The sequence below is a fragment of the Equus przewalskii genome, chromosome 21 (assembly GCF_037783145.1).
Source record: "Equus przewalskii isolate Varuska chromosome 21, EquPr2, whole genome shotgun sequence".
NCBI lineage: Eukaryota > Metazoa > Chordata > Mammalia > Perissodactyla > Equidae > Equus > Equus przewalskii.
Window position 1 is genome coordinate 22110117 of NC_091851.1, and position 71762 is coordinate 22181878.

General features: G+C 38.8%; 3 protein-coding genes, 2 long non-coding RNA genes and 2 pseudogenes across 6 annotated transcripts; 3 read left to right on the forward strand and 4 right to left on the reverse strand.

Annotated features, from left to right (window-relative positions):
- The first annotated feature begins 1079 nt into the window (after positions 1-1079).
- Positions 1080-43696, forward strand: LOC139078203 (uncharacterized). Of its 2 annotated transcripts, none has more exons than XR_011531050.1 (4): positions 1080-1211; positions 36660-36774; positions 36909-36989; positions 38238-43696. It is a non-coding gene; the product is annotated as an uncharacterized lncRNA (long non-coding RNA). The 2 variants fall into 2 exon arrangements; XR_011531049.1 differs by lacking the exon at positions 1080-1211 and adding an exon at positions 10825-11582.
- LOC103556982 (CDGSH iron-sulfur domain-containing protein 1 pseudogene) lies at positions 2744-5813 on the reverse strand (annotated as a pseudogene).
- Positions 9715-12265, reverse strand: DEFB129 (defensin beta 129). The gene is made up of 2 exons (XM_008529299.2): positions 11987-12265; positions 9715-10325 (listed from the first exon to the last, which is right to left on the reverse strand). The coding sequence occupies exons 1-2, from the start codon at positions 12042-12044 to the stop codon at positions 9880-9882; spliced, it is 504 nt and encodes a 167-aa protein (XP_008527521.2). The 5' UTR covers positions 12045-12265; the 3' UTR covers positions 9715-9879.
- Positions 22144-26441, reverse strand: LOC139078103 (uncharacterized). Its single transcript, XR_011530862.1, has 3 exons — positions 26327-26441; positions 25170-25255; positions 22144-24575 (listed from the first exon to the last, which is right to left on the reverse strand). It is a non-coding gene; the product is annotated as an uncharacterized lncRNA (long non-coding RNA).
- Positions 43697-45188: 1492 nt separating the features above from the next.
- On the forward strand, positions 45189-47195 carry DEFB128 (defensin beta 128). The gene is made up of 2 exons (XM_070589050.1): positions 45189-45350; positions 46826-47195. Exons 1-2 carry the CDS (start codon positions 45302-45304, stop codon positions 47059-47061), a joined length of 285 nt encoding a protein of 94 aa, XP_070445151.1. The 5' UTR covers positions 45189-45301; the 3' UTR covers positions 47062-47195.
- Positions 47196-50959: 3764 nt separating this feature from the next.
- LOC103556984 (lupus La protein pseudogene) lies at positions 50960-52164 on the forward strand (annotated as a pseudogene).
- A 13776-nt stretch (positions 52165-65940) lies between these two features.
- DEFB127 (defensin beta 127) lies at positions 65941-68079 on the reverse strand. Its single transcript, XM_008529305.2, has 2 exons — positions 67869-68079; positions 65941-66335 (listed from the first exon to the last, which is right to left on the reverse strand). Exons 1-2 carry the CDS (start codon positions 67915-67917, stop codon positions 66082-66084), a joined length of 303 nt encoding a protein of 100 aa, XP_008527527.1. The 5' UTR covers positions 67918-68079; the 3' UTR covers positions 65941-66081.
- Positions 68080-71762: the final 3683 nt, after the last annotated feature.

Sequence of the window (71762 nt, forward strand, 5' to 3'; positions counted from 1 at the left end):
TAATTTCCGTTGTTCTGACCCAACAAATTTCTAATTATGTTCCGGTTTTCTGGATAGGCCTGGCTATGCAGACAGAATTTGCTAATTATTTGGAATTTGAATATTTTTGTTTCCGTGATTTAGAAAAGAGTAAACTGGTCTGGTGTATATTTATTTCTCCTGGACTTAGTCTGAGAAACGGAATCACTCTAAGTGTGATGACAGAATTAGGTTTCTGAGCTGACAAGACTGGGATGAAATTTTGGACTTTTAGAAATTTATCAAGGGAAAGGTTTCTCCTCCTGGTCCCTGCCAGGCTGGGAGTCCTGGGAGAACAGGAGGTTTTCTTCTATGTCCCTCTGTCTCCCTGCTGCTGAGAGAATAAGGCTTGTGCAAGGGGTCAATAGGTTGACTCAGGGGACAGACATCCTATGAAAGACCCTGGCTGTACGGCTCACTGGCTTTGTGACCTTAGACAGGCAACTCAACCCTTCCTGCCTCAGTTTCATCATCTGTCAAATTGGGATAATTATCCCTTCACGATAGGGCTGCTTAAGGATTAAATAAGGTGATTCATGTAAATGATTTGGCACAGCGCTGGCTCATAGTAGGTCCCCAATAACAACTTGTTCTGAGGATAGATTTCTTCTAGATTGCTAACATTAAAACTAAGCAGCTCAGCCTGATTTACTAAGAAGCATAGTGTGTAAAACATTGTATTTTGAAAAAGTTTGAATGTGTGGAAAAGTAGATTGAATAGCATAAGGACCATTCATTTCTCCAGCACAGATTCAGTAATTGTTAACATTTTGCCATTGTAGGGGAGGAAGACATTTTTCTCTACCCACTCTGGGTTCTTCTGGCTGGAGAACAAATTAAATTCACATGAGACAGAATAACAGGAGAAAATTGAACAAAGCTTTATAACATGTATACATGGGAGAGGTCAGGCAAGCTGAGCAACTCGCCAAAATGACTGAAGCCCCCACCTTAAATATCATCTTCAGCTAACGACAAAGGAGGATGTTGGGGGTGGGAGGAGTCAGTCATGGGAGATTATCACACAAGTATTGTAAGCAAGAATAAGATTATTATGCAGACTTGAATCCTTGCCTTCCACATTGATAAGAGTTTCTGGAGGATAAGGTCATCCCCCCTTCTTCCTGTACAGAGAGGGAGACACCTTTACAGATGGAGATTTCCTTTGTAATGTAAATGCTTCTTAACCAAAGGTAAGTAAATTCCACTTTTCAGAGTCTCTTTCCTGTCTGCAGTTTTCAAAAGTAGCCAGCCCAAAATAATTCTCATGCCAAAGAGATATATCTTGGGGTGGCCAATTCCAGTCCCTTACACCATCTTTGCTTATCTCTCTCATATATAGTTTTTATGAATCATTTAAAAATACCTTACAGGGGGCCTGCCTGGTGGTGTGGTGGTTAAGTTCACATGGTCCACTTTGGTGGTCAGGGGTTCATGGGTTCAGATCCCAGGCATGGACCTACACATGGCTCATCAAGCCATGCTGTGGCAATGTCCCACATACAAAATGGAGGAAGATTGGCACAGATGTTAGCTCAGGGATAATCTTCCTCAAGCAAAAAGTGGAAGATTGGCAACAGATGTTAGCTCAGAGCCAATCTCCCTCACCAAAACAGGCAAAAAACCAAAAAAACTTACAGATATCATAACACCTCACTCTTAAATACAGCAGAATGCACCCTCAAAAATATAAGAAATTCTCTGACATAACCACAATACTATTATCACACCAGACAAATTAACTATAGCAAAATTAGAACAAAGTTAACTATAGTACTATATTACTGTATACTATGTAAAATTACTACAGTAAGTATAGTAACTATAGTGTCATTTAATTATATATTCAATTGTCCCCAACTGTCCCAAATTGTCTTCTACATTTTTCTCTTCTTTTCAAACCAGGATCCCATTAAGGACAGTATGTTGTATTTGGTTGTTACATCTCTTCTTTCCTTTTTAATCTAGAGTAGTCGCTCACCTTTTCCCCCTCACATTGTCTTTTCAAGGGCCGGAGTAGTTTTCTTGTAGAAAACTTGGTTCCTGATTTGTCTGACTATTTCCTTAACTTGTTCTTCTACTCTCTGAATCTCCTGTAAACTTGCAGTTAATTGTAAAGACTTCATTTAATTTAGGTTACACATTTTGGCAATCATATTTCCCGGGCAATGCTGTGTGTTTCGTGTGGCGCTGCCTCAGGAGACAGGCAGCTTCGGGATGTGCCAGTATTGGGAGTGGTAAATTTAAACATGGCATTAAGATGGTGCAGCTGGATCTCTGCCTTCTAAAGTTACCTTTCCTCCTTTGTCATTGGCTAATAATTCATGGGGTAAAACTTTGACACCATGCAAATACCTAGTTCTCCATCAACATTTCACCTAATTTTTTTAGTATCCATTTATGATCCTTATCTGACATTTTTCATTTGGGATTGCAAATTGGTAATTTTTCTCATTCTATCATGTGAGGAATACATTTTTTTTGAGGATGATTACTATGTGTGTGATGAAATGATGCTGGCATGCTTATGTCCAGGGAGATGATCTCTCAGATAGGTCCTGGCTGAATCTAAGTAGCCGTCCTTGTCTTTAGGTCACTTTTCTCTACCACCCCACCAGCCTTCTGATCACTCAGTTCTTTGCATTGAACCTACCAAACCTGGAATTACTGACCAGCTGTCTTAGTCTGTTCGGACCGCTACAACAGAATAACGGAGAACAGGTGGTTTTTAAACAGCAGGCATTTATTTCTCAGTTCTGGAGGCTGGGAAGTCCAAGATCAAGGCACCAGCAAATTCAGTGTCTGGTGAGGGCCTGCTTCCTGGTTCATAGGAGGCCATCTTCTCACTGTGTCCTCACATGGTGGAAGGGGCGAGGGAGCTCTCTGGGACCTCTTTTATGGAGTCACTAATCCCATTCATGAGGGCTGTGCCCTCATAACCTAATCACCTCCCAAAGGCCCCGCCTCCTAACACCATCACACTGGAGGCTAGCATTTCAACATGTGGATTTTGAGGGGACACAAACGTTCAGACCACAGCATCAGGCTTCTAGTTCCGGCCTTAGCTTACTGGTTAGAGCAACCTGAGCTCTGCAGGCCATCACCAATGCATTTCATCCAATCGGTGGTGGGAATGTCTTATGGAGTTTCTCCTTGATTGAACTGAATGTTCAAACTTTATATCCAAAATCCTTGGGGTAAGCCTATGAAGCAGACACAGCCTTGGGGCACATGCTTGTTTGTGTGTTAGGCAGTGAACACTACAGACAAGTCTCTCTGACTGAAAACGGAGACAGGGATCATTTGCAATAGAGAGAAAACCAACTCAAGCCAGTTTAGGTACAGAATGACATTTCTCAGCCCAAGTATCTGAGGTGTCTAGAAATGTGGCTGCTTCAAGAGGCTTGGACCAGTGATTCCGACATCATCAAGACTCTCTTTCCATATGCTTCCCTCTGGGTGTTCATTTTGTTCTCCACTCTGCAGACAGGCTTTCTCTGTGTGATGGAGAATGTGGCCCAAAGCAGCACCAGCTTCGTTTCTTTCCAAGATGAGGCCCCTGAGGCAAGATCCTAGTTCTAAATGGAAATATCCTGGGAAAGAATTGTGATTGGTCCAACAGGAGCTGCATGCTCCCACCTCCACTAATCACTTTGGCCAGGCCAGTTTCAATCAAAATAGACAAGGCCTGGGCTGAGCACCCAACCTGTGGTAAGGGGGAGGTGGCAGTGTGATTGGCAGACTCAGAAGATGATTTTGATGGGAGATGGGGAGAGAGGTAGACTAAGAAAGTAGCAGCTGTTCATTCCATAATGGAACCAGCAGCCGGATTTGCTGTACATATTTCATTGCTGATCAGTCAGCATGTAACAAGGGTTGGTTAATAGTTAACTGGCTGTAGGCGTGCAGACACTCAGAGAGTCTGGGTGAGAAAGCAGGGCCAGGGAGCAGGAGGAAATGATCTCCCTTGGACTGGAGGTGGGAAGGAGTGCTCTAGAAGCGGAGGTTTCCTCTGACACTCAGTGTCCAAGAGGGTAAACTCTGGGATATGTATACGTAAATATACATATATTTACATATATATATATAATGGATATATAATATATATTTCTTTCCAGAGGTGGTGTGGAGTAGGGCCAGAGCAAAGGTTGAAATCACCCAGTGGAAATTAGACTCCTATCACTCACTCCTTCAGGACCAGAAACACCGTTAGCATCTTCTCTGAGTTCTACAGACACTAACACATCCTATTTGTAAAGGATGATTTGAGTACTGCCTGATAAACTTGAGGAGGTCAAGGATGAGGGTCTCTTAAGTCTTCTTGTCACTGACTTTGGGGCTTGGATTGCTAGATGGGCCCTTTCACACTCTCCCACTCAAATCCCAGAGATTAGATAAAGCTGCCCAGACTCTCTGGCAGCTGAGAATATGTATATTCTGTTGTTCCCCACTCTCACCTCACCCCCTTACTTTGCATTTTATGAGGCCTTGAACCTCCCTGCCACCTCCCAAAGCTCCACCCCACACATGGTTACCTAACTCAACTCATTACTTAAGAACAGATCAGGTCTCAGCTCTTCCTGGAACCCACTGCTGTTTCTTCTCTTCCACGTCCTCAGCACCCACTCCCCTTTGCCTACGTAGGGCTGGAGGCTCTTTCTACCTACAGTAGCGTGAGCATCACTTTTGCTGTACGCATTTCACTGTTCTGTGTCCTTTATCGATTTCTTTATCTCAGTTGACTGTGTGTGTTTTGAAGTACAGAAGCAATTAGAGATCATTAGTTTCCTAATCCTTAGTGTCTTGCCCAGAGACCAGCAAAGAGTAAATGCTAATAAATACTTGCTGGATGATGGAAGAAATGCACAGAATGTACTTTAAAAGAAAAGTGAATACAAAGAAGTTACTCCTTAATTATTGACCTGGCCCACTTACAGTTAAGCAGAATAACATTCATGGTTCATTTCGAGTGAAAACACAGAAGCCATATTTTCTTAGTGTCATTACCACTGTCAAGAAGAAAACCAAGGTCATAACAGATTCTTCCTAGATTGTATTAAGAAATTAATGTAGCTTAATCACACACAATTTGCTTTCTAGGTTAACTAAGTAATATGAAAGGGCAATAATTTTCTTTGGAACTAGTAAGTATAATCTGCATATACGTGCTTTTGAGAATAATTTAATATGTTACCTTCAACATGTGTCTATAGTCTATGTCATTATTTTAAATATAAAAGAAAGATCCTTAGAAGTTCTCATAACCAAGAGGTTATGAGATTGACTTCTCCTTTTTTCTTTTTTTGCAAATGTGCACCACGATGTTTTAAGTAAGGCAAACCATGAGTGTGCAAGTTGTGGTTATACCAGATTTCGAACCCTGGGGAGGTGCATTAGAAGTGGTGGTCATTCTAATGAAACAACCAGGTAACATCAGGACAAGTTGGTTTGCAGCATCAAAACTATCCGTTTAAGTTTCTTTGTTCTTGGTAATCAGAGGTCCTGCGTTGTCTCCAATCTCTTCTGGGTGTTTTGTGTAAGACTCATCATAGAATGGGAACTTTTCAGACCTCCAGTAATGGCAGGACACAGCTTTATCTCCCAAATCCTCCATGCAAAAGCAGGTACTATCCTGGGGATGTTTTGCTGGCTATGAAGACTTACCGTAGATTTGTTGCAAGGATCTTTAACGTGAAACCTGTTGTAAGCTAGATGACCAGTCACAGCTGTCCCAGCGGCCATGGAAATGCTGTGATCCATTCGACACATACTCTGGAACTGGAAGCCTGACTCATGGTCCTGCCACTTACAAAGCATGTGTACAGGACACTGAGCAGAAATGTATTCCTCCCCACCCACCCCCGCAAACCCCCAGAACAGTGACTTTTGGTATTTATTAGTAAATTCAAAGCCAGCTTGTGTGCAAAAATTCAAATTATTTGACAACAGTTAAATAATTCTTCCATGCTTGCTGCCTTCCACTAGGCATTCTGTGAATTTTATTCTCATGGTTAACGATAAACAGTCATGTCTGATCATGACCTTATATAAACAGATATCTAGGATTTGAATAGAAGAATCTTAATAAGGTTGTTCAGCTTTGCCCACAGCCGGTGATTGACAAACCCAGAATGGAGGCAGAGGCTCAGGGTGCTTTAAGAGGAATCTGTTGTTCCTACCTCTTTTTACCCAGAGCTCAGAAAGGAGGAGGAAAAGGATAGCATCTTTTTCGTGGCGTCTGGTAGTCTGCTGGGGCTGCTATGTCAAAGCATCACCGACTGCGTGGCTTAAACAATAGGAGTGTGTTTTCTCACAGTGCTGGAGTCTGGAAGTTTAAGATCAAGGTGTGGGCAGGTTCGCTTTCTCCCCAGGCCTCCTGCTCGGCTTGTAGGTGACCATCTTCCTGCTGTGTCCTCACGTGGTCTTTCCTCTGAGCGTGCGCACCCCCCGGCGTCTCTTCTTTTTCTTATAAGGACATCAGTAATGTTGGATTAGGGCCCGGCTGTATTATCTCATTTAACTTCAATTACCTCTTTAAAGCCCTTATCTCCAAATATAGCCACATTTAGGGGTTAGGGCTTCAGCGTATGAATTTTTTTGAGGGACACAATCATTCTATAACACGGCCCTGGCTCTTTTATTTTGTTGCCAATGGCAGTAGAAGAGCCTTTGTCTGCCATGGGAGCAGGCCAGGCCAGAATAGTCTCTGCTAGGGCTGTCTGAGTAGATGAGTAGGGAGAGGGAGGCCAGCAATGATGCTGTTTCTTGCTCAAATTTTTGTCCACTCAGTTGGGTATAGGCCGGAGACCAGCAGTGCTAGCTGCCGTGCGCCTCGCTCGGCCTCCAGGACCTCCACACTCCTTCCTGCTTTCTGAGCCTCAGCTGCTGACAGTTGGCTTTTACTTCATTAAAGTCCACATCTTTTCTGGAATTATCTCCGGCTCACAACTTTTATCTATAGTTTTATTTAGTGCCCTTCTCTCCCTACTCTCAGGTCAGTTACAGGCCAACCTCATTTATAGATGTTCATAATAGTCTCTAACTTCACAGTTTTTACAAGTGACAATTCGTGTTCATAAATAATATTCTCAGAGTAGTTCTGGACTGGAAATTGGACCATTGTGGGTAATGTGGATGGTCAAGGGAAAGTCTTCTAATAAGTTAGGATTTGCCCTTGAACCCTCTTTCCTCACCAGCCACACAAGCAGCAGTATCAACATCATGTGTGGGATTAACCCGCGACCTGGCAAAAGCAAGAAGGATTCAGTTTCATACATAGTTCAAGGTAGGGAGCTGTTTGTTTATTTGTGTATTTACTTATTTACGGGTGACTCACTGTGCAGTGCTCTATAGAAGCAGTGGTAGTTAGTAGAATGTTCATGGGCTTCTAATTTGGTCAGTCTGAGTTTGAATATTGGCCCTGAGAAGTTAAAAAATTCGGAGTCACACCAGCCCCTGAGTGGCAGGGTTTGGGGGTGGCACTGGTCGTGCCAGGGTGAATCCTAACCTCGTAGACCCTGGGTGGCAGATGTGCCGGGTGAATCCCAATGGAGACCTTACAGTCACTGCGGGGCTCCCAAGGCTTAGAAAAAGGCCCCTTTTGCCTTTAAAATGGAAAATCTGATGTTTTCACCGTGAATATTAATGAATAATTGCCAGGGTGGCCAGTCCTGGCTTCGCTGCCTTGAAGAACGGCCAGCTCTGTCTGGGAAGTGTAGCTTTTACTCTGCTGGCCTTGGGCCTGGCTGACATTAGGAAGGTTCTATCACCGTAGTGAAAGGAGAAAACAGATGTTGGAGATGCCCCATATTTGTTACAGTGAATGTGAGGTTCCCCTGAAGGAAAACGGTGTTTCCCAGCATCATTTCCTCTGAGAAGAGATGGGTGAGCTCTACGATAGGAAATGAGAACTCAAAAGAAGGCCTTAATCTTAGGCGAGAAAGGAAATTTCTCTTCTTTCTGTGAGTAGACAGAGAAGAGAGCACCCCAACTGTGGGCAGGTAAGCTGCACTTTCAAGAGTTTGACAAACAGCTGTAGCAGGGAGGGGATCTAATCCCCATAAGATGTACTTGAGGTTCTTCAGGGAACGTGTGTCTACCAGGAGTTGAAGTTATTCTTTGTATGGCAACTCTTTTCTGTTGTACAAAAACTTCGAGGACTATATTTTAAAAAGTTGCACTTCAGTATCACTGTGGGGCATTGTGGGAAAAGTCCTTGCCTTCCTTAGGCTGACGCTGTAGTAAAGGACCAGTAGGTTGAGGAAAAGTGGGCTTTAAATTGAAGGGGGAGATATGTAGCAGAGAGGAATATGTTAAAAAACTAGAATAGGGGTTCATGCCCTTGTAACTTGGGCAATAAAAGGAAGTGCGACCTGGGATATAAGGAAGTGTATTCTGGGATATAATACGACATTTACATCTTTATTTTATGAATGAATAAATGGATGCTCACATATAGATAAATGATTTGTTCAAGGCCACACAGCTAAAAAGTGCCAGAACCAGAATGCCAGCCTAGGAGCATCAGGCCTGAATTTCTATACTCTTAAACTGTATATCACAGTTCTCAGAAATATGGCTGCGTCTCTAGATTAGCATCATCTCCTTTGCCTAACAGTCTCATAGCTATCTGTGCCCTCAAAACTCTCTAACCTAGTGCCGTCCAATGTGGTAACCACTAGCCGCATGGGACTATTGAGCACTTGAAATGTGGCTCGTATGAATTGAAATGTATTGTAAGAGTATTACACATAGCAATTTTAAAGACTTAGTACAAGGGGCTGGCCTTGTGGCAGAGTGGTTAAGTTAGCGTGCTCTGCTTCAGCAGCCAGGGGTTCACCGGTTCGGATCCTGGACACGGACATGGCACCGCTCATCAAGCCATGCTGTGGCAGAATCCCACATGGGGCAACTAGAGTCACTTGCAACTAGGATATACAACTATGTACTGGAGCTTTGGGGAGGAAAAAAAAGAAGAATATTGGCAACAGATGTTAGCTTAGGGCCAATCTTCCTAAAAAGAAAATGAAAGTACAAAAAAAGAATGCAGAATGTCTCAATTTTTATACTGATAATGTTGAAATGATAATGTTTTGGATTTACTGCATTAAATAAAATGTATTAATATTTATCCCACCTATTTCTTTTTACTTTTTTGAATGTGGCTACTATAAAATGCAGAATTACCTACACGGTTTGCGTTTGTGGTCTGCATTCCGTATCTATTGGAAGCACCACTCCACCTGCTGCCTCCTGTCCCAACGGGAATCTTGTTGGAAACACTTTGGCCCAGAATAGAAATCCTACACCTTCCCCCATGCACCCTCCTCCGTCTCCCCATTCCCTCATGTTCTTATCTTAAATGGATCCATGAATTAGGTTATGTTCTTCTGTGGAGAAGGTAGACTTGGTTCCCCCACATTCTATTTCGCATATGGTCCTTTCCTCCAAAATATATGAAAAAAAGAAAATATGTCTCCTGATATTTTCTTCCTATTGTCCCAAGGAAAGCACACCATATGAAAACCATAAATCCCGTTACAGAGGCCTAATCTGGGCCCTCCGTGGGCCAAATTCAATGCTGTAGTCACCGTTCCTGGTGCTCGCTTTCTTCTGGGTATGTAACCTAAAATTCCATCCCTTTCCAGCTCTATCTCCTCTGTGAGGCCCCCATGAAAATGATAACAGTATATAAACTGTAGGTGCTTAAACAGTATTTATTCCACTACTGATGCTGGAGGAAACAGTTCTATGTCTCATTTTATAGATAGCAAAGAGAGAGAGGAACTTGGTGTTTTAAGGGAAAGACCCACATCCCTGCTCATCTGCTTCTTCCAACTCTAGTCATGGTGCTGGCAGTCTCTATGGTGGTGGTGCTGTTGGTGGGGAGTCAGTGGCTGAATCTTTGCTTTCTTTGGTGTCACTCTTGGTAGAAGTAGCAGTGTATGTAATCTTTCCTGTGATCTTGGGGTTGATGGTGGTGGAGTTCACAGGGATGGCACTTGGGATGGTGATGGTGTTGATTTTGGCAAAAGAACCGGTGCTTTTGATTTTGGACAGAGAAGATAAAATATGATGCTTTGTTTGCATCACAACACTAGAACTCTTGGTAGTTTTTAGCAGTTGTTGGGAGTTCTCTTCAAATATGTGGGACAGTTCATTTTTCATGTAACTTTTTATCACTTGAACCAGTTTTGGTCCAATACAACATCTTTTATTCTTGCATTGCTGTATCTCTCTTTCATTAGTGGCACAATGGTCTTTGCATCTCCCCAAACCCATTAAACATCTTCTCAAGCCAAAGTATTCTGCACAAAGAAAAGAGAAAGCTACTGGGCTAAGACTCATACTAGATATGATGTTAAAACTGCTGGAGGGAAAGGACTAGAGTAAAAGGAATTTTGTTAAAGCTAAATTTTAAGTACAGTGTTTAAGGAAGTTAATGAATGCACCTAGCAAACCAAGAGAGTCTCTGTGCACCTCTGAAATCCAAAATAAATCTCCTCTCTAACCTCCCCCCACTGAGTAACTTTAAAAATCTAGGGCACATAAAGGAAAAAAGAAATGGGAACCCAATTATTTGCTTCAGGATAAGATTTTGGACCTCCAACTTAGCATCTTAGATACTTGTAGGGTACCGCTTTCTCTCCCCATGATCCTAGGAAATATCAAGAAGAGTAAAATCTGTCATAAAACTAATCCAAGACAGGAGTGCTGGCTTCTTGCCAAACCCAGCGGTCCGTGACCTTGCCCTCCTTGACAACTGCTTGACTTGTCATTCCTGGGGCATGGTGTTCTATCATTTTCAGCCTCTCTGGACACTCTGTCCCTCAGAGGTCTTATTCGTTATCATCGCTGTAACCTCACCTCTGTCGAGATAACTCCCACATTGTTATCTACAGCTCTGAATTCCCTGCTCAGTTTACTACCTCATCTTCGTCTGCTGGATGACTTTTCCATCCCTATGTCTCACCTTTTTTTCCAGATCAAGAAAGTTCTCCCTTATTCATCTTAACAATTCAACGAATTTTCCATAAAAAGGTATTTATGCAGCACCTGATGCTCACATACATTTCAACACTGTTTCTCACCAAAGACCAAACAGTAAAATTCTTGTATTTCAAGCAGCTATGTTGATTAAACCCACTATGCTCAGGTGAAATTTGAGGCTCATGGTGGCTAAGTGACTTTACCCAAGATGACACAGCCATACTTGCTTATGTTACCTCCCTTCTCCTAGGGTCCCAAGATAAAAACATTAGAAATATCATTGACTCTTTGACTTTCTCTTCCCTGACCTATTGCCAGTTATTTCAAATAGCCAGGTGATTCTTGTGTTCTGAAATAAGTCTCAATATTTCTCTCTTCTTTTCAAAAGTAATGGCCAATCCTCTGGTTCAATCTTTTGCCTCAATGTGTTCCAAATGCTCTTAGGGGTAATTTGGAGGTTTCCAAGGAGACAGGCTGAGAGAAGGGATGAAGCTCTGTGAAGATCTGAAAAAGCTGAAGTGGAGAACATAGACCTGTTTACTGGATCCTAAGAGGATATTTTTTTGAGGCTGCAGGTAAGGACCTCCTCCTTATTACACCAAGGTAGAGAACTATAGGAACTTTTGCTTCAAGAGATGGTTTAAATCGGAAATAGAGCAAAAATGGAGCAGACTTGGGCTGAGTCCCAGACGATAGCTATGTAGAGGGCAGAAAGGCAGTTTTATGTGTTGGATAGTTTCTGAGTACGCAAAAAACACCCTGCTTTCTCTGTAGCTCCCTGTGTATCCCCGTCAGACAGTCTGGGGTTGGGGCCAATGGGGATGTGTGGGGGATGGTGCATGACTCATGCAATGAGTAAGCTCTTCAGCCACCTCTTTGGGCATCTCATCTTTCAGCATTTCTTTGGGTTCCCGTCATCATGGCAGCCAAATCCCTGCTTCCTCACACTGACCCCTCTTAAGCCCAGATGCCACCTTACCTGTGTTCACCTGGTACTGAAGCACGAGGCTGGCAAAGATAGGAAAAAGGAGCTTCATAGCTGGGGGTCAGAGAGGAAGACTTGGATCTGGGTTGGGGTTCTTGAGCTCCAGCCTTTATTGGCCTCTTCATGGCCTTAGGCCATGAGCAGTGAAGTGCAGCCAAACTCACAGCAGTTGTGTTTTCTCCGATCCTGTCTGAGAACAGCCTTTCCTGAGAACCTCTATGCAGCAAATTCCCTACTCTTGATCCTGGGGCGAAATATAAGACACAGTTTACGAGAGAAAGTGCAGGCCCTTTATATCTCTCCTTCTTAATGTTGGAGCAGGGCAAGAGTAACATATTTGCTTGACTATTGGTCAGTCTAATTATGCCTAAGGCACTTGGTGTGTGAGAATCAGAAGAGCAGAAATTGCTATAACCAGGTATTCCTGGAGGATAGAGATTGTCTTTTTTGTACTGTCTCCAATGGCCAGCATGGGTACTGTATCAACATAAGAGCTCGGTATATGTTTGTCAAATGAGTTTGTGAGAGACACTTCTTGGCGTATCTTTAACTTTTTTTTGATTGGGATATAATTGACATATAACACTATATTAGTTTCAGGTGTACAACATAATGATTCAATATTTGTATATACTTGGAAGTAGAATTGTTGGATCATATGGAAGTTCCATTTTTAAGTTTTTGAGGAATCTCCATACTGTTTCCATAGTGACTGAACCAATTTACATTTCCACCAACAGTGCACAAGGGTTCCCTTTTCTCCACATCCTCGCCAACACTTACTGTCTCTTGTTTTCTTGATAATAGCCATTCTAACAGGTGTGAGGTGATATCTCATCGTGGTTTTGATCTGCATTTCCCTGATGATTAGTGATGTTGAGCATCTTTTCTTGTACGTGTTGGCCATCTATACAGATGACTTGAAGATGATTTTTCTTCTTGGAAAAATGTCTATTCAGATCCTCTGCCCATTTTTTAATTGCATTGTGTTTTTTTGCTATTGAGTTGTATGAATTCTTTATATATTTTGGATATTAACCCCTCATCATATATGTGATTTGCAAATATTTTCTCGCATTCAGGAGGTTGTTTTTTCATTGTGTTGATGGTTTCCTTTGCTGTGCAGAAGCTTTTTAGTTCGATGTAGTCCCATTTGCTTGTCTTCGCTTTTAGTGGATTTGACAATCCAAAAAATCATTGCCAAGACCTATGTCAAGGAGCTTATCATCTATGTTTTCTTCTAGAAATTTTATGATTTCAGGTTTTACATTCAAGTCTTTAGTCCATTTTGTGTTAATTTTTGTGTATGTTGTAAGACAGTGGTCCAGTTTCATTTTTTTTTAATGTGGCTGTCCAGTTTTCCTAGCACTATTAATTGAAGAGACTGTCCTTTCTCCATTGTATATTCTTGGCTCCTTTGTTGTAAGTTAATTGACCATATATGCATGGTTTTATTTCTGAAGTCTCTATTCTTTCTCTCCCACTGATCTATGTGTCTGTTTTTCTGCCAATACCATACTCTTTTGATTATTATAGCTTTGTAATACAGTTTGAAATCAGGGAGTATGATACCTCCAGCTTTGTTCTTCTTTCTCAAGGTTGCTTTCCTATTTGGGGTCTTTCGTGGTTCCAAACAAATTTTAGGATTATTTGTTCTATTTTTGTGAAAAATGCCATTGGAATTTTGGTAGACATTGTATTGAATCTGTAGATTGCTTTGGGTAGTATGGACGTTTTTAACAATACCAACTTTTCCAATTCATGAGCATGAGATATCTTTCCATTTATTCGCATCTTCAATTTCTTTCATCAATGTCTTATAGTTTTCAGTGTACACGTCTTTCACCTCCTCGGTTAAATTTACTCCTAGGTATTTTACTTTTCCTGATGAAATTGTAAATGGGGTTCTTTTCTTAATTTCTCTTTCTGAAAATTCATTATTAGTGTTTAGAAACACAACAGATCTTTTGTGTATTAATTTTGTATCCCACAATTATACTGAACCCATTTATTAGTTCTATCAGTTTTTTTGAAGAATTTTTAGAGTTTTCTATGTGTAATATCATATCACCTGCAAATAGTGACAATTTTACTTCTTTTCTGATATGGATGCCTTTACTACGTTTTCTTGCCCAGTTGCTCTTGCTAGGACTTCCAATACTATGTGGAATAAAAGTGGCAAGAGTGGGCATCCTTGTCTTATTCTTGATCTTAGAGGAAAAGTTTTCACCTTTTCACCATTGAGTATGATGCTAGCTGCGGGCTTGTTACATATGGCCTTTTGAGGTAATTACCTCTATATCTACTTTGTTGAGAACTTGTATCATAAATGGATGTTGCATTTTGGCAAATGCTTTTTCTGCATCTATTGATATGATCATATGATTTTTATCCCTCATTTTGTTAATGTGGTATATCACATTCATTGATTTGTGGACGCTGAACCATCCTTGCCTCTCTGGAATAAATTCCACTTGATCGTGGTGTATGATCCTTTTAATGTATTATTGAATTTGGTTTGCTAAAATTTTATTGGAGATTTTTGCATCTGTGTTCATCAGGGGTATTGGCCTGTAATTTTCTTTTTTTGTGGTGTACTTGCCTGGTTTTGGTATCAGGGTAATGCTGGCCTTGTGAAATGAGTTTAGAAGTGTTCCCTCCTCTTCTCTTTTTTGGAGGAATTTGAGAAGGATTGGTATTAATTCTTTGAATGTTTGTTAGAATTTACCAGAGAAACATTCTGGTCTTGGAGTTTTGTTTGTTGGGAGGTTTTTGATTACTGATTCAATCTCCTTACTAATAATCAATCTGTTCAGATTTTTAATTTCTTCATGATTCCTACTTGGTAAGTTGTGTGTTTCTAGGACTTAATCCATTTTATCTAGGTTTTTCAATTTGTTGGCATGGAACTGTTCATAGCAGTCTCTTATGATCCTTTGTGTTTCTGTAGCATCAGTTGTAACATCTCCCCTTTCATTTATGATTTTATTTAAATCCTCTTTGTTTCTTGGTGAGTCTAGCTAAAGGTTTGTCTATTTTGTTTGTCTTTTCAAAAAACCAGCTCTTAATGTCATTAATCTTTTGTATTGTCTTTTAAGTCTCTATTTCATTTATTTCTGCTCTGATCTTGGTTATTTCCTTCCTTCTACTAACTTTGGGCTTAATTTGTTCTTCTTTTTCTAGTTCCTTGAGGTGTCAACTTAGGTTGTTTATTTGAGATCCTTCTTGGTTCTTGATGTAGGTATTTATCACTAGGAACTTTCCTCTTAGAACTGTTTCTGCTGCATCCCATAAGTTTTGGTTTGTTGTATTTCCATTTTGATTTGTCTCAAGGTATTTTTTTGATTTCTCTTTCGATTTCTTCTTTGACTCATTGTTGTTCAGTAGCATGTTGTTTAGTCTCCACATATTTGTGAATTTTCCAGTTTCAGCTTGTAACTGATTCCTAGTTTCATACCATTGTGGTTGGAAAAGATGCTTGATACGATTTCAATCTTCTGAAATTTATTAAGACTTGTTTTGTGACCTAACATATGACCTATCCTAGAGAATGTTCCACATGAAATTGAGAAGAATGTGTATTCTGTGTTTTTGGATGGAATGTTCTGTATATGTCTGTTAAGTCCATCTGGTCTAATGTGTAGTTTAAGTTCAATGTTTCCCTATTGATTTTATGTCTGGGTAATCTATTCATTGATGAAAATGTGGTATTAAAGTCTCCTATTATTATTGTATTGCAGTCTATTTCTCCCTCTAGTCTGCTAATATTTGCTTTATTTATTTAGGTGCTCCTACGTTGAGTGCATAAAAATTTACAAATGTTATATCCTCTTGTTGGATTGCCCCTTTATCATTATATAATGATCTTCTTTGTTTCTTCTTAGAGTCTTGTCGTAAAGTCTATTTTGTCTGATATAAGTATAGCTACTCCAGCTTTCTCTTAGTTTCCATTTCTTTGAGATGACTGCTTCTTTCTTCCCCTTCATTTAGTCTGATGTTAAACTTCTCTATTGTATTTTTCAGTTCAGTTATTGTATTCTTCAGCTCTTGACTTCTATTTGGTACTTCCCTATATTTTCTATGTCTTTGTTGAAATTCTCACTTTGTCCATCCATTCTTCTCTTGAGCTTGGTGAGCATCTTTATGACTTTTATTTATCTAGTAAATCATTTATCTCCATTTCATTAAGGTCTTTTCCTGAGGTTTTATCTTGTTCATTTGTTGGAACATATTACTCTATTTCTTCGTTTTTCTCAATTTTGTGTTGGTTTCTATACATTAGATAAAACAGCCAACTTTCCCAGTCTTGAAGGAGTGACCTTGTATGAACATTGCAGGGGACACCTCTGAACCTTATCATTCAACCCTACCCTAGCTCTGGTTGTCTCTCAAACCTTTGTGATTGTCCAAGTAACCTAATTCATTTTAGTAGCTCCCATTAGTTGAGGGTGTGCCAAGACCTCTCAATGGCCCAAAGGGAAGGATCTCAGTCGGCACCTAGATTCAGGCTGATTGGAAGCTAGACCCTCAGGCAGCAGATTTTAAAGTATGTAAAGAAATATATCTCTTTCAGGGGACGACTGAGATATAGGCATTTCTCTGTGCCCTCTCTGCACAGAGCCCTGGGGTTAGAACGGTTTCTGTTTTTGCTACTGTCCCGTTGAACCCATGAACATAAACTCTACTGGCTACCAGAGGCAGGCTATCAAGGAATGTGTCCTTTGGGACACAAGCTGGGGCACCAGGTGTATACACAAACTCCTTGTGGGAGACGTGGATGACCTGGGGTGGGGTAGAGGGAGAGTGTGAAGGTGGCACCAGCCAGCCTCCCTGGTCTCTGGACAGGATTGCAGTCATCCCCTAGATGTCTGTTTAATTAGGCCACAGCTATGCAGATAAGTTAATAGGCCTCATTCATGGAAAGATTAGGGGTGCATTTCAGTCTGCTGTCATTGTGCTGTGCCCCAGGGGGCATAACTGGTTAAGAACTGTTTCTCCATTTACAACAGTCCTACAGGCTCTGTAAGTGCAAACTCCACTAGACATCAGAGGTAGGTGATTAGGAGGTGTCCCCTGCATGGCAGCTACAAAAATTGGGAGGGGCCAGATGAGTGTACAAGCTCCTCCCCTGGGAGCTACCAGCAACTTGGAGTGAGGCAGACGGAGACTGCAAATATTGCACCCACCAATCTCCATCTTCAGAGAGCACCTCAGTAGGCCCCCAGATGTGTGCCAAATCAGAAGACTGCCCCTCAAACCAAAGCTCCAAGATGGGAAATAAACCTCTTTCACAGAAAGAATGGGGAGTGTTTCAGTCTACTGTCTCTGTGCTGTGCTCTGGGGGTGATAGCCAGCCAAGAACTGGTTCTCCATTTTTTACAGTCCCATGGGGCCCAGCAACACAAGTCCCACTGACTACCAGAGCCAGGTGATCCAGAGATGTCCCCTGGGTGCAGCCATACACACCAGGGCACGAGACATAAAAACTGGGGCACGAGAAGGTGTACAAACCCCCCTCTGGGTGATATAAGCACTCTGTACTGTGGCAGAGGGAGAGTGCAAAGGGAGCTTGCCCTCCAATGTCTCTGGCGAGAATTGCAGTTGTCCCTTAGTTGTGTGTTTAATTGGAAGCCTGCCCGTCAGTCTGCAGCTGTGAAGAGAAGGTAATAGGCCCCTTTCAAAGAAAGACCGGGTGCCTCAGTCTGTTGCCTCTCTGCTGTCCCCTGGCGATGGTAGCCAGTTAGGAAGTCTTTCTCTGTTTCTTACAGTCCCATGGGACTTGTGAGTGAAAGGCCCACTGGAAACCAGAGGCAGGTAATCTAGAGGTGTCTCCTGTGCAGCAGCTGCGAAAATTATGCTGGTGAGCTGGAGTGAGGCAGAGGGAGAGTGCCATGATGGTGGCCTCTGGCTTCAGTCTTCGGAGAGTATATGAGTAGACCTCTAGTTGTGTTAAATTAGTTGCCTGCTCCTTAGACCGATGCTTTAGATATGTAAGAAAGTCTGGGTGCTTTTCAGTCAGCTGCCTCTGTGCTGGGCCCTTTAAGAAACGTTTCTCCGTTTGTTGTAACCTTGTGGGTCTCATGGACACAAGGTCCATTGGCTTTCAAAGCTAGATGTTTTGGGGGTTTCTCTCTTAGGCGCAGTGCTTAAAAGTTGGGGTCGAACCCTTTTTTTTTCTTGTTTGTCCAGTGTGTAGGAGTCCCTGCGCTAGTTTTTGTTTTTGTTTTCAGAGGAAATTGTTCCGGTTACAGCTATAGATTCCGTGTGTCTGTGGGAGGGGGTGAGTTCAGGATCCTCCTCCATTGTCATCTTGAACTGGAACCTTCTTGTTTTCTTTTGATTGATTGAATATTGGCCCTTTAACTTTTGTTCCCATCCCTTGTTTGGAAAATACACACTCTATTTCCATTCATTTAATGATTAACTTAGAAATTTTATCACACATACTCGCCTGTCAAAATCTAAGTTTAATTAGTATCTTTCTTCTCCTTACAAAGACTTAGAACATTATAACTCCATCTCTCCTGACTTACTCATAATGGATTTTGTGTATTTCAGTTGTATCATTTTTAACCCAAAACATTAATAATATTATTGTTTTATAAGTCAATCTTTTTCCTTGCTAGTAGTCCATGACCTGAAGTCAAATTTGTCTACTAGTATAGCCACTCCAGCTTTCTTTTGATTGGTGTTTGCATGGTGTATCTTTTTCTATCCTTTTATTTTGAGTCAACTTATATTACCAAAACAAAGGTGTATGTATTTTTGTAAATAGCATACAGTTAAAAAAATCCATTTATATGCAACATCATTCATCATTAGGGAAATACAAATCAAAACCACAGAGAGATACCACGTCACAGTAATACAGATGGCTACTATCAAAAAAACCCAGAAAATAGCAAGAGTTGGTGAGGATGTGGAGAACTGGAAACCCTTGTGCACTGCTGACAGGAATGTAAAATAGTGCAGTTGCTCAAAAAGTAAAAATAGAACTACCGTATGATCCAGCAATTCCACTTCTGGGTTTATCCCCAAAATAATTGAAAGTAGGGTTGAGAAGAGATATTTATATGCTAATATTCATAGCAGCTTTATTCATAATAGTCAAAAGGTGGAAGAAACCTAAGCATCAGTGATGGATGAATGGATAAACAAAATGTGCTGTATAAATACAATGGAATGTTATGCAGATTGTAAAAGGAAGGACATTCTGACGCGCAGTAACTTGGTGAAACTTGAGGACATTGTACTACACAAAATAAGCAGGTCACAATAAAGACAAATACTGTATGATTCCACTTATATGAGGAACCTAGACCTGTCAAATTCATAGAGACAGAAAGTAGAAGTGTGGTTTCCGGGAGATGAAGGGAAAATGAGGAATTGTTTTTTAATGGCTAAAGGGTTCCAGATTTGCAAGATGAAAAGAATTTACAACAATGTGAATGTACTTAATACTCCTAAATTGCACACTTAGAAGTGGGTAAGATTGTAAATTTTATGTTATGTCTATTTTACCACAGCTTAAAAAATATTAAAATAAGCCATGGCCCTTTTATGGGTAACTAATTGTCGAATGAAAAAAAATCCATCCATCTTGTTAATGTGTGTGTTTAAACCATTTACATTTCCTGTAATTATTAGAATGTTTGGATCTTGGTCTACCATTTTATTACTTGTGTTCTGCTTGTTCCCTCTGCTTTTCTTCTCCCTATTCCGTCTTTTCTGCTTCTTTTGGATTATTGGAATATGTTTTGAGTATTCCTTTAAAATTTTCTAATTGAGTTCTTGACTATATAGTTTTTTGGTGATTTCTCTAGGGATTACAATATGTAATCTTATTTTTTCATAACCTACGTGGAATTAATGTTTTATCATTTCAAGTGGAATGTAGAAGCCTCACCGCTGTCTAAGTGCCTCTATACTGCCCCCTTTATGTTGTCATGTGTATTACATCTACAGATGTTAAAGCCCCATGAGACATGTTATAACCATCGCTTTCAATTGTCATACAGTCCTGTGCAGCATAAGGTAATTCTGGTCAACGGTGGGCCGTATATATGATGATGGTCCCATAAGATTAGGACCATATAGCCTAGGTGTGTAGGAGCCTACACTGTTTGGTTTGTGTAGGTACACTCTGCGATGTCACCCAAGGATGAAACTGCCTAACAGAGCATTTCTCAGAACATATCTCTGTCATTAAATGATGCACGATGGTACATATTTTAAAGCGTTTAGGAGGAAAAATTATATTTACCAAAATATTTACCATTTCTGTCGCTCTTCCCTCATTATTGAATTTCCATTTCCCTCTGGTGCATTTCCCTTTTTTTTTTTTTACAAAACCACTTTATTGAGTTATGATTGACATACAAAAAGCTGTACCTATTTAATGTGTTCAATTTGATGAGCTTGGAGATAGGTCTACATTCATGAAACCATCACCACAATCAACACTGTAAACATATATATCACCTCCAAAAGTTTCCTTGTACCTTAATTCTATTCCTTAATTTATTTAGTGATAAGACACAACATAAGATATATTCTTTCAGCAAATTTTTAAGTATACAATACAGTATTGTTAACTATAGGCACTATGCTGTACAGTAGATCTCAAGGACCTATTCATGCTGCATAACTGAAACTTTGTGCCCTTTGACCAACTTCTCCCCACTTCCCCTTCCCCCAGCCCCTGGGAACCACCGTTCTACTCTGCTCCTGTGAGTCTGACTATTTTAGATTCCTTAAGTAAAATTATGTAGCAATTACTCTTCTGTGTCTGGTTTATTTCACTTAGCATAGCATTCTCCATATTCACCCATGTTGTTGCAACATGGCAGGATTTCCTTTTTTTATTAAGGCTGAATAATATTCCATTATATATAAATACTACATTTTCTTTATCCATTCATCCATCAATGGACATTTAGGTTACTCCATGCTTTAACTCTTGCGAATAATATTTCAATGAATATAAATGCAGATATTCCTTTGGGATAGTGATTTCATTTCCTTTGGATATATACCCAGAAACGGAATTGCTGGATCATATGGTAGTTTTATTTTTAATGGTTTCAGGAACTTCCATACTGTTTTCCATAGTGACTGAGCCAATTTACATTCTCAACAACAGTGTACAAGTGTTTGAAATTTCTCCATATCCTTGCCAACACTTGTTAACTTCATTTTTTTGGGATAATAGACATTCTAACAGGTGTGAGGTAATATCTCATTGTGGTTTTGATTTGCATTTCCCTGATGATTAGTGATGTTGAGCACCTTTTAATATAACTGCTGGCCATTTGCATGTCTTTGGAGAAATTTCTATTCAGGTCCTTTGCTCATTTTTTAATCAAGTTAATTGTTTTGTTTGCTATTGAGTTGTAAGAATTCCTCATATATTTTGGATACTAATCTCCTATTGGATACATGGTTCACAAATATCCCATAGGTTGCCTCTTCACTCTGTTGATTGTTTCCTGCGTTGTATAGAAGCTTTTTAGTTTGATGTTTTGGTAATTGTTTTCTTATTTTTTTTGTTCCTTTTAATCATCCTTCCTCTCTTGTTGCCTTATTTTGTGATTTAATGACTTTTTGTGGTGGTATCCTTTGATTCTTTTCTCTTTATGTTTTGTGCATATGCTATGGCCCTTTCCTTTGTGATTTCCATGTGGCTTACATAAAACATCTTATAATTACAACATCCTATTTTAAGGTAATGGCAGCTTAACTTTGATTGCATACAAAAACCTCGTACTTTTACTTCTCTTCTCTTTAGAAAATAAGTTTATTAGGGACCGGCCTGGTGGAGCAGTGGTTAAATTCATACATTTGCTTCAGCAGCTTAGGTTCACTGGTTCGGATCCTGGGTGCAGACATGGCACCACTTGGCAAAGCCATGCTGTGGTAGGCGTCCCACATGTAAAGTAGAGGAAGATGTTAGCACAGATATGAGCTCAGGGCCAGTCTTCCTCAGGAAAAAGAGGAGGATTGGCAGCAGATGTTAGCTCAGGGCTAATCTTCCTCAAAAAAAAAAAAAAACAAAAACAGAAAATAAGTTATTAATGTCATAATTCACATATTTTTGTATTGTGTATCCATTAACTAATTATTGTAGTTATAGTTATTTTTAATGTGCTTGTCTGTTAACTTTTATGGTAGAGTTAAAAGTGACTTACACAACACCATTGCAATATATCAGAATTCAGCTATATATTTACCTTTATCAGTGAGTTTTATACATTCATATGTTCTTTTACATTTTTCACTAGTTTTCTTTCATTTCAGCATGAAGAACTTCTTTTGGCTATTTTTGCAAGGCAGGTCTAGTGGTGGTAAATTGCCTCTGCTTTTGTTTGTTTGGGAAAGTCTTCATCACTTATTCATTTCTGAAGGATAGTTTTACTGAATATATTGTTATTACTTGGCAATTTTTTCTTTCAATATTTCAAATACATCATCCCATTCTCTCTTGGCCTGCAATGTTTTTGTTGAGAAATCTGCTTATGGTCTTAAGGGAGCTCTCTTGTGTGCTAAGTTGTTTTTTGCTTCCTGCTTTCAAAATTCTCTCTTTTTCTTTGAATTTCGACAATTTAATTATAGCGGTCTTGGTGTGGATTTTTGAGTTCTACCTATTTCAATACCTTTGGGCTTCATGAATCTGTACGTACATTTGTCTCCCCAAATTTGGGCAGTTTTCAACCATTATTTCTTTAAATAAGCTTTCTGCCTTTTTCTCTCTCTCTACTTCTCTGGGACTCCCATAATACATATATTTTGTCACTTGATGGTTTCTTGTAAGTCATATAGACTTTCTTCATCCTTTTTTATTCTTTCTCCTGTTTGTTCCTCTGACTAGATAATTTCAAATCACCTATCTTTGAATCCACTGATTCTTTCCTCTGCTTGATCAAGTCTGCTGACAAAGCTGTCTATTGAATTTTTCAGTTTACACATTGTATATTTTTACTAAGACTTTATTTTTTAAAAGCAGTTTTAGGTTCACAGCAAAATTGGGAAAGATACAGAGATTTATCATATACTCCCTGCCTCTGCCTGTGCATAGCCTCCACCATTAACAACACACTCCATTAGAGTGGTTCATTTGCTACAATTGATGGACCTACATTGACATATAATAATCACTCGAAATCTGCAGTTTACATTATGGTTCCTTCTTGGTGTTGTTCTTTTTATGGGTTTGGACAAATGTGTTATGATATGGGTCCACACTTACGGTGTCATAGAAGTTTCATTGCCCTAAACATACATTGTCCTCCATCTATTCGTCCATCCCCTCACCCCCAATCCCTGGCAATACTCATCTCTTTATTGTTTCCGTAGTTTTTCCTTTTAGTGAATGTCCAATAGTTGTAATCATACAGTTCGTATATCTTTTTGAGATTGACTTTTTCCACTTAGTAATATGCATGTACATTTCCTTCATGTCTTTTAATGGTTTGATAGCTCATTTCTTCTTGGCACCGAGTAATATTCCATTGTCTGGCTGTACTACAGTTAAGTTAACCATTTACCTGCTGAAGTGCATCTTGGTTGTTTCCACATTTTGGCAATTATGAATAAAGCTGCTTTAAACTTCTCTATGCAGGTTTTTGTGTGGACATAAAGTTCTCAGCTCCCTTAGGTAAATACTGAGGAGTGCAATAGCTGGATAATATGGTAAGAGTATCTTTAGTTTAGTAAGAAACCACCAAGCTGTCTTCCAAATTGGCTGTACCATTTGGAATTCCCACCAGCAGTGAATGAGATTTCCTGTTGCTCCACATCCTTGCCAGTGTTTGGTGTTGCCAGTGTTTGAATTTTGGCCATTCTAGTAGATGTGCTGTTGTTTTAATTTGCATTTCCCTGATGACATATGATGTGTAGCATCTTTTCACATGCTTATATGCCATCTGTGTATCTTCTTTAGTGAAGTGTCTGTAAAGGTCTTTGGACCATTTTTTACTCAGGTTGTTTATTTTTTTATTGTTGAGTTTTAAGAGTTCTTTGTATATTTTGGATAACAGTTTCTCCCAAGTCTCTGGCTTGTCATCACATTCTCCTGACATTGTCTTTTGCAGAGTAGAAGTTTCAATTTTAATAAAGTCCAACTTATCAACTATTTCTTTCATGGATCATGCCTTTGGTCAGTTATGGTATTCTTCAGCTCTAGGATTTTAGTTAAAAAAAAGATTTCTATTTCTTTTTTGACCTTATCGTTTTGTTCAATTGTTGTTTTCCTAATTTTGCTTAGTTGTCTGCATTCTCTTGTAGTTCACCAAACTTCTTTAAGAGGATTATTCTGAGTTCTTTGTCAGTCAGTTCATAGATCTCCATTTTTTAGTGTCGGTTATTGGAGTTTTATTAGTTTCCTTCAGTGGTGTCATGTTTCCCTCATTCTTTGTGATCCTCATATCCTTGCATTGGAGTCTGTGCATCTGAGGAAGTAGTCACCTCTTGCAGCTCACATTCAAGTGGTTTAAAATAATGAGCAAAACCAGATATTTCTGTTATCTTCATTGAGCTTTCTGTTGATTGAGGCATACAAGGAATCAAATGGCTGCTGCTGGGGGCTCTGTAAAGATGGGAAATAACAAATTCAGATGTCATTAATCTGCACATTTGTGTGATTTTCTTCAGAATTTCTCATCAGCCTGCTTTTTTTTTTTTTTTTTTTTTTTGGTGGAGAAGGCAAAGACTTCAAAGCATCTGGGTTTGGACTCTTTTCATATATATGAGTGCAGAAAATAATAGCATTTGGGCTTTTAAGATGTTGACAAGAGAGTAGCTGAAGTGATGAGTCACGGCTCTGAGGCTGGTAAAGAAAAGTGAAGAAGGAAGAGTGTGATTGACAGATGGAATATATCTGGGTCAAGAGAGCGTGGGTCTTGATGAATTCAAAGAGAAAGTGGTCCGTGATAGCAAAATGAGGGAACCAAAAAGTGTGTGATCATAGAAGGTGGACTTAGGCAGAATACATTCAATTCAGCTTACACTGCTGATGCACTAGTGAGACCTCGGGAAAGTCATTTCGTATCTCTGAGCCTCAGTTTCCTACTTTTGAAAATGCTGGCAATGACACCAGGCCCAAAATGTTATGAGTTTTAAGTGGGATAACTTAAGTGGAAGTAGTCAGCACATGGTGGGTGCTCACAGAATGTTAGCTCACCTCCACTCGATGCCACCTTGTCTTCTTCTTCTATTCCCTCCCGTTCTCTTGTCCCTATTGTTAGAGTCCTAGCAGGGTTATCGTCCCTGAAACAAAATGAGGAATAAAGAAATAGTCCTAGAAAAGGCAGATTAATGGACTAGAAGATAAAAGACCAAAAGAAGGAGAGTTTAGTGGCAAGGTCAGTTCCTTTGTTGGAAGACTCTAGGGTGATTTTAGTGATCAAGCTAGTCCAGTGTGGAAAGGACAATAAACTCTTCAGATAGCCTCTAATAACCCATCTGTCTGGGCAGACAGATTCCAAACTCCTTGTACCTGTGACTTATCTCTCCTAGTCCTACTAATGAGCCCTCACCGCAGGCACAGCATGATCTGCAACCACTCATTTCCACAGACTTCTGCCATGGTCCAGGGAGCAAAGCCTTGGGAGAGATTTCCCCTAATCCTCCAGCGAAGACAGAGCGTCATGCCTTATGCACGTTACTGAGAATATGCACAGATAATTGTGGGTGGGGGCAAAGTCTATGCCCCTATAATTCCCCAGAGGAGAGAACTATGTGTAAGTGCCAGAAACAAGGTAGATTAATTTATAAAACTATGTCATAGCAGCATGAAGAGTTGAACACACATAACAGTTCTATTCATTTTGGGGCAATGAATGATGAGCTTTTGCATTGTAATAGCAAATATAAAAAAACAAAACATTTCAGTACAATACGATCTACATTGGCACTTTGTGTAATCTCAGATCAGTTGGAGTCCTGATTACCTAGCCATGCAATTGCTCGTTCATTTAGGCTGTTGAATTACTTTGGTACAAAATGTGTCTTTTCTTATCGAATGCTTAGATGTGTCCAACAGAAATTGCTGTGCTTTCTTTCTTGGTGACTGTTATTTGTGAAACAACAAAAAGTGTTTACTCTTATATGTCTTTTGGTACCTATTCCCTTCTGTAATAGACATTTGACACTTTGTTTTAGCTGCCCAACACCTTTCAAATCCCTCTCTGTTTTCAGAATGCTACGCCTGTGGCAGGTATGACCAACTTTCCCCTCGAATGCATGCTCCCCTTCTATAGTATATAACTGTCACTGGGAAGCAGTTGCCAATGTCTCATTCCCCTTGCATCTAAGTGTGGTCATGTGATTTGTTCTTACCAATGGAACGTGAGGTCAAGTGATCGGTGTCACTTCTGGGAATAGGCTTTTAAGAATGAGCTGTGACTTCGTCGTGTTTCCACACTTTTGCACCAACGGTCTGGACTTCATTGATCTGCTTGTGAGAGAAACATAAAGCAGGTGTATGAAGTTGTTAAATGATCAGGGTTAGGGTCTCCTTACAGTGGGAGATGTGGATCCAGGTAGTAAGGCTTACTGATATATATAACGGTGGCCTCTACAAGCGAGATTCTGGCAATGTCCTTCTGCAATGTGGCTAATGTGAACCCAATGCCTGTGCTGCTGCTCATCACAATTAACTCCTTGTTAGGATAGATCAACAGAAACTCTTGCACTTGGTAGTAGAATGGCATAAATGCCACATCAGAGCGCCCTCTGGAGGAGTCCCAGGATGTCTTACAGGTTTACCCTTTTCTTGTAGGATGAGTCCCAGTCTTCTCTTTACTGTAGATCTTACTTTCCTAAGTGTCATGGGCAATGTGTTTGGCCCTCATCTTCCTAGTTGTATACTTCTAATTAGTTTAATTTTTATATAAAATCATATAGTACTTTGCCGTTTTAAAAACAAAATAGATTATATATAACAATGCAAGAAAAGAATCACTCTGGTTGTTGGAATGCACGATTGGTGGCAGGGAAGCCAGGGAAGAGAGCTCTGCAGGAATGGGCGGGAGGTGATGAAGGACCAACCAAAGAGGAGAAGGTGGAGATGGAGAGTGGGGCGTGTGTGGAGAGAGCTTGGGGGTTGCCAAGAGAGGGCAAAGCTGAGGATGAAACTTCTAGGCATCTAGTTCAGTTGTTAGTGTACATGGTGGGGACACTATCTGCCCCCTGCCTCGATTATCTCATGCACCCCAAAATTATAGAGTGAGTCTCACCTAAACGACAAAAGAGAATTTTCATCCTTGGGCTAAGCTGAACTCACAGCTTAGAATACAGGATCTGGGTGGACATCTGGTCCAACATTTACATGCTATAGCTGGGCAGACTGAGGCTGAAGAAAGAAAACAGAATTATCAAAGGGTCATCCCGCAAGGTAGTGAATTTGAGTTCTCATTGATTTACAGACCAGAAATCTGGTTCCCTTAGCCCTGAAACCTCTCTCATCCGCCTCTCCAGAAGAAACTAAAGTTGAAAGTTGGTTGTATAGACTTCTATGCATCTTTTAAGTCCTTTAGAAACACAAACACAGTACATTTAAAGATTATCTTTTGTCAAGATACAATTGGTATTGTGTAAGTTTAGGGTAACAACATGTTGATTTGATACATTTGTATATTGTGATATGATTATCATTGCAGTGTTAGCAAACACATCACATCACATTTCTTTTTTATGGTGAGAACATTTAAGACCTAGTCTCTTAGCAATTTTGAAGTATATAATACAGTATGGTTGTCTATATCCACTATAGTGTGCTTCAGATCGCCAGGACTTATTTATCTACTACTGGTTGCGTGTTTGTATCCTTAAACAACATCTCCCCAATTACCCCACACCCCAGCCCCTGGCAACCACCATTCAACTCTCTGTTTTTATGAATTTGGCTCTTTTAGATTCCACATATGAGTGATATCGTATAGTGTTTGTCTTTCTCTATCTGACTTATGTCACTCAGCATAAGGCCCTCAAGTTCCATCCAGGTGGTTGCAAATGGCAGGATTTCCTTCTTTCTCATGACTGGATGATATTCCATTGTAATATACACATTAACACATCTTCTTTATCCATTCATCCATTGATGGATACTTAGGTTTGTTTCCACATCTTTGCTATTGTGAATAATGCTGCAAACATGTGAGTGCGTACATCTCTCTGATATCCTATTTTCATTTCCTTTGGATATATACCCAGAAGTGGGACTTCCATTCTGTTTTCCACAGTGACTGAACCAATTTGCATTCCTGCCAACAGTATACAGGGATTTCTTTTTCTCCAAATTTTCACCAATGCTTGTTACCTCTTGTCTTTTTGATGATAGCCATTCTAACAGGTGTGAGGTGACATCTCATTGTGGTTTTGTTTTGCATTTCTCTGATAATTAGTGATGTTGAGCATCTTCTCATGTACCTGTTGGCCGTTTGTATATCTTCTTTAGCAATGTCTCTTTATTTCCTCTGTGCATTTTTAAATCAGATTTTTTTTGTTGTTGAGTTGCATGAATTCTTCATATATTTTGGATATTAACCTTTTATCTGATATATAGTTTGCAAATATATTCTCTCATTCTGGAGGTTGTCTTTTCATTTTGTTGATTGTTAGTTTTGCTATTCAGGAGTTTTTTAGTCTGATGTAGTCCCGCGTGTTCATTTTTCACTTTTGTTGTTTGTGCTTTTGGTGTCATATCTAAAAAATCATTGCCAAGGGGCTGGCCCCGTGGCTGAGTGGTTAAGTTCGCGCGCTCCGCTGCAGGCGGCCCAGTGTTTCGTTGGTTCGAATCCTGGGCGCGGACATGGCACTGCTCATCAGACCACGCTGAGGCAGCGTCTCACATGCCACAACTAGAAGGACCCACAACGAAGAATATACAACTATGTACCGGGGGGCTTTGGGGAGAAAAAGGAAAAAATAAAATCTTTAAAAAAAAAAAATCATTGCCAAGACCAAGGTCCAGGAGCTTCTTCTCTATGTTTTTTTCTAGGAGTTTTACTGTATCAGGTTTTATGTTTAAGTCTTTAATCCATTTTGAGTTCATTTTTGTGAGTGGTGTAAGATAGGGGTCCAATTTCATTTTTCCGCATGTGTTTATCCATTTTTCCCAATACCATTTGTTGAAGAGACTATCCTTTCCCCCTTGGGTTCTCTTGACTCCATTGTTGAATGTTGGTTGACCATAAACGCAGGAGTTTATTTCTCTGTTCCGTTCCATTGGTCTATGTGTCTATTTTTATGCTAGTACCATGCTTTTAAAAGTACTATGGCTTTATTGTATAGTTTGAAATCAGTAAGTGTGATGCCTCCAGCTTGTTCTCTTTCTTACTTTGTTCAGCTATTTGGGGGCTTTTGTGGCTCCATATATTTTTAGGATGGTTTGTTTTATTTCTGTGAAAAATGCTGTTGAAATTTTGATAGGGATTGCATTGAATCTGTAGATGTCTTTGGGTAGTATGGACATTAATTGTTCCAATCCATGAGCACAGGAGATCTTTCCATTTATTTGTATCTTCTTCTGTTTCTTTCACCAGTGTCTTATACTTTTCAATATATGTGTCTTTCACCTCCCTGGTTAAATTCATTCCTAGATATTTTATTCTTTTTGATGCAATAGTAAATGGGGTTTCTGATAGTTTGTTATTAGTGTCTGGAAACACAACAGATTTTTTTTTTTTGGTGAGGAAGATTAGCTGTGAGCTAACATCTGTTGCCAATCTTCCTCTTTTTGCTTGAGGAAGATTGTTGCTGAGCTAACATCTGTGGCAATCTTCCTCTATTTTATGTAGGATGCTGCCACAGCGTGGCATGATGAGTGGTGCTAGGTCTGCGCCTGGGATCCAGACCTGCAAACCTCAGGCTGCTGAAGTGGAGTGCGCAAACTTAACTACTACACCACCAGGCCAGCCCCAAAACACAACAGATTTCTGTATATGGCCCTTGTTATGTTGAGGTATGTTAATTCTATACCTGATTTGTTGAGGGATTTATCATGAAAGATGATGAATTTTGTCAAATGCTTTTTCTACATCTGTTGAGACAATCACAATTTTTATCTTTCATTCTATTAATGACATTTATTGACTTGTGTATGTCAAACCATCGTTGCATCCCGGGGATAAATCCCACTTGGTTATGGTGTACAATCATTTTAATGTCCTCTTGATTTCAGTTGGCCAATATTTTGTTGAGAATTTTGCTTCTATATCCATCACGGAGAGTGGTCTATAGTTTTCTTTTTTTGTAGTGTCCTTATCTAGCTTTGGTATCAGGGTAGTGCTGGACTTGTAAAATGAGTTTGGAAGTGTCCCCTCTTCTTCAATTTTTTGGAAGAGTTTGAGAAGCCTGGCATTAATTCTTCTTTAAAAGTTTGGTAGGATTCATCAGTGAAGCCATCTGGTCCTGGGCTTTTCTGTGTTAGGTTTTCTTTTTGAAGAAGAAGATTAGCCCTGAGCTAACATCTGCTGCCAATCCTCCTCTTTTTGCTGAGGAAGACTGGCCCAGAGCTAACATCCGTGCCCATATTCCTCTACTTTATACATGGGACGTCTGTCACAGCATGGCTTGACAAGTAGTGTGTATGTCTGCACCTGGGATCTGAACTGGTGAACCCCAGGCTGCCGAAGTGGAACGTGCAAACTTAACTGCTGTCCCACCGGGCCAGCCCCTGTGTTAGGAGCTTTTGATTACTGATTCAGTCTCTTTACTCGTTATTGTTCTGTTCAAATTTTCTATTTCTTCCTGATTTAGTCTTGGTAGATTGTATGTTTCTAGGAATTTATTCATTTCTAGATTATCCAATTTGTTGTCATATAACTGTTCATAATGGTCTCATATGATCTTATGTTTTTTTTGTAGTATCAGTTGTAATGTCTCCTCTTTCATTTCTGAATTTATTTATTTGAGTTGTCTCTCTTTTTTCTTAGTCTATCTAAAGATTTGCCAATTTTGTTTATCTTTTCAAAAAATGAGCTCTTAGTTTCTTTGTTTTTTTCTATTGTTTTCTGGTCTCTATTTCAATTATTTCTGCTCTGAGCTTTGTTATTTCCTTTCTTCTGCTGACCTGGGCTGAGTTGTCTTCTTTTTCTAGTTCCTTAATGTGTAAAGTTAGTTTATTTCTTTGAGATCTTTCTATTTTCTTAATGTTCACTTATTGTTATAAACTTCCCTCTCAGAACTGCTTTTGCAGCATCCCATAGGATTTGATATGTTGTGTTTTCATTTTCATTTGTTTTGAGATATCTTTTGATTTCCCTTTTGACTTCCTCTTTGACTCATTGGTTGTTCAGGAATGTATTGTTTAATTTCCACTTATTTGTAGATTTTCCAGCTTTCCTCTTGTTGATTTCTAATTTAATACTATTGTGGTTGGAAAACACGTGGTGTGATTTCAATCTGCTTAAATTTGCTAAGACTTGGTTTTGTGTCCTATCTATCATATGGTCTGTTCTGAAGAATGTTCCACGTACACTTAAGAAGAGTGTGTATTCTAGTGCTGTTGGATGGAATGTTCTATATATGGGTGTTAGGTCCATTTGGTTCAAGACCAAACCTTTCTTGGACCTGTTGATTTTCTGTCTGGATGATCTATACATTGCTTAGAGTGGGGTATTGAAGTCCCCTACCATTATTATATTGTTGTTTATTTCACCCTTCAGATCTGTTAGTATTTGCCTAATATATTTAGGTACTCCAGTGTTGGGTGTGCATGTATTTATGACTGTTGTATCTTCCTCATGAATTGTCCTCTTTATCATTTACCATTCTTTGTGTCTTGTTACAGTCTTTGGCCTAAGGTTTGTTCTGTCTGGTGTAAGTTATGTACCCCTGTGCCTTTTCACCTGCTCCGTCTGTCCTGACCCCTGGGGGCATAGCAGCAGCACAGCATGCCTGTAACAATCGCCTCTTTGTTTGCTATACTCCTGTGGGTCTCATGGATGCAAGCCTTGTTAGCTTTCAGCACTAGGTGCTTTTGGAAGGCCTGTCTCTAGAGTTAGAATCTTAAAGGTTGGGGCACTAAATGTGGGGTCCAAACTCTTTGCTCTTTAAGGAGAAGCTGGAAGCTGGGCATTCCTACCTAAATGTATGACACTGTGCTGGGGGTGGGCTTCACGGCAAGAGTGTGTCTTAGCCTTTTCTCCTTGTTTTGATGTGGGTATTTTCATTTGCCTCATTTGAAATGTGGCAAATGTGAGATGTGGGTATTACTCATTTTCCCCGTATATAGGAGTTGCTCAACTAGTTTATAGATTTCTTTCAGAGATAATTGCTCTGTATATAGCTGTACATTTGGTGTGTCTGTGGGAGAAGGGCAGTTCAGGAGCCTTCTATGTCACCATCTTGGTTGACTACCATAAATATTTCATTTTTAATGCCATTATGAATAGAGTGTTTTTAAAAAGTTTTATTTTGTAAGTTTTGCTAAAATATAGAAATATTTATTTTTGTATACTTTTATTGAAAAACTTACTAAATTCATTCATTAGATATAATAGCTTTTTCATGGATTCTTTAGGGTTTTCTACATACATGATCATGTCGTCCGCAAGTAGGGAGAGTTTTGAATCTTCCTTTCCCATAGGCATGCATTTTATTCCTTTTTCTTGCCTTTTTTTAAACTGGCTAAGACCTCCAGTACAATGTTAAGTAAAAGTGATAATAGTGAACATCTTGCCACTTGTTCCTAATTAAGGTAGAAAAGAGCGAGCATTTTACACTGAATCTGATGTTATCCGTGGGATTTTTGTAGATTCCGTTAACATATTGAAGTTACCATCTTTTCTAGTTAGCTGAGATTTTTTTTTTTAATCTTGAAAAGGTTTTAAATTTTGTTAAATCCTTGTCTTGCATCTATTGAAACGCTCATATGTTTTTCTCCTTTATTCTGTTAATGTGGTGAAATATGTTGATTCACTTTCTGATGTTACATCAACTTTGTATTCTGGGCATAAAGACCACTTTGTCAAGATCCATTATTTTTTCTATTCATTGTTGAATTCAATTTCCTCATATTTTGTTACCCATTTTTGAATTTATTTCATGAGGGATATTGACCCATAGTTCTCTTTTCTTGTGATGTCTTTGCCTGTTTTTGGATTCAGGGTAATACTGGTCTTGAAGGGTGAGTTGGGAAATGTCCCTTCCTCTGTTTTCTGAAAGGGTTACTGTAGAATTGCGATGATTACTTCTTGATACAATTCACCAACGAATGCATCTAGGCCTGGGAGTCTTTGTGGGGAGGTCTTAAATTGTGGATTCAATTTCTTCAATTAATATAGTGCTGTTTAAAATTTCTGTTCTTCTTGGGTCAGATAGGTAATTTGCGTCTTTCAAGAAACTTGCCCATTTCATTTAGGTTGTCAAAAATTTTGGTGCAAAATTGTTTGGAATATTCTCTTACTAAACTTTTAGTGTCTGAAAGGTCTGTAGTGATGCAAATCTTACCTTAAACAGGTACTTTGATATTTACATCATTTTTCTTGGTCAGTCTGGCTAGAATTAATATAGCCACTACAACCTTTATATAATTACTGTTGACATGGCATATCTTTTTATTTTTAACATGTGTGTTTTTATATTGAAAGTCTGCTTTATACAGCATATAGTTTTTTCTTAATCCATTTGGAAAATTTTACTGTATAATTGGAATGTTTGATCCATTAACATTTAGTACAATTATTGGTATGGTTGGATTTGAGACTACCACTTTACTTTCTGTTTTCTATTTCTGTCCTCTGTATTTTGCTCCTGTCTTTATTCTTTCTGGCTTTTTTGCAGTTATCTGAATAACTTTTTAGAATTTTTTTGAGCTCTATTTCCCCTTACACTCTATACATACAAACTTTGTTTTCATTCCTTCATGGTTGCATAATAGTTATATCATAATCTTGGTTAGATCAAGTCAATATTCAACGTTTACATTATTATGACATGTGAATTTTAATCCTGGATGAGCAGTGTAGTAAACTATTTTTTAAAAACTATTTTCTTTTCTTCAATACTTCCTATTTTTATTGGAGTCAACAAATGTTTGCAACCTCTGTGCGTTTGTATGTGGATTGTCAATTGTGAGTTTACCTTAGCGTGATCTGGCTAGGTCATTTAGTTGAAGTCCCCTGAATTTGTAATCCTTACATCTTTCCTTTTGGGCTGGCCAGATTCCCTAGCATGCTCTGATGGCTAGCAGCACTCTTCAGGCTGATTTGGGCAGAATGTGTTAAACTTTAGTACCTAATCTGCACATATTTCCTCAATTCCAGATTACAGTAAAGCCTCTTGTCCTCAGTGGGGAATGCGGCATCTCTGTGCAGAGACCTTTTACTTTTCTCTTCGGAAGGAACACACTACTAGTCTTTCATTGGGGCATAGGAAGGACGGTGTTTGGTTATGCTGAGTGTGGTGGGGAATCTGGGGATGCGAATGTTTCTTAGACTTTTAACAAAATTTCTCTTATTTAATGCCACTTGACCTCCACTTCTGGAGGTTATTTGTGATAATTCCTGAGCCTTTCAGAGATTTATTTAGTAAATTGACTGATTCTTGTCTTTTTCCATCGCCAGCTTAGGATTCAGTATTCTGTGGTCTGCTCAAACACTTGCCGTTTATCTAATTGCTTTTCTATTTCCAAAAATTTGCTACTATAATCCTCTCTTTTGATTTTCCCTTCTTTAGAATTAGTGCCTTGAAAATCCTTTTTAAAAACTATCTTTTTAGTTTTGTTTCTAACCAGGAGAAAGCATGAGAGTGTGTGTGTTCATTGTGTCATATTTATGTGGAAGTCTCCATTATATACGTCAGATTATATATATTGTATACATCCCCAGTGATATGAATGGAATAGAGCATTGAGAAATACACACAGATACAGATGGTCATTTGATTTTTTACAAAGGTGGACAGGCAATTTAGAAGAAAAAGATAGAATTTTTAACAAATGGTACTGGAACAATTGGATATTCATATGTAAAAAAGAACTTCTATTCGTACCTCATACTATATATAAAAATTAACTTTAAGTGGACCATTGAACTAAATATAAAACCTAAAACTATAAAACTTCTAGATGAAAACATAGGAGAAAATCTTTGTGAATTTGAGTTAGGAAAAAATTTCTTAGAGACAACACCCAAAGCATAACCTATAAAAGAAAACAATTATCAACTGGACTTAACATAAAAAGCCTCCTCTTTGAAAGATACTTGTAAGAGAATGAGAAGACAAGCAATAGACTGGGAGAAAAATATTTGCAAATCACAAATCTGATAAGACTTGTAGCCAAAATATATAAAGAACTCTCAAATAGTATTTTTATCTGTAAGAGAACTCTAAATAATGATTAAAAATAAGACAATTATAAAATGGGCAAAGGATCTGAATAGACACTTCACTAAAGAAGAATTTGAGTGGTAAATAAAACAGGAAAAGAATCTCATCAGGGAAATGCAACTTACAACCATAGTGAGATACTACTACATGCCCACTGGAATGTCTAAAACTAAAAAGATTGATCACACCAGGTGTTGGTGAGGATACAGAGCCACTGAAAATCTCATACACTACTGGTGGGATCTAAAATGGTACAGTCACTTTGGAAAAAGAGTTTGGCAGTTTCTTAACTACTAAACGAACTCTTATCCTTTGCCCCACCTAATCTATTCCTAGTTATTTACCCAAGAAAAGGGGAACCCTGTGTACAAGAATGCTTATCACAGCTTAATTATTTATTTTTAATTTTAGAATATTTTTATTACCCCAGAAAGAAACCCCATACCCCTTTGCCATCACCCCAAAGCCCCCATCTCCCCATCCCTCGGCAACCTCTAATCTACCTTCTGTCTTTATGGATTTGCCTGTTCTGAAGATTTGATATAAATGGAATCATATGATATGTGGCCTTCTATGACTGACGTCTTTATTTACTTTTAAAATTTATTTTCAATTATTTTATTGAAATAATAAAGGCTTATAACATTGTGTAATTTCCGGTATACATTATTATTTATCAATTTCTGTATAGATTGCATCATGCCCACCACTGGGAGTCTAACTTTTTTCCATCACCATATAAATGTGCCCCTTTACTCTTTTTGCCCACCCCCCAACCTCCTTCTCCTCTGGTAACCACTGTTCTCTTCTCTTGTCCATGTGCTCATTTATCTTCCACATATGAGTGAAATTATGCAGTATTTGTGTTTATCACTGCTTAATTTATAATAATAAAAAACTGCTAATGACCCTAATGTCCATAAACAGATGAATGGAGAAATAAATTTACTACTTAGTAATAAAAAGGAATGAATTATCGATACATGTCACAACACGGATTAATCTAAAGATATTTATGCTGAGTTAAAGAAACCTTACTAAAAAAGAGTATATACTGCACAATTCTATTTATATAAAATTCTGGAAAATTAAAACTAATCTAGAATGACAGGAAGAAGATCAGCGGTCGACGAGATGGGAGGTGGGGAGGGTCAGGAGAGAGGAATTACATGGGGGCAAGGGGATCTTCTTTGGGTGATGGATATGTTCATTGCCTTGATTGTGGTGATGGTTCACAGACACATACATATCCCATACTTATAAATTTGTACTCTTTAAACAAGTGCAGTTTATTGTATGCCAATTATGCTTTAACAAAGACCTTTTTTTTTTAAAGACAGAACACGACCTCTACCAGCAGCAACAACAAACAGAACTCAGTGGATGAGGACTTTTCTGAGAGGCGTATTCAATGTCTGTTTTCTAAAAGACTTACATTATTGTACAATCAGGTTAGCTTTCTTCTCTATTTTATTTTCATTTATTAACTTTCCCCTAATCAGTCCTTTTAGAGTATATTCTTTTTGTTGTTAATTTTAAGCTGCTTTGTTTATTTGACCTCAGATATGTATTTCTTGTCTTCAAGGAAAATGTCTCATAGCTTGTGGTACATAGACGGCACCCAATAAATATTCCGTTATTTATAACACTTCTACAGCTGTGACAGGTAAGATTTCAGTGAAAGAACAACATTCTTAATAAATGGTGGCCCAATATTTCAAAAAGTGTTCAGTTGTTTGGAATATTTTCTTTCTTTTTTTCCCCTTCATTTTGGAACTTGCCTCATTATTTTTTGCTGAAATATTTTAAGGTAAATTACAAACATTATGATATTCCATTCTTACATGTCCCAGTAAGCATTTTTGAAAAACAAGAGTGTTTTCCAACATACCCAACATAATACCATCACACTTAGCAAAATTGATAAAATTTCCTTAATAGCATTGACTACTCACTCCATTTTCAAATATCTCCAATTGTCCCAAAGTGTTGTTGTTGTTTTTTTGTTTGTTTGTTTACACTGGCTTGTTTAAACTAAAATTCACTCCAGGACCAGTGAATTTAGAGCTTTCTGTAACATAGCATCTGTTTGACATGGGTGTGCTAGGGGCGTGGTGGGGACAATTTGTCTCTCTATTGAAGTGATTCTCAATTTCATAAGATACTATTGTGTACATAAATTTGTTGAGATTTGCCTACACAGGGTAAAAACTATAATAGTCTCTAGTTCTTTTTGAATTTTTTAAGGTTTTCCCTGATCTTAGAGAATTCTGTTGTTAATATTTTGAAATCTCTGGATGTCCATGGGCCACACAGAACAATTACAGAAGTGTGATGGTCATTATTCCCAGGGAGTCATCTTGACATTGTAGAATTTGAAATATTTGAACAGCTAGTAAGAGGATTTGCTTCGGCCACTAGGTGGTACTTGAAATCCAGAATACCTGAATTTGACGCTTGAATGGAACCATTCGACAATGAAAACGGGCTAGCGATTTAAAGGGTTTGTGGTTGAAGAAAGGAGAGAAGCCTGACTGCAATGGGTGTTGCAAGGGCTGCAGAATAGTGAGTGTTGTGTTCCAACTGGAAAAAATATGCCTAATATCTTCTTATGCCTCTTGGTCTGATATGAAGGGAATGAATTAAGACCATTCCCTTGATCTGAAGGGAATGGATTAGGAACACACTTTTGACTAACCCGAAAATTTATCCTTACTTTCTGAGATATTTCAATTTTATTGCTCCAAAAATTTTATAGTTATCTGTAACTATTGTTTTATATCTAAAATAATCAAGAGTAACAGGTATTCTGCTGAGCCTTTACTTACATACCTAGTTTTCTCTCAATAGATGGGCTTTCAAAATAACATTTTTACACCAAAATTATTTTGATAGAAAAAAATTTTTTCTTCAGTTTTCAGAACATCTGAAGCTGTGTGAGGGGTCCTTCGGGAACTCAAGCTTTCCTCATTCGGTAACTGGCTGTAAGTTTGCCTGGGGTGTCCCATCAAAGCATGAAGTATATCTCTGGTTTAGATTTTAAAGCCTTGGGAAACTCTCAGAGAAAAATTCCTCCAACTGAGTTATCACAGGTTTTGCTTTCTGGGCTAGAAGACACCAATCGTGCTGTGTGAATAAAGTCTCAGTTCAGGTTTGGAAGCTTGTTGGCAAAGTGCATCCTTTCTGACAGTATAGGCTTTATTACCATCACTTGGCCCCGTCATGGAATGATTCCAGATCATTGTAAGGAGTGCTGACATCTTGACATGAGATTGAATATTGTATTCGTTTCCTATTGCTGCTGTTACAAATTGTGACAAATTAGTAGCTTTAAACAACACATATTTACCATCTTACACTTCTGAAGGTTATATGTCCGGAATGGGTCTCACTGGGCTAAAAGCAAGGTATCAGCAGGGCTGCGTTCCCTTTGGCAGTTCTAGGGGACAATCTCCCCTTGTCTTTTCCAGCTTCTAGAGGATTGACTTCTTTGCCTCATGGCCCCTTTCTCCATCTTCAAAACTAGCCATGTAGCACTGCCAAATCTTTCTCTGACACTGACTCTCCCTACCCCTTCCTTCCACGTTTCAATGATCCTTGTTATTACATTGGACCCACCCAGATAACCCAAGATAATCTCTTTATTTTAAGGTCCACTGATTTGCTACCCTAATTCCATCTACAGCTTTGACTCTCCCTTGCCAGGTAACATAGCATATTCATGGGTTCTGGGGTTCGGAATGTGGACATCTCTAGGGGCCCGTTATTCTGCCTACCATAAATATTATTAAGACACTTTGTTTTTCCTACCTTTAGAACTGGCTTAAAATTGTACCTATAACACATTTGCTTTTACTGTTGTAAATTTTTTATTGTTGAAGGGAGAGAAGAGAAATATTTCGCGGAGATCAACTTGAGTTTAGATATATAGAGGATGAAGCATGAAGGCATCTGGCATGTCATTTGTTGATTGACAGGTCTAGTTTCTTCGTATTTATCTTTAACTAAAGTCCAAAGTACTAGGATATTTAGACCAACCAGCCTACCATCATGGACCTATACATAATTTTCTCTTTAACTCCTACCAGAAACAGAGTCAATCTGAGTCAATCACCCAAGACTCTTTGAGCTTAACTTCAAAAAAAATCACTTTAAGTTTTTCAGTCCTTACTGGAGACCTGTTCGGACGATCTCTAAGGTCAATTTGCTGAAACCACATTCACTAACTGTGAATTAACCATTTATTTCTCATTAAAAACATATGATTTTTCTCTTTTATCTTGTGTACTACTGACCTCTGGCAATTTGCATCAACAAAAGACTGGAAGTATCAGGCAGATATGGGCAGCCCTATACACACAGATGTGCATGTGCACACATGCGCACATGCACACACACACACACACATCTCATCTGGAGAAAATGCTCATTTTGGCATGCTATAGAATGCTGCATCGAGGCCACAGCGGCTACCTCTTCTATTATAGGTCCACTTATCATGGTATTATTTAACTACCAAAAAATAACAAAAGCAAATAAAACTTCAGATTCATTTTGATTTTATAAAATGATCTGAAGCACATTGCAGCAAATAGACAGAACAATGACGTTTATTTCAAATACTTTACTCTTTTAATAGCTCTGCACAAAAAAAGGAGAAGGAGAGCAAGAGTCAAATGGCACACTTAAAGCTACTTAATTTACATCGTTAGTGTTTAAGAAAAAATGATTTGTGAGCCAATATTAATTATCACCCTAGACACTTTTATGCTTTTATGTAATGTTGTACAATTTTTGCCAAACTGAAAAATAGAAGTCCAAATGTGCATTTCATAAAATATAAGATGCATTCTTAGTATACTTGGGTCTCAGGAACCCTGTGGAATGAGAAGGAACAGTAATGTATATAGCAAATTGCAACTCTAATTGGGTCCTTCAATCTTAACCTAATAAATCCATTTTGTGAGACAATTTATGGATTAAAAGCAGATTCTCTTAAAAGGAATATTATATTTCTGAATTTATATCAACCTTCTGAAAGAGATATTTACATGTTTTGTTACTGTCTTGTTCGCCTATTTTCTTCAAGGTCATTTATCATTTTCTTATTGATTTGCAAACATTCTTTATATGTTATGGATATTACTCCTTTTAAGGTATATAATGCATTTACAAATTTTACTCTACTTTGATTATCTTTTTTTTTGGCAGGGTGAGGAAGATTGGCCCTGAGTTAACATCTGTTGACAAATCTTCCTATTTTTGCTTGAGGAAGCTTGTCACTGAGCTAACATCTGTGCCAGTTTTCTTCTACTTTGTATGTCGGACGCTGCCAAGCATGACTTGATGAGCAGTGTGTAGGTCTGCACCCGGGATCCGAACCCATGAACCCCAGGCCATTGAAGCGGAGTGCGTGAACTTAACCACTACACCACCAGGCTGGCTCCTAATTCTCTCTTTTTTTGTTGTTTTTGAGGAAGATTAGCCCTGAGCTAACATCTGCTGCCAACCCTCCTCTTTTTGTTGAGGAAGATTGGCCCTGAGCTAACATCTGTGCCCATCTTCCTCTATTTTATATGTGGGATGCCTGCCACAGCATGGCTTGGTAAGCAGTACGTAGGTACATATCCGTGATCCGAACCAGCGAAACCAGTGGACCGCCAAAGCAGAGCACTCTAAGTTAACCGCTACACCACTGGGCCGGCCCCTCTAATTGTCTTTTAATCTTACACTGGCTTGCACCTTCTCCTGCACGCATTTTGTTATGAAGATGTTATGCATTTTATATAGTCAAATCTGTCACTCATCATTTTTAGCAATTCTTTTCTCTCCTCAGTATTAGCTTTATTTCTTTTGAGGTCATTTATTCTTATTGCTCATTTAAGTTCTCCTCTTTGAAATTGTTTATTTTCCTGAAACTATCTGGTGATATATATTTAGGCGTAAAGGTAGCTTAGTAAAGGCAGCTAATACGGGATTCCTCTGCATCAGTGTATGTCTGTTTTGCCAACAGGCTTTTTTCTTGAATTGGAGGGATCAATGTAGACTTCGTGTGTGTATGAGTGTGTGTGTGCTCAGAGAGTGTCGACTAGCAGACTTTATTTGACACTGAGTTGATGAAAAGCAAGCAAGCTCATTTTACATCTTCTTATCTCTTACCCAATTGTTAAAATAAATTACTTTTGGAGCAGAATATTTTGAAGGCTAAACACCACAATGTTAACAGAGAAAGGCGGTTTTTTTTCCTTCTTATTGTTTATCTGTGTGTCTGATTTTTCTAGCATGAAATGTTAATTTGGCTTCCTTCTCCTAAACAAAGATCAGCAAAAGAATCTTGCCTTGACTCCCTCAGTCTTTATAAGAGGGAATTAGTAATCCTATTTCTTGCCTGGATTTGGCCTGTCTAAAAGTTTGGAAAGATAACCTTTTAAGTAGATTTCAGAGAATATTTCTAAGAAATGAAAGCCATTTAAAGATCATTTATAAGTAAGATATTAAAAGCAATTTGTACTACTGTGGATCACAGTGGGAGGTGCAGTAACAAATGTTGATGGGTGATTTTTTTTCAACTGACCACAACTGAAAAACAACATTTCATTACCCATCCTAGCCTACTCAAAGGGAAAACTTTTGCACGGTCACAGAGGGCTTTGAAAATGAGAAGATTATGTGCTTCCTGTGCCCAGCCAAGATTGCACAAAGGCTATCTGACAGGAAAGAGTTGACACAAATGAACAGAAAAACAAATAGACTTAAGAACCTATTGAAGGAGGCAGGCGATATTACTTCCAGGATGTAATAATGTTATCTGTAAAAGTCAGAAATATGAATTCTCTCAATCCAGGCTGCTCTTTCAATATGGGCTGCTTCCTGAGTGGTGAGGAGGATATAAGAATGTGGGTAGCGGGGAGGATGTTCTGCCAAGTGTGTGACCAATACATTTTGTGAACAAAGCAGCGTTGCATATTTGAATGTTTTGTTTTCAATCTCCCAAAAATTGACGCAAAAGAGGCAGCCGGAGAGGCAGTTTGCATAAGGGTGAAGGTCTTTACTTTAAGGCTCACGCAGACCTGTGTTGATGCTAGTTCATTCCTTACTAGTCATGTGACAATAGGCACATTATCAATTCCCTAAATTGCGATTTTCCAATTTGAAAAACAGAGGTATTAATTTCTTCTTTACAGTGTTCTTGTAAAGATTAAATGAAGTAATGAATATGAAATGCGTTTTTCATATGGTAGGCACACATTAAGAGGTACTGGAGCGGAGAAATGAGCTGAGACCAAGTGGGACGCTGGATGGACTAGTGTCAGTCTGGTGGAGCCACCGGTTAGTTCATATTCCTCATCTTGATATGTCAGCAGCACTTGACACTCCCTTCTTCTCGACAAACTTAGTTCACTCCGGTTACTGGTAAACATAATAAGCTATACACAGTACTCATTCTTTTTTTTTCCAAGTAATTTTATTGGGATTACAATGGTTTATGACATTGTGTAATTTTGGGTGTACATTATTGTTTATCAATTCCTGAGTATACTTCATTGTGCTCACCCCTAGTAGTCCAATTTTCATCCATCATCATAAATATGTGCCCCTTTATCCCTTTCGCCCACTCCCCCAAATAGCCACTAATCTGTCCTCTTTATTTATGTAATTGTTATCTTCTACGTATGAGTGAAATCATGCAGCATTTGTCTTTCTCTGTCTGGCTTATTTCGCTTAATATCATACCCTCGAGGTCTGTCCATGTTCTTGCAAACAGTATGATTTTGTCTTTTTTTATGGTGCCATACACAAAAATTAACTCTAAATGGATTAAAGATTTGAATGCAAGACCTGAAACCATAAAACCCCTGGGAGAAAATCTAGGCAGTACACTCCTTGACACTGGTCTTAGCCACATCTTTCCAAATACCATATCTAATCAGGTAAGGGAAACAAAGAAAGCATTAACAAGTGGGGCTACATCAGACTAAAAATCTTCTGCAAAGCAAAGGAAACCGTGAACAAAACGGAAAGACAACTCACCAACTGGGAGAAAATATTTGTAAATCATTTATCAGACAAGGGGTTGATCTCTAAAGTATATAAAGAGCTCATACAACTCAACAACAAAAAAACACACACAAGGGGGCTGGCCCCGTGGCCGAGTGGTTAAGTTCGCGCGCTCTGCTGCAGGTGGCCCAGTGTTTCGTTGGTTCAAATCCTGGGCGCGGACATGGCACTGCTTGTCAAACCACGCTGAGGCAGCGTCCCACATGCCACAACTAGAAGGACCCACAACGAAGAATATACAACTATGTACTGGGGGGCTTTGGGGAGAAAAAGGAAAAAAATAAAATCTTCAAAAAAAAAAACAACACAAAAAAACCACACATAATACTCATTCTTAACCCTAACTTTAACCCTAACCCTATGTTGTGATACTAGTTTAATCATCATCAACAAATATTTATATGGCCTTCACAAATTCCAAAATTCTTCCAGGTATTGTCACTGAAAGAGTTTTGGATGGGCCTTAATTACTATAAATTCAAGGTTCTTGTGTCCAGAAACTGTAAAATGAGGTAAACAGCACTCTTTAGGAGATGTCTTGATTAACTTTATTACTGTCTTGGGGTATTTTATTTAGCAACAATTGTTTAGTAATTTGCAATCATTCATTCCATAATTGTATACCAAGGACATGGCATGCGTTTTGTGCTGTGCATTGAGAACTCCAGATTGAACAAGGCCCCCTTGAGGGGCTCATAGATTATTGCAGACAAACAAATAATTGGAACATGACGTGGTGTGACCACCAACAAAAATATGTACAAGGTGCAGAGGTGGCACAAAGAAGGGTCACGAAAACTTTCAGAGATGTGGAGACAACTGAACTTGATTTTGAAGAAAAATTAGGAGCTCAATAGAGGACCAGTTAGGTGGATGGGATGGTGGAGTGTAATATAATTCGTGAAGAGGGATTTATACGTGCAAAGATATAGGTTATGAAGGTAACAAGTTGGGTAGAGGCACCTACACTAACTTGTCAGGAACATAGTGATTCCATAAAATGCCCTGGGAGAGGTAAGCAGGGACCAGTTCGTAATGAACTGAACACTGTGCTAAAGAAATTTGATCTTTTGAAGGACTTCGGTTATAGAACTGAGCAGTACTGGATGAGTAAGACTTAATGGGAAACTCTGAAATAATATCAGTTTATCTAGCCAAACCTAAGAGCAATCTTACTCCTAGATGATTTTCTGAAAGTTTCATACATTAAAAAGATTAATAGTGGTGGGGTGGGCCCCGTAGCAGAGTGGTTAAGTCTTCGTGCTCTGCTTTGGTGGCCCAAGGTTCCGCCAGTTCGAATCCTGGGCGCGGACATGGCACCGCTCATCAAGCCATGCAGAGGTGGCGTCCCACATGCCACAACTGGAAGGACCCACAACTGAAAAATACACAACTATGTCCCGGGGGGCTTTGGGAGACAAAAAGAAAAAAAAAATCTTAAAAAAAAAACGATTAATACTAGATATTGTCATGTGTCTACCTTGATTAGTTAATGATTTAATTACTTTTCCAAACAGATTACTTTTGTGAATGAAAGGTGGCACTAGCTGGATGGGACATTGGAAAAATGGGAATAAACTAGGACCATCCCACGCAAAACAGGACATATGATCGATCAACCTTGACCAAAATGGGCTGATGGACCAGGTGGAGAAGTCATTGTTCCTACTCTCTGGGAGCTCACATTCTGAGGAAGGAAGAGTAGGTGTGATGTGATGGAACATTCTGTGACCGTGAACTCCATATGTGGGAATGAAGGTGGGAGTGGCCTTGGATTTCCTTCTCGTGCATGTGGATTAAAATGAGAGCTCAGAATATTGAGAGCATCCAGAACTCTGTCTCATCTTGAAAGACTCTCTGTGACACAGACCACTGGACAAAGAAATCTTGCTGCCCATTTCTCTTGGGGAGTCTGTAAATATGAAGCTGTTTCTGGTTCTCACTATTCTGCTGTTTGAGGTACCCAAAGGTAACTTGCCCAAATGTACCATGAAGTCCTAGGAGATATTACTGTCCATAGACGTGCGGTCAGGGCCTTCAAGATTGTTGATATCTTGCCAATATCATCAAAAGTACCCACTCTCCTGGGTGCCTGCCTTGAGTCTGTGTCTTAGAATAGAGCATTCAGGGAGGTAAGACAAGATCAGGCTGTACTCTCAGAAGTCCTCCTCAAAGGTAGGAGTGAATCCATCATCTAGAATTATCTTGCTAATGTCGAACATAGTTTTTGCCCAGGAACTTGGTCATCTCTTTTTCCTTTCAAATTCATTTCCAGCCTATCCTACAACAGTAATGAGAACAGCACAAGTTTTGGAGTCATGTAGATGTGAGGTTAAAAGTATGTCTTCATCATTGACTAGTTGTATGAATTGAGCTAATTATTCCCTTCGAATCTAAGTTTTCTCATCTGTCAAGTGAGTATCCTGACTCAATTTCATAATGATGGTATTTCATGGGAGGATTACATGAACTTATAAATGTGAAGCACCAAATTCATGGTAGGAACCCTGTCAGTGAGAATTCCCTTCTCTTTTGCAGCTGTAGCAAGATACATTGTCTTTTTGTGGCCCTGAAAATACCTTTCTAGCCTTCAGAGATGCTCCCTGGTTCTGGGATTTAGGATAGGAAGAATATTATCTTTGTTCTCCATCTTTATTCCATGAGGTTGTCCAAATTTGTATACGGGGCAAATAAAGAATTGAAAACAGGAGATCTCAGACCTCAGTGCAATACTCCAAATAGGTGACAATTTGGACCTCGAGGGAGACTACCTGGAACTGAGTTTGATCCCTGGGCAATGCATTTATCTGAGATCAAAGGAGGATGGAAAGAGGGAGAGAGAGAGAGACAGAGAGAGGAGAGCCAGGTTACGGAGAAGTCGTAGGGGCTGAAATAAGAGAAGGCGTTCTCAGCAGCATTTATTGCTGAGACCTATGAGGTCTTGGCGAAGGGAGATTCCTGCTGCCCAGTCAGTGAGTGTGAAACCCAGTTACACTGTTAACTTAAAAAGTCCTGTCTGTGATGCTCTTTTAAAAGTTAATTTGGCCCTGAATTATGCCATGGTGACAGGTTGGTACTCTCTGGGGACGCTGGACTGGAGTAGGGCCGAGGGAGTGCTGACTTTGGCACATGGAAGACAGAGTCAGCTTTGCCAGCGTCCTAGGGGCGGGGCATAGCTCCAGTCAATAATCATGAATTGAGCTCTCTCTTCTTTTTTGTCATAAAATTTATAATGTTCTCAGAGCAAATTGGATATTGGCTTGGAGGCAGGGGTTTTGGATGTCTTTAATTTGGGATGACTTTCAAGGAGGAATCTCTGAGTTTTCTCTTATCAGCGTAAGGTTTACTTTGGACCACTAGAGACCATAGCTTGTAGGGAACCACACACCTCTTACGCTCTGCCTCGGGAACTAATCTGGGTCCAATGTTGTTTCCTGTGCACAGATACGGCCAGACCTAGAAAATGCTTTAGTAATATAACAGGCTACTGCCGGAAGAAATGCCAAATGGGGGAAATATTTGAAACAGGATGTGTAAATGGGAAATTATGCTGTGTTAATGAAGGCGAAAACAAAAAATACCTGAAACCTGAAAAGTTACCTGTATCTTCAGTGAAGTCTAATGAGAACAAGGACTATATCATTTTACCCACCATGACAATTTTCACAGTCGAGCCATAAATCAAGCACTTGCTCCAGAGGTGTCTACTCTTCCTACAACGAAAGTGCCACCTAATCCAACAGGCTGGGGCAACAGATTTATCTACTGCTTTCTGTGAACTTGATTCTCCACATAATAAAGTTCTATGCTTTTCCCTGTGTTTATTTATTAATATATTAACTCATTTTTTTGAGCATTTCAAAAATTAATGAATGGTTATCATGTTCCAGGCATTATACCTGTAAGATGGGTGATATAGAGAAGTGAACACATTGGTAGAGATGGAAGTTAGCCCCTCCATTTTCTATGAAAGGTAGTATCTCATAGCATTTCAGATATTCATCCTTTTTCTTAATGAAGTTTCTCATGTCTGAGCAGATCTGAATATCCCAACTTTGTGAGTGTGCAAATGAATATAGAGGGTTTGCTAAGAACCAGGGAGTCAAAATATTTGAACACTTTTGTAACATTTATTGGGGCAAGTCTAATGGGCAGTGATGGCAGCTAGTGATAATTCCAATATATCATTTGAAGCTCATTTAATGTGCATGCTTTGTTTCCTTTTTTAATAGCAATTTGAACATCCAGTTGACACAATTTTTAGACAAATATTACTGTTAGGATCTTTGAAAGCATTACATATTCTGTTTGTTTCAATAGTGTGAAATTTACAAACTTTTGGCTATAAGATGAATAAGGTCTGAGGGTCTAGTGTAAACTATAGTGACGTTAGTTGTCAACACTGTATCGCATAATTGAAATTTACTAAGAGAGTAGAAATTAAATGTTCTCACCAAAAAAAAAAAAGAAAAGAAAAAGATAAATACGTGAGGTGCTGGGTGTGCAAATTTACCAGGTGGGGGGAGTTTTTTTCACAATGTATATATATATCAAATCACCACAATGTGCACTTTAAATATTTTACAATTTTTGTCAATTATACCTCAATAAAACTGAAATTAAAAAAATAGTGTGAAATTTAAAGCCTTATAAATGAGGAGAACATGTTTAAGAAGCTCCCCAGGAGCTAGATAAAGTTTCAGTAAGTCGTGATGGTAGAAAATGCTCTCCAGGTGAACAGAACAGCACGTTTTGTGGTGACATCCATTGATGTTGTTTGGTTAAAGTATTGGTCATAAACAACTTTCGTGGAGCTAACACTTGCTCATCTGGGATGAAAACATCAATGGGCCTTAATTCTCCACGCACAGCTCACCATCTTGTTTCCCTGGGAGGATGGAGAGGCAAATATTTAGGTGGGTATGTTAACGTGTTAAGAGCTTACAAGGACTTTCCTTCTGGTAGTCGTGGCTTTTGAGAATTCTGGAGAAGTGTATAGGAAACAAGGACTGGACTAGATTGTAGAATTTTAGAAATTTCTCGTTACTGACTTCAGCATGATGGAAGCTAATGCATGATTATTTCAACGTAATTCTCAGAGGGGTTTTGAAAAAAGCTCACGTAAGAAAGCTCACTCTTTAGTGCAACGCTTCACAACTTCACAAGCTCCTCTCTTCTTCAGTCTTCCATCACTGGATCACCAGAGGCATTTGTAGGGAGGGTCCATTTTGTCTGTATGACGTGAAGATGGGTCTTGCTTATTGTCTTTAATCTATATGTGTCCTCTACTCTACATGAGTCCATCAGTAAATTAGATACCGGAATCCATTTTGGCTTAGTATCAGATCAATCAGTGAAGAGCCTCCTGTATTGGGAGAGAGGGATATGATGAACTGAGCAGATAAATTAAGCCTTGAATTCTACTTTGACTAGATGTGTCTAATCTTTGCTTTGACTTTTTCATTATTATCCTTCTTGTGTTCTCCTCCATACTCATAGGAGAAGTGATGTGGTCAGTATTGTAGATGCAAGTTTGTTTGTCCACCTTATTTCTACAAACAAAATTAAATTGAAAGGCTATATTTTTATTATGCACCCTTTTGGTACAGGCAGTATTATTGGTACTTATTTTTCTTGGCTCTCTCTTAGGGCATTCTCCAAAATCTTATTCATAGAAAATTTTTTAATTGCTAGATTGTTCCAGGTATAGTTTTCTACTAAGTGCCAGCAATTGAGACCACCTGTCTCTCTGGGGGTCTTGGACAATGCTCATGAAACATGCCAGAGATATTCTTCATTTCCTTTCCACACTCACCCTTTCTTAGAAAACTTGCTGATAACTCTTCTTAGGGAGCCATTCTACGGGTCCTGGGAAGAGATGAGGACCAGATAACCCTGTTATCTTGACTATAAGTAATTGGACCAGCATGAGTGACAAATGGATATGAAGAGGCTGAACCTACTTCTTTGGATAGTCAAGGTGGGTCCTGGTGCACTGATGAATAAGAAAAGGTGCAGGGAAAGAAAGAGAGAGAGAGAGAGAGAGAATTTTCAGTTCTTGGTTCTAGTCCCTTAGGCCTCATACAATTACTAACATTTCTTATAATAGGTACTCCTTTTCTGAAGTGAGTTTGAGTGGGCTTATGTTTTCTATGGCCTCATATTTAAGACATGACAAATTGTGTACAGGGTAATTTCTCAGGCACAGAGATACAAATAGAGGATTTGCTCCTTAGTAAAAAGTACTTAGTAAAGACCAAGATAATGACAATGGCAACAATTAAGATCCACTTCGACAATTGGTTTTAGAGATGACAAAGTACTTAAAATAAGCCATGATCAAAGCAAATTTATGATGACATTTTGCATTCATGGATAAGTTCTAATTTAGCCTCAATTACTCAGTGGCCCTTAGGAATATATAGATATTCATTACCCCAGTTTGGTACTGTTCAAACTTTGAACAAATAGCCAATTAATATTATTAGAAAACATGGAGAAACTAGTGGAAAATAATGATAAGGAATAATAATTCAGATATTACAATTAAATAACCCCTACCCAAATAGTGCATGTCAAATAAATATCAAAAGCCCAGATACCATAAAATAGTATTTCCTGAGTCTGAGAATCACGTCACATGATACTAAGGTACATCTGAAATTCCTACATTGTGTCAAAATGGAAGTATGAAAATGGTAGGATAGCAATTCTTTAGTACTCCTTGCTATTTTTTCAACCTGGTAAGAGTTTCAGGGCAATTATCTGTAACATCTACAAATTAAAATGAATTGTGGTGTGGGGCTGGCCCCGTGGCCGAGTGGTTAAGTTCGCACGCTCCGCTGCAGGCGGCCCAGTGTTTCGTTGGTTCGAATCCTGGGCGCGGACATGGCACTGCTCGTCAGACCACGCTGAGGCAGCGTCCCACATGCCACAACTAGAAGGACCCACAACGAAGAATACACAACTATGTACTGGGGGGCTTTGGGGAGAAAAAGGAAAAAATAAAATCTTAAAAAAAAAAAAATGAATTGTGGTGTATAGCCAAATTAAAATATAGTTACCTTTTAAGTAGTAAAATAAAAATTTAGTAATGTATTTGTATTCTTTAGTTAAGAATGGTGGCATAATAAGCATTACCACGATGGGAAAGAAAAAAAAAGGAACATATTTCAAGTAACACAACTGATGGCTTGCACAAACACAGAGCACACAGCCCAGAGTTTGCATACAGCTTATCTTTATTTTTTAATTCTTTGTTTTAAAGAGTTAGAAGAGTACAGTAAGTCACTGGACATTATCAAATTTAAAAACTTTTATGCTTCAAAGCACACCATGAAGAAAGTGAAGAGACAATCCACAGAATGGGAGAAAATTTTTGCAAATCAGATGTCTGGTAAGGGACTTGTGTCTAGAATATATAAACAACTATTGCAACTCAATAATAAAAAGACAAATAACCCAGTTAAAAGATGGACAAAAGATGGCCTTCATCTTTATGTGGGTTAGGCCAGCAGCAGAGCTGGGAAGTTGAGACATTGCTGTCACTGTTAGTGATCACGTGGTATGGCAGACCTGGACCTTAAAGATGGCCGCAATGGCTGAAAATGGTGATAATGAAAAAATGGCTGCTCTGGAGGCCAAAATCTGTCATCAAATTGAGCATTGTTTTGGTGACTTCAATTTCCTACGGGACAAAATTTTAAAGGAACAGATCAAAGTGGATGAAATCTGGGTTCCTTTGGAGACAATGATACAATTCAATAGGTTAAACCATCTAACAACAGACTTGAATGCAATAGCAGAGTGTTGAGCAAGCTAAGGCAGAACTCATGGAAATAAGTGAAGATAAAACTAGAATCAGAAGATGGGGAAGCAGCCCCTCCCTGAAGTGACTGAGGAGTCGAAAAATGATGTGAAAAATAGACTTGTTTATACTAAAAGCTTCCCAACTGTTGCAACCCTTGATGACATAAAAGAATCAGTAGAAGATAAAGGTCAAGAACTAAATAGTCAGATGAGAAGAATATTGTGCAAAACATTTAAGGGATCATCATTTGCTCTGTTTGATAGCATTGAATCTCCTAAGAAGTTTGTCGAGACTCGTAGGCAGACAGGGACCTTGCTTTTCAAGGAAGATTGATTGCTTCGAAAAAAAAAGAAGAAACTAAACAAAGTGGAAGCTAAATTATGAGCTAAACAAGAGCAAGAAGAAAAACCAAAGTTAGTAGAAAATGCTGAAATGGAACCTCTAGAATAAAAGATTGGATGTTTGCTGAAATTTTCTGGGAACTTAGATGATCAAACCTGTCGAGAAGATTTGCACATCCTTTTCTCAGATTGTGGTGAAATAAAATGGATAGATTTTATCACAGGGGAAAAGGGGGAATAATTCTATTTAACGAAAAAGCTAAGGAAACATTGGAGAAAGTCAAGGATTCAAATAAAACGGTAACTCACAATTAAGGAACAAAGAAGTGACATGGGAAATTCTAGAAGGAGGTGGGGAGCAAGAAGTATTGAAAAAAATCTTAGAAAATCAGCAAGAATCCCTAAACAAATGGAAGGCAAAAGGTCACGGATTCAGAGGGGAAAAAAAGGGAAATAAAGCGTCCAGGATGGATGTGCTAAAGGAAAAGTACAGTTTCAGGGCAAGAAAATGAAATTTATGGTGATGATGGACATGATGAAAATGGTGCAGCTGGACCAGTAAAAAGAGCAAGAGAAGGAACAAAGAACCTGCATGAGAACAACGGAAAACAGGAAATGGTGCTGGAGACTAGTAGCTTAGTGAACAAATTGTTTATTCATTTTAATTAGATTTTAAGCTAGTTTTGTCTTCAGAGGGGTTTTTTTTTTTTTTGAGGAAGATTGGCCCTGAGCTAACATCTGTGCACATCTTCCTCTGTTTTATAGGTGGGACGCCTGCCACAGCGCGGCTTGATAAGTGGTGTATAGGTCCGCGCCCAGGATGTGAGCTAGCAAACCCCGGGCCTCCGAAGCAGAGCATGTGAACTTAACTGCCGTGTCTCTGGGCTGGCCCCTATTCACAGGCTTAAAAAAAAAACCAAATTAGGTCCACTTCCATACCCATCTGTAAGAAAAGGAAATTTTTTTTGTTTCACTTGTCTTTTTTGTTATCCAAATGAGAATTTAAAAAAACCGTATGGTTCTGTTTGTGTTATTTCAGATCATTCAAATATCAAAAGGAAGATTCTTCCACTGAATTGCCTTTGGAATATGAGAAGGTCTTGGTACAAACTAATGAAATATGTACTACATAAAAAGGAAAAAATGGACAAAAGAGCTGAATAGGTATTTCTCCAAAGAAGATATACAAATGACCAGTAAGCACATGAAAAAAATGGGCAACATCACCAGCCACCAGATAAATGCAAAGCAAAGCCACAGTGATTACCGCTTCACACTTGCTAGAGTAGCTGTAGTCAAAAAGGCAGATAATAGCAAGCATCAGTGAGGCTGTGGAGAAGGGTGGAGGAGGGTAGGGACACTCGTACCCCGCTGGTGGGAATGTAAAATGGTGCAGCCATGTTGGGAAGCAGCCTGGCAGCTCCTCAAGTGTTAAACATAGATTTACCATATGATCTGACAATTGTACTTCCAGGTATACATTCGAGAGAAATGAAAACATCTCTCCGCAAAGACTTGTACGTGAATGTTCATAGCACCATTTATTCTGAATAGCCCAGGTCACATGCCTGTATCCTAGGAGCAGCTGTGGAACGTAGAGACTCCTTCCCATGACTGAAATAAGAATAGTGTTCAAAAAGTGCTGAGAAGCCAAATAGCCTGGCAGAGGTCCACCACACCAGCTGTGAAATAAGAATTCAGGAGCGAGGTACTCTCCCTTTAATGTGGCCGGAACTAGAGCATATCATCAGGGACACATACAGAGTAATTGGTTTGGTCTAAGAGATACCACTAAGGTGGTGGCTGCCTAATTGGAAAGGGAATATGGGCTAAGATGTTGAGGCTCGGGAAAAAATGAAAAGTGAAACTGCAGATTTATATTTTAAGCATTTTCAGACTTGACCTTGTAAGAAACAGAGGAAACCTGAAAGGTTTGAGGTAGAAAAAAAAAATCATAAAATTTTACCATAGAAATGTAACTCGGAGAGCAGCATATGGGACGGATGAGAGAAGAGACTTCTGGAAGCAAACGGAACAGTTACTAGGTTGTTGCCGTCATCTGGTAAGATACGATGCACGCCTGTTTGCAGCCATGTTAGAAGGTATATAGAGTTAAGGCTGGATTTTACAAATAATTAGAAGATAGAATCAACTAAATTTGTTGATTACCTGGAAGTACAGGGTGGGAGGGAGAGGACTTAAGCATTTCTCTTAGGTTCTGTCGTGGGTCACTGGTGAACGCTTGTCTACTTCAGGAAATAGGCGATTCTGGAGGGGCTTCCAGTGGTGGGCATGTTACTCAGTTCAGTGCCTGTCGTCCTTGGAGTCCCTTTGCTGCTGTAACCTCCCCACTCATAGCCCTGTCCTCTGGGAGGCAGTATCACGCTGTACCTTGCACAGGGATGGGCACCCAGCCCAGTGCATCTCGTTCAAGGCTGCCCTGTAGCGGCCAGGTCTAGAATACGTTGCTCAGCAGAGACCATCAAGGTGATTCTTTCTGAAATTTGGACTAGGAGTTAGAGTAAACTGGTTGAGAGCAGTGGGGGAACACAGCACTCACACTGATAAAAGCAGAAATGCTTTGGACCAAAATTGAGGACTGCCTCTACTAAAATTTATATCTGGGCTAAACAAGACCACAAATGGGCTATGCACCTGGAGGACAACGCATTTGTCCCATACAGAATCATCACTTTTATTGCATTTCTTGACCAGCATTTCTGCATTCCACGATTGTCTTGTTCTGATCCGCATGTTAAGACGATGCACGAAACTCTCAGTTTCATGCTGCAGGTGTATCGCGAGGAGACACAGCACTACAACCTACAGTGCTTGCTTTTTGAGAAAAAAGGGAAACACTTAGGTCACAGTTCAAGGGAAAAAACCTGTATTTCTCAGAGCATTGTCTCAGCTTCAGAGAGCCAGCCCACCCCTGATCACACCATATTCCTAGGCATAGAGAAGACACAGTCTTCTTACCTCTAAGAGTGGGCTAGATGAGGGGAGAAAGTGAATTGGGACATGAAATGGTAGCAAGGTCAGTGGATGGAAGGGGGAGTAGACGACCTTGGGCAACAACATTGAAGGAAGCAGAATCAGTACCGTCTATAGTCACTTAAGTAAAGGATGATTTATTTATTATTTCAACAGAGTTACTATCTACATCAAACACAAGATCCTGCTGCCAGCTTGCTGTATTGTCAGAATCTCACTGAGAATTTACTGATCAACTCTAGGTACCATACTGTTAAAACTATACCACTAGTTCAAGCCATGGCTTCCAGAACTCATTTAAGGGGCTTAAATCAGCAGCTGGAGTTGTGATAATGAGGCAATACAAGGATATATACTATCCTTTGGTGAATGACATCACTGTCACTCAGTTTCTCATGTCACTGTGGGCTGCAACCGGGGAGTCATCTGTACTCGCACTGCCCCAATGAACAATCAACTATTATAAATTATAGCTGATAAATCTAACCACTTTGTTCCATCTTAATTACCTCGACTCTGGTCCAAACCACCTCTCACCTGGCCCATTGTGATAACCTTTTATCTATTCTTTCCGTATCTATTCCCAGTTTCAATACATTTTATGCACTCAATACAGAGTAATTAGCAAAGTGCAGCCCTGATTAAAATATTTAATGGCTTCCTGTTCCTCTTCAGTGAGAGATCAAAATCATTAACATGGTCTGATAGACCTCTACTCACTTCTCCAACATTGACCTTTCTCCTATTCTCTGCCTACAGCCTCCTTCCTTCAAATATGCCGTATTCCTCTACCTCAGGGCCTTGACACAAGCTGTTTTCTATGCTTTGAATTCTCTTTCTGTATCCTATCCCCACAGACTCCCTAAAAAAAACCCCTGAAACCTCTACGTATTATTTAGCTTTAGCTCAACTTTCATTTCTTTGGTTAGTTCAAGCACATGTTAATTGCTCCCCAAGAAAGAGAGTTTGAATAGTCAGTTACTGGCTAGACGTTATGAAGCAAAGAAAACATTAATAGCAGTGATATTGCATTTTTGAAAGGTATCGTGAGGGGCCATGGCAAATGTCTTTATACATCATTATATATATATATATGATTTTCTCCTAACTAAGCTATATTAAATTCCCCTTTCTTGCTCACTAGTGTTTCCTAATGACTTCCATCCTGGTCAGATTCTACAAATTTTTGTCTGCTTTTTCAAATTTCCAGTCTTGTATTCAGTTCAAAGTTCTTATCCCCCCACCTTCCTGCTGCAGGTTACAAGTGACTCTAGTGGCTTGAAGTGGAGGGAGGAACATCTTCGGACTCTAAGACACCATCTCCTCTAAGATTGCCTCACATGATTGGTTGTTTTTAACCCATCCTTGCGCACAAGATAGCACACTTTCGGGAGAACTCCCGCATTTTCACTGACACCCACTTGCATACCTCAGCCCCGTGTCCTCTCTGCATGCCAGGAGTCCTCTGAGTTCAGTCTTTTTATTCACTCCCTGTTTTCTGAGGCTTGGTTCCTAACATCTCCTCCAGACTCGGAACCTAATGTGATTGCCTCACCTCGGGGGTGGGAGTGAATGAGGATTGTGTGCACTGCCCACAAGACGAGCATCCCAACCTCCAAGTTGTGTATGAGTGCAGGCAGTACTGCTGTCTGCCAGGCTCTGGAAAGCTCCTTTACTCAGAAGAGCCAAGAGGGTACGTTCTTGCGGCAGCAGCAGCTGCACGGCTCTTACTGAGTAATATATGCTCTGATTACTGCACCAGCACAATGGGTAGCGGTGTGCTGGTGCTGACTTGTACCAGCTAGACAGAGCCGATTGTGAGCATCTCTTCCCAACTCCACATTCAATGACTTCACGTAGTAGCTTGAAATAAGCTGTATGGGAGAATTTACACCAAGGAAATTAGCAAATACATAAAATTAAGAAATCAGGTCCCCCTCCCTGCCCCGAGAGTTGGTTTATCAGCACACCATGGTTGTTCAGATTATGCATTAATGTACTAACAGGGTTTTTTTTTTTTTTTAACTTGATGAAAGGTGACTTTTTTCTGGTTCACTTTATTGGCCAGTAGAGAAACTGCTGGACAGAGTGGTCACTCTTGGGGTAGGCAATAAGGAGATACACTGTCCATAGCAAGTTTAAGAACAATAACAAAACCAGCTAAAAGGTAGCTTTTTATCATCATCATTTGCTGGCAATTCTAAACTATGTCTGATAAAATACTCCCTAGAAAAACTTCTGTTGGTTTACATTCTAAACAATTGCTGCAGTAACTCTTGAGTTTTAATAATGGTAACTATTTTTAAACACAGTTTATCTTTTAGAGTGGTTTTAGGTTCACAGCAAATTGAGTGGAAGGTACAGAGAGTTCCCATATACCCCTTCCCCACACACCTGTACAGCCTACCTCACTATCAACATCTGGCGTTGATGAACATAGACCGACACGTCATCACCCAAAGTCCATAGTTTACAGTAGGGTTCTCTCTCGGTGTTGTACATTCTATCGGTTTTCACAGAAGTATAATGACGTATATCTACCATTGCAGTGTCTACAGTACAGAATAGTTTCATTGCCCTAAAAATCCTCTGTGCCCCACCTGTTCACCTCTCCCTCCTTCCTAACCTCTGACAACCACTGATTTTTTATTGTCTTCATAGGTTTGCCTTTTCCGGAATGTCCTATAGTTGAAATCATACAGTATGTAGCCTTTTCAAATTGACTTCTTTCACTTGGTAAAATGCATGTAAGGTTCCTCCATGTCTTTTCATGGCTTGATGGCTCATTTCTTTTTACTGCTGAATAATATTCCATTGTCTGGATGTACCACAGTTTATTTATCCATTCACTTACTGAAAGGCATCTTGGTTGCTCTCAGGTTTTGGCAATTGTGAGTAAAGCTGCTATAAACATCCGGATGCAGGTTTTCGTGTGGACATTTTTCATCTCATTTGGGTAAATACCAACGAGTGCAATTGCTGGATTGTATAGTAAGAGTATGTTTAGTTTTATAAGAAACTGCCAAACTGTCTTCCAAAGTGGCTGTACCATTTTGCATCCTTCGCAGCAATGACTGAGAGTTCCTGTTGCTCCATATCCTTGTCAGCATTTGGTGTTGTCAGTGTTTTGGATTTTGGCCCTTCTAATAGGTATGTAGTGGTATCTCATTATTTTAATTTGTAATTCCCTAAAAACATATGATATTGAGCATCTTTTCATATGATTATTTGCCATCTGTATATTTTCTTTGATGATGTATCTGGTTAAGTCTTTGCCTATTTTTAAATTAGGTTGTCAATTTTTTAATTTATTTATTGAATTTTAAGATTTCTTTTTATATTTTGGATAACAGTCCTTTTTGAGATGTGTCTTTTGAAAATATTTTCTCCCAGCCTGTGGCTTGTCATTTTAATCTCTTGACATTGTCTTTTGCAGAGCAGAACTTTTAAACTTTAATGAAGCTCAGGTTATCAATTCTTTCTTTCATAGTGTTGTATCTAAAAAGTCATCATCACACTCAAGGTCACCTAGACTTTCCCCTGTGTTGTCTTCCTGGGAGTTTTATAGTTTTGTCTTTTACATTTAAATCTGTGATCATTTCAGTTAACTTTTTTGAAGGTTGAAAGTTCTGTGTCCAGATTCATGTTTCTTCATGTGGATGCCCAGTTGTTTCAGCACCATTTGTTGAAAAGATTATCTTTACTGTATTACTTTTGCTCCTTTGTCAAAGATCAGTTGACTATATTTACGTGGGTCTATTTCTGGGCTCTCCATTCTATCCCACTGACCTATTTGTCCATTCTTTACCAATACTACACTGTCTTGATTATTGTAGCTTTATAGAAGGTCTTAATGCCTGGTTACGTCAGTCCTCAGACTTTGTTCTTTAAATAATGTGTATGTTTTAACAAAAATATGTAAGCACCAAATTGGCACATTTTTGTGATTTACCCTTTAATAAAATTGTGTTCTACATAGGAGTTAATTTGGAGAACTCCGGGTTTTACCGTCTACATTGATTAGAGTAGATTCAGATACGTGCATTTGTTCTGAGAATCAGTTCATAATGATTCAATTTGCTTCAGGTCCAGTTCATGCTTCCAAACCCTCAACTACTTCATATTCCTGTGTTTAAATAGCGGATTTGAACTAAACAATGATAGCAGAGTGATCGTAAAGATGAAGGAAGAGCACTAGAGTTAGCTACTTCGGTTCTGTCACTCTACGTCATCAAACGTGTTGAAATTTCCAAACAGTGAAAGACAATGTGGACTGCAAGTTGTAATATTTTTGTTTGGTTGGTACAAATTTTCATTCATATATGAAATATTTTTCTGGATTTGAATTGTATCTTTAAAATTGAAAAAATTTTCCTTCTTTTAGGTCTTAGTTATTTTAAAATAAAAAAATAAAGGAAAATAATCATTACTAATTTTTACATAATTATTACAGATGGATTTTGTTGTATGTTGTATTATGTTGTGTGGTGTAAAAAAAAATGATTCACTCTGGGTCTCAAATAGCCAAGGACTCCCACTGCTCCATCCCACTCCATCTTCCACGAGTTACTGTCTCTGAGAAGGGGAGAGAGAAAGAATAAATCTCTCTCTACATGACTGGGCAACATTGCAACATGCTCTTGCTCTGTGAGGTGATTGATATCTTTTGTGTGGCAAGTGTGCAAATCATAGCTTGCTCACGGGGTGCACATGTATTCCTTTGAGAAGCTCTTCAGGCACTTCCCCACTGCTCGGTACTTTTTCCAGCTTTACTGAGATATAATGAACAGATAACATTGTGTAAGTGTGAGGTGTACATGATGATGACTTGATACCCATATATATTGTGAAATGATTACCACAATAAGGTTAGTTAAGACCTCCACCACTTCACATAATGATCATTTTTGGGTGATGAGAAGATTTAAGATCTACTCTCCTAGCAATGTTCAAGTATACAATATAGTATTGTAACTATCATCACCATGTTGTGCATGAGATCCCCCAAACTTATTCATCTTATAACTGAGCTTTGTACTGTTTGACCAATAGTTCCCCGTTTCCTCCAGCCCCCAGCTCCTGGCAATTCCCATTCTGCTCTCTGTTTCTATGAGTTCAGCTTTTTTAGGTTCTATATATAAATGAGACCCTACAGTGTTTGTCATTCTCTGTCTGACTTATTTCACTTAGCATAATGCCACAAGGCCCATCTATGTTGTTGCAAGTGGCAGGATTTCCTTATTTTTTAAGGTTGAATAATATTCTCTTGTGTGTGTGTATATATACACCACATTTTCTTTATGCATTCATCCACTGATGGATATTTAGGTTGTTTTCATGTCTTGGCTATTGTGAATAATGCTGCAATGAACACGGGAGTACAGATAACTGCTTAAGATAGTTACTGAATTTCCTCTGAATATATACCCAGAAGTGGGGTTGCTGGATTATATGGTAGTTCTATCTTTAATTTTTTGAGGAACCTTCCATGACAGTAGGCTTCCATACTGTTTTCCATAGAGGCTGTACCAATTTGCATTTCCATCAACAGTTGCACATGGGTTCTCTTTCTCCATATTCTTGCTGGCACTTGTTATCTCTTGTCTTTTTGATAATAGCCATTCTAAACAGGTGTGAGGTGATAGCTCCTTGTGCTTTTGATTTGTGTTTCCTTGATGATTAGTGGCGTTGAGCATCTTTTCATGTGCATGTTGGTCATTCGTATGTCTTCTTTGGAAAAATGTCTGTTCAGGACTTTCGCACACTTTTAAATTGGGTTGTTTGAACTTTTGATGTTGAACTGGAAGATTTCCTTATATATTTTGGATACTAATCAATTGGGGAGTATCGACACTAACAGTATGAGTCTTCCAACTATGAATATGATATTTATTTATCTATATTTTCTTCAATATGACTCATTGACATTGATGTTTTGTAGTTTATATCATGCAAATATGCATATATTTTATTAGATTTATGTCCAAGTGGTTTATGTTCATTAGTATTATTGTAAATGACAGCATTTTAAAAATTTCATTTTTCAATTATTCATTGCTAGTATATAAAAGGCCATTCTTTTGTATATTGTGATCCTATGAAACCTATTCATTCTAGTAACTTTTTTGTAGATTCCTTATGATTGTCTACCTAGATGATCACGTGTTCTGTGAATAGAGGCAGTTTTATTTCCCTCTTTTCAATCTGTGTGCCTTTTAAATGTCCTTTTGTTGCCCTAGGCACTGGGTAGGCGCTCTAGGACGGTGGTGAACAGCGGCCGTGAGACTGAACATCCCTGTCTTGTTTCTCAGGGGGCGAGCATTCAGTCTGTCACCATGAAGTGTGATGTTAGCTATAGTTTTTTTTTTTTTAAATCCTGGGGAAATTCTCTTCAATTCCTAGTTTGGTTAAGGGTTTTATCACAAATAGATGTTTCAGGGGCCGGCCCGGTGGCGCAGTGGTTAAGTTCACATGTTCTGCTTTGGCGGCCCGGGGTTTGCCGCTTCAGATCCTGGGTGCGGACATGACACCGCTTGTCAAGCCATGCTGTGGCCGGCATCCCACATATAAAGTAGAGGAAGATGGGCACGGATGTTAGCTCAGGGCCAGTCTTCCTCAGCCAAAAGAGGAGGATTGGCAGCAGATGTTAGCTCAGGTCTAATCTTCCTCAAAAAGAAACAAAAACAAAAAAGACCAAATAGATATTTCAAATACTTTTCCCGCATCTATTGAGAGGCTGTAAATTCTTGAGATAGGCAACCCAAACTTTTAAAATAAAAGAACAGACAATTAAATAGAGTTAAAACAGAAGAGAGGTGATGATTAAGATGAGAACTTAACATGCCGAGAAATGTATGGAGAGAGGAGTGCTGAAATGTTCAAATATCGTTGAGGATTTCTCTCTTGCGTCTTTTAATTCTACCAGTTTTTATTTTGAAGTGCTATTGTTAGTTGCATTCACGTTTAGTATTGTTATGTTTTCTTGGCGAATTAACTTCTTTTTTTTTCTTATTTATTTATTTATTGAGGAAACATGGGTTAATAACATATAAATTTCAGGTGTGCAGCATTATATTTCGATTTCTGTGCAGACTACATCATGTTCACCACCCAAAGATTAACTATTCTTTACGTCCCTCTTTCTCTGATAATACTTCTTGTTCTGAAATCTACTTTGTCTGATATTAGTATAGCCACTCCAGCTTTCTTTTGATTAGTGATATATGTATATCACTATCACTGTATGAAATCTTTTACCTTTTATCTACATATTTCTTTATATTTAAAGTGGTTTTTTGGTAGTCAGCATATAGTTAGATCTTCTTTTCTATTTACTTTTAAAAATTGGTTTATTCAGCTCATTTATATTTGATACAACTGTTGATGTGTTATATTAAAATCTAACATTTCGACTGGAATTTTTAGACACTTCATTAGTGCTGTACAGGACTCTCATGTGGGACAGGGCTGTGGTGTTGATCTCAGACATTAAAAAAATGGAGGGATTGTCTAGAAGTTTCCAGAAATATTGAATGCATTTTGACATAATTGTCTTTGGATGAGGCATTGATATCACTATTATCAGAGTTCAAGAAAAGACCATGAGTCCATCTATCACAAGCAGATGGAAAACGACAAAACATAATCTTTAGGAATACAATATCCATGATTTATTAAGATGGAGAAGACAATTAAACAAATGCCTTCCACACGTAACTAAGGAAAACAAGTAAGTGAAGGGAAGTGTAGATTCAGAGTGATTATGGAAGACAAGGCATAATGGAATAGATGCATCCCAGGAAACTGTTGCCCACCGACTATCAGCAATTATATACATTATGAATTTGAGAATTTAACACTAGAGAATTGAATTCTTAAATGGATTCATGGGTCCCAGTGTAGTTCAGGATAAAGTTTAAACCAGTCTGTAATAAAATGAGAACAAACTGGGATAATGCAATGATATTCAAAGAAATCTGAATGAATTTAGTTAAGAATCTGTCCTTTTTCCTAATATGTCATATGTACACATTTTTTGGTGGTAAAATTTCTTTCACTTTTGAAATGATGGTGACATTTAATGATAAATTGTTGATAAGTGATGGTGATAACTGACAAACTTTTGTAAATCAAAAAATATTTAAAAACATTTCCTAATGTAGGAAGTCCAGGACTAGAAGAATCATAACAGAGGTCAACATATGAGAACAAATTGTATGAAGGACAAGTATGTACAAGCTTCTGTGTATGATATTTTCCTTTTTTTAAAAGATTTTATTTATTTATTTTTAAAGATTTTATTTTTTTTCCTTTTTCTCCCCAAAACCCTCTGGTACATAGTTGTATATCCTTAGTTGTGGGTCCTTCTAGTTGTGCTATGTGGGATGCCACCTCAGCATGGCTTGATGAGTGGTGCCATGTCCGCGCCCAGGATTCGAACTGGCAAAACCCTGGGCCGCCAAAGTGGAGCGTGCGAACTTAACCCTCGGCCACGGGGCCGGCCCCTGTGTGTGATATTTTCTGTTTGTTTTCAAGTTTTATTGTTTGATTTTGGTTTATGTATCATTAAAGTAAACTTACTGTGTATGTAATTATAATTAATTGAAAAAATTGTGTGGTCAACATTCGTCACCATAGTCTTCATATAAACTAGGATCTATTTACGTACTCTTATGTAAGAAAGGTGAGAATGTTCATAACATAATACTGAATATACTATGTATCAAAAACTTGTGGGATATTGCTAAAACTGTGTGTAGAGGGACATTTATACCTTTAAAGTGCTCATATTTGAAATTTTCTTAAGGCTAAAAATAAGACAGATAAACATCACCTAACAAACAAAAAGGAAAAGCATATTAAAAATGAAAAAGTAGAAATAAAACATTATAGCCTACACTTAGGTGAATTTTATGGCATGTGAAACTGCCTGTAAAGCAAGTAGAGATGAGGACATTAATGAAGATATTATTAAATAAGTGAAAACTAAACTAAAAGTTAATAAAGAAAACTTGGTTGTTATAAAGACGAATCAAATTAATAAGTGAATAGTGAGACATCAAGAAAAAAGAGAAAAGAAACAAATAATGTCAGAAATGAAAAAGGAGACACCACTACAGTTAAAAGCCTTGAGAAGAAGACTTTACAAATTATTTTAGGTCGATATATTTGAAAATCTTAACAAAATGGGAAAAATAGTAAAAGCAGAAATACAAAAGTGGACTAAAGGAAATAGAGAATTGGAATTGTCCTTAACTCATAATTTATACACTTCCTGTAAAGAGAGGTTGAATCTCAGTTGATTCTGCCAAACATTTAATAAATAACATGAGACGCTCTTAAATAAGCAGGAAAAGAGAGAATATTGCCAAATTGATTTTGTGTTGAGTTTTTAAAATTCAAATAAACTTTAAACTTTAGAATAGTTTTAGATTTATAGAAAAGTTACAAAGGATACAGAGAGCTCCTGTATGCTCCTCACTCAGTTTCCCCTTTTGTCAACATCTCATATTAGCACAATGCATTTGGCACAGCTGAGTACATTGCTGTTGACTGAGCTCGGCTCTTATCCTAACTTCAGCAGTTTTTCCTTAATTTCGTGTTCCAGGAGCCCATCCATGTTATCACATTACCTTTAGTTGGCATATCTTCCTCTGGTCTGTGACACTTTCTAAGAAGTTTCTGGTTTTTGATGAATTTGACAGTTTTGAGAAGTACTGCTCAGATATTTTGCAGAATGCCGCTCAATTTGGTGTTTCTGATATTTTTCGCATTGTTAGTCTGGGGTTATCGGGTTTTGGGAGGAAGACAGTAGAGGAGAAGTGCCAATCTCATCATGTCATATCACATGTTCACGCTATCAACATGATTTCTCCATAAATTGAGAAACATGATTTTATCAAGCTTATCCAGTATAAAGTTACCTTTTTGCTCCTTTCCATACTCTACTCTTTGGAAGCAAGTCACTAAGCACAGCCCACATTCAAGAGAGGGAGTGAAGCTCCGCCTCCTTCAGGCAGGAGCATCTACATAATTACTGGGAATTCTTCTGTACGGAAAATCTGTCTCTTCTAATCAATTCCTTCATTCATTTCAGTATGGACTCATGAACATTAATTTCTAGGTTGTATTTTAATCCAATATTATGTTACTTATTTTATTGTTCAAGTTGTCCCAACTTTGGTCATTCAAAGCTCTTTCAGAGTGACTTCTGTGTCCCCTTAACATGCCCCATTCTTCTAATTTTTAAAGCATTTCCCTATTTTCTAGCACTACAATATGCTTTAAGCTCATCTTGTATATTCCTTGCCCCAGCCTTAGAATAGGAGATAAGAGGGTAATGAAGAGAACACATGTTACAAATAGGTGAATGTTACAGTAGTGAAATGATGTAAGAAGCAAAACTGCAAACTGTGAAATGTAGTTGGAAAAGAAATTTTTCATGTTAATCATATCCAAAAGATAGATCTCTAAGAATTAGGTGGAGTATATACATGGATTTTCATTATGTCGTCTTGCATATCAAGAGAGCAATAAAATCTCATACAGTACTGCAATTCAGATCAATGCCTAGGTCCCTTATGTTTCCTCCAAACTCCAAATGACCCCAATCACCAAAGGAAGGTATTGCTAGTGGTAACATAAAGCAACAACAACAAAGAAACAACTAAAAGTCTACGTTTATGTCTATCTGTGCCTTATACAGTGATCTCCACAATAGTGGAATCCTATTCGTCTCTATTTTTCCAGCTCATTCCTTCACTAAAGAAATTCACTAAAGAAATTAGGCTTCCCTATAGTTCAATTTTGGGTATTCCATTCTTTTTTTTTCTTTCTTCTTCTCTCCAAAGCCCCCAGTACGTAGTTGTATATCCTAGTTGTCGGTCCCTCTGGCTCTGCTATGTGGGACGCCGCCCCAGCATGGCTTGGTGAGCAGTATTAGGTCCCCACCCAGGATCCGAACCAGCGAAGTCCTGGGCTGCTGAATCGTGGTGTGCAAACTTGACCACTTGGCTGTGGGGCCGGCCCCAGTATTTTATTCTTAGATCAAACAAAGTGCATGTATATTCTCCTGAAATGTCCTGTCTTTTCTAATTTCCTTCCATTTTTAAATTTCATTCTATTTATTCAAATCGCCTTCCCTACTAATACTCATTTGTTGAAATCCTACACATTTCATAAGGCACTACTTTAATCCTAAACTCACTCACCAATTTTCCCCAATTACTCAGCATCACCCTTTCCCGAATTACATGTCAACTTCCCTGAGTTTCTTGTTCCAGTCTTCCATGCTATAGATTTTTTAGTGCACTGTCTACATCCCTTCTTCGGGGGGAGGTTCTGAGCTGTCTTATCAATTTGTCACTTGGTATATTGAGTGTTTGCTCTTTGGTTAAAGAACAAATGAGTCAGAAAACTGGCAATGAGCTTTATTTAGAATATGCTTTAAGGTCAGTTCTGGGGATCAAGGAACCAGAAGGGAGAAGATGTGAATCACTTCACCTTAGTTTATTGGAATAGCTTGAGAAGTAAATGAACGGAAAATTATACTTGATTTATGTAGAATTTGCCTTGGGGCTTAAAAAATTGTCTACATTTATATCTTCATCTTGAGGCAAAGTTATTGCATATGTCATTGGCTTTGGACGTGTTGGCTTTGTAATTTTTTTACGTGCTTCCAGTTCCAAGATATTGAGGCAACAGTATCTCCCATTTTCACATAGCACTTGACGTATTTCAGTTATTTTGCATATTTTCCTGCAGTGTCCTCGTATATATTCACCCCAGCATTTCTTAAGTTGTTCGGTTACTGTGTACATAAAGAACAATAAGCCAAGGTCAGTGTCTGAGACTAAGAGGTAACTTTGGTCATGGGGAAGGCAGAGGATGTTGGTAGGGATTAGGTGTATGGGAGACCCGGAAGGCATAGACCCATAATATCCCACAGAAGATTCTCCAAGAGGGTAAACCTCAGTGTTTATGGCTAACTGATCACTCATATTTAGTTTCTCTTAGGTTTGGGGCTTTCATCCAACATCTGATAGATGCCACCAAGAGCATCAGATCTTATTTGAGAAAATAAAGGAGGTGAATTCTTGATTTCAGGATTGGAGCTATGCTTTATCTGGGAACCTAAGCAAATCTGCCTCCATTTGAATGCTCCCAGGGCACTACTTCCTACCACTCCCCCACCTTAAGGCCAGGGAATCATAATTTGTTACTATGTTTTTATTTCTAAGTCAAACTATGCTCTTGGGTTCGTACTCACTACCATGGTCAAGAATGACTTCCTTGCTGTCCAGTCAGGTATTTTTTCCCTTCAATAATCTTCCTCCCCTATTAATTCTCAGTATTGCACATTTGTGCTAACGCAGATCTGCCTTTGGCTTCTATGTCATCCCAATAGTCTTGGATTTAAACAAGTCCCACTATGACTCCTCATTCTCTCTCCACCTGCAGAGGCAAGAATTCTTCCAATGTTCAGTCCTAGACTTTTGCTCGCCTTGATATATATTCTTTCCTTTAGTGATCTGAAAATACTTTCAATGATCTAAGAGTTAGGATGTTCAAATTTTGGCTTCTGGGCTTGCACTACCCTCTGGGATAGACTTCAGAGGATGAAGACTAAGAACAAAGATGCTGCCTCTAACCCCAGTTTCTAGAACTCCTTTGACGCTTAGGAGTTTAGGGGGCCAGGGATAGACTATTATTATTTTTATAATAAGGGACAAATATAAGAGATCTGGTTTCAAAAGGGGAAAGAAAACTAATTTTTAAGTTCTTGGTATGTGCCAAGCCCTATGCCAGCTGTTTCACAAATGTTCTATCATTTAGTAAATCTCCCGTGAGCCAGGTGTCATTATCTCCACAAATGAGGACATTGAGGCTCAGAGAGTCTTAGCTATTTATCCAAAGTTGATAAACTAATAGACATTGGAGACATATTTCTCAACCTGACTTTAAAGTTTGTGCTTCTTCCACACTGAAGTATAAGAGACTAAAATATATATATCAGAGTGGAAGAGAATATGGCTGGGTCCCAGAGGAAAAACTGTATCCAAATAAATAAGGGCATCCCTAGATATTGATCTTATTCCACCCTATAAGGAAACCTTCCCAGAGGAAGTTAGGACCTCTTTTCACCCCTGCGAGGGCTCCTTTGTAAGAACAGGGACATGGTAAAAGGCCTCAGCAAGAGGGAATTTCCGATTACACTGGCTAGACTTCTGCTATCCTTAGGGGCCCTATCTCCTCCTACTCTGAATAAGAAATTCCCTTGGGTTCTTGGAAATAATCCATCCCACTGTCGATTTGGGTGAGCCTCTGGAAGGCTCGGGATTACCTGTGGACTTGTGGAATAGCAGAATTGCAAGCATCAAGAGGAGCCGCATGGCCAGGCTTCCCAAAGGAGGTGGCAGCTAAAGCTCTTGGTTCAGTGAATTGCACACCATGTCACCTTCCTCAGAGACTTGGATTCTTATGCACTGAAGCAGAACAGAGGGTATGCTACGAAGTGTGCCTCCAAACTTCTGAACTGTGGACTCCGCATCATGTGGGCAGGCACAGGAAATTTGAGGTTACCCACTTTGCCCCCACACGGAAGTCAGAGACACAGCATGTTCCATCCCAAAAACCTGATGCCATTTTGTAGGCTGTAGATTGCTGGTGAGAGGAATCTGGGCTTTCTCTACTTTGGCTGTCTGCCCGGCTAGACCAAGGTAGCCATGTACTCACTTCTAAGAATGAATATAAATGATGAAAATTATTTATTTACTGCATTCAGCTAAGTCTAGGATCTTTCAACGTTGTGTCTATCACTTCAGTCGGTCCAAATGGTAGCTGAGTTTCATCCCCACATCCTAGGTAAATTTACTTGCTCACAGATAAGCAATGTACAACGATGGAAGAATAGCAGAATGACTATAAAAAAAGTTTCTTAGAGACAGTAAAATGGGGAGAAAAGACAGAGATGACGTAGCATAAGACATTATCCTAGAAGACTATAATAGTGAGAGTTTCTTTCCTCTTAGTGTAGAGAACCCTTTAGTCAATTTATATTCCCTTTCTTTCTTTCTTTCTTTTTTTTTTGGTGAGGAAAATTCGCTTTGAGCTATCTGCCGCTAATCTTCTTTTTTTGCTTGAGGAAGATTAGCACTGAGCTAACATCTCTGCCAATTTTCCTCTATTTTGTATGTGGGTCACTGTCACAGCATGGCTTGACAAACAGTGTAGGTCTGCACCCAGGATCCGGGCCTGTGAACCCAGGCCGCCGAAGTGGAGCATGTCAGACTTAACCACTACACCACAGGGCCGGCCCCGTCAATTTGTATTCTCTCTGTTCTGCTCTCTGGGAAGATTTCCCTTCCCAACTGAGCTCATTGGTCGTATCTTGGAGGAGGTTGGGGGAGAATTCTTCTGGGGGCTGTGCTACTTTAGCAACTTATTTCCTATCAGCGCAGGTTTAGGAAACTATAGGAATGATTTTTATTACTCAGGCTTTGATTTCTATGGCATTATAACTCTTTTGAAAGACTAACAGACTTTCCTTTGAATTTCTTTCAGATATTTTCATCTCGAAGACCAATCCAGAATCATGGCAATTCATTTTAGATCCCAACCAGGACACAGGTATCTATAGAATAAGCTTTTGGGGATGATACCATCTCTATAGTCCTTAGCTTAACAACCTCTCACTCAGGCTCTGGCTGTAAGCAATTCAACACAATAGCCTCTGGACAGTGTAGACGAACTAATGGAGACATCAGGGTGGGGCTGATAAGTTGATGTTTGAGTTTTGAAGATGAAGAGTTTACATTAACAAAATGCATTGTTTGTGCAACAGAGAGAACATTATGTATCTGACTTGCACTGTCTTCTTCACCTACCCCTTGAGTAGAAAACTCACATTCTTCTGTCCCGCAGATACCATTAAGACTACATCTTAGAAAAAATGGCATCTCTCTACTTTCGCTTCAGTGAGGTGTGTGTGTACTCGCACGTACACATGCGTGTGTGTATGTGTATGTCATTTCTGTCCCCTGCTACCAGAGAGGTCCCCTAGATTGAGCCCATAGAGAACAGCATCTTCTTTTCCCCCCAAGTCCTCTTAGGGCTAAACACGAGGTGTTCCCATGAGCAAGATGGAATGAATAAAGAGCCTGATGTTTCTTAGTGAGGAAAAAATCACTAATCAGCCCTCATTAAGTCTAAGGACCTCAAAGTCCCCTGGGATTTTTAAAAGTACAAGTTGTTTTAATGTACTACTTATAAAAGGACATAAGTGCGATAAATTTCTGGATAACTCACCCACCAAGTTTTATTGAGTTGAGGAGTTAGGAGAGCAAATTATTTGTTTATTTAAATGGGTCAGCCAGGGAAGTTGTGTTTGTTTGAAAGATTTTTGCTTTCTTTTTCTTTTTATGTTGATTAAAAACAGTATTTTAAAAAATAGTTTTATTGTGTAACATGCACATTATTAACAAGAATCAGGAAGTACAAAAACAAAGAGAGGAAAGGATATAACCAGCAGCATTCCTATCAAAAGAAAACATCTAGAAACATGTTGTATACCATTCTAAACTTTTCCTTTAACAGAATGAAAATAGCTTTATTGTTCAACCCAAATATCTGCTTATGGGATTTTCCTGATTAACAGGAAGGATGTAGTAAAACTGTCTGAAACTTCCACAAATCGCATGGTTTTTGAAAGTCCTTCTAACCTCTGCTGGTTCCGGAGATGTTTACATTCAGAAGGATACCCTGGCCTTCAGAATTCTGTCTTCATATGCTAACTCTGACTTGCACCAAATCCACTCTCCCTGATGTAAAACTCTTCCTTAACTGTCAATAAAAATAAAATCACAACTTCTTGGCATTTTGGAATTTACCAAAATTTATACAAGAGTTTGGGAAGGAGGGTTACTGAGGAGGCAATTACTTGGCAGCAACACAAGTAACTTTCAAAAGGACTGGAAGACATCATTGATCTTAAATGAAATTTCTTCATCCCACTCATGATGGGTTCTCTTGGCTTTACCTAATCTGAGCTTCTCATTAGCGCACTGGATTTTTAAGCTATTTTCCCTTTTCCCTCTCTTCTACTCAAACATTCTTTTCAAGATTGCCCCCAAGCTCTTTTGTATATTGTGGAATAGTTTTTAGTGTCTACTGGCTGTATGAATACTTCCTTGGAGTTAATTCCTACAAGCTGATTTGGTGGATGAATGGAAAAGTACATTCCTAAGACTTTTGGCAAATATTGTCAATTTGGTTTTCAGAATGGTTGTACAAATTTCACAATCTATCTATAGTTGGGAGGGTGTTTTTTCTTAGCCTCCTTACCAACACTCAACGTTATTATTTCTTTTTCTTTTTCCTGTTTCTTTTAGACTTTTTCAGGGCAGATTTTAATGGCTAAATTTGTTCAGATAAGTCAGAGTGGAGAACTCCTGCCAAAGGGTGTCAGTGTGTCTCAACTTCATTAATTCTCCATGACACCATCTTATGTATGCTCAAGCCAATTCTGAGGCAGCAACTAGACTAGGACTAGAATGAGTGCTTTCACACTTCCATTCAAGTTCTAGCCAGAGCAATTAGGCAAGAAAAAGAAATAAAAGGCATCCAAATTGGAAAGGAAGAAGTAAGACTATCTGTTCACAGATGACATAATTTTATATGTGGAAAACCCTAAATAATTCACAAAATACTGTTAGAGATAATAAATGAATTCAGCCTAGTTGCAGATACAAAATATATGCATAAAAATCATTTGCATTTCTGTACACTTGCAATGAATTATTTGCAAAGGAAATTAAGAAAATAAATCCATTTACAATAGTATATAAAAATATTTAGTAACAAATTTAACAAAGTAGGTGTAGGTCTTGTATCCTGAAAACTCCAAAACATTGCTGAAGAATAACTAAAGAAGTACAAAGACATTTGTGTTCATGAATTAGAAAGCAGTATTGTTAAGATGTCACTATTACCCAAAGAAATCTACAGATTTATTGCAAATTCTATCCAAATCCCAATGGAGTTTTTTCCCCCCAGAAATGTGAAAACTCATGCTAAAATTCTTAGGAAATGTTAAGGGATCCTGAAGAAGGAAAACAATCTCAAAGAACGAAGTTGGAAGACTCATATTTCTCAGTTTCAAAACTTATTGCAAAGCCACAGTAATCAAAACCATGTGGTCCTGGCTTAAGGATAGACATATAGACTAATGGAAAAGAAT

What these genes read in the sequence shown, in the direction of transcription:
- DEFB128 (XM_070589050.1), top strand. Translation starts at nt 45,302, where the DNA reads ATGAAGCTGTTTCTGGTTCTCACTATTCTGCTGTTTGAGGTACCCAAA. An exon ending in GCTGTTTGAGGTACCCAAAG is followed by an intron (nt 45,351 to 46,825) that starts GTAACTTGCCCA and finishes TCCTGTGCACAG; the next exon opens with ATACGGCCAGACCTAGAAAA.
- DEFB127 (XM_008529305.2), bottom strand. Translation starts at nt 67,917, where the DNA reads ATGCGGCTCCTCTTGATGCTTGCAATTCTGCTATTCCACAAGTCCACA. An exon ending in GCTATTCCACAAGTCCACAG is followed by an intron (nt 66,336 to 67,868) that starts GTAATCCCGAGC and finishes TTATGTACACAG; the next exon opens with TAACCGAACAACTTAAGAAA.
- DEFB129 (XM_008529299.2), bottom strand. Translation starts at nt 12,044, where the DNA reads ATGAAGCTCCTTTTTCCTATCTTTGCCAGCCTCGTGCTTCAGTACCAG. An exon ending in TCAGTACCAGGTGAACACAG is followed by an intron (nt 10,326 to 11,986) that starts GTAAGGTGGCAT and finishes TTCTTTGTGCAG; the next exon opens with AATACTTTGGCTTGAGAAGA.